The 72,089-nt window shown below is 36.1% G+C and overlaps 2 protein-coding genes across 3 annotated transcripts; both read right to left on the bottom strand.

Annotated features, from left to right (window-relative positions):
• Positions 1 to 24,802: 24,802 nt before the first annotated feature.
• Positions 24,803 to 34,110, bottom strand: LOC114305428 (uncharacterized). Of its 2 annotated transcripts, none has more exons than XR_014339646.1 (16): positions 33,552 to 34,110; positions 31,216 to 31,309; positions 30,979 to 31,086; positions 30,499 to 30,534; positions 30,142 to 30,252; positions 29,842 to 29,925; positions 29,621 to 29,739; positions 29,232 to 29,333; positions 28,871 to 28,987; positions 28,717 to 28,782; positions 28,147 to 28,213; positions 27,558 to 27,611; positions 26,437 to 26,674; positions 25,841 to 25,867; positions 25,697 to 25,723; positions 24,803 to 25,288 (listed from the first exon to the last, which is right to left on the bottom strand). XR_014339646.1 is itself a non-coding variant. In XM_028250501.2 (16 exons), exons 2-16 carry the CDS (start codon positions 31,273 to 31,275, stop codon positions 25,091 to 25,093), a joined length of 1,263 nt encoding a protein of 420 aa, XP_028106302.2. In that variant the 5' UTR covers positions 31,276 to 31,309; positions 33,552 to 34,110; the 3' UTR covers positions 24,803 to 25,090. The 2 variants fall into 2 exon arrangements, 1 of the variants encoding a protein (XP_028106302.2); XM_028250501.2 differs by having other exon boundaries at positions 26,437 to 26,523.
• A 13,393-nt stretch (positions 34,111 to 47,503) lies between these two features.
• On the bottom strand, positions 47,504 to 54,806 carry LOC114321806 (myosin-2). Its single transcript, XM_082888976.1, has 6 exons — positions 54,777 to 54,806; positions 52,032 to 52,109; positions 51,469 to 51,627; positions 49,645 to 49,771; positions 49,448 to 49,527; positions 47,504 to 47,970 (listed from the first exon to the last, which is right to left on the bottom strand). Exons 1-6 carry the CDS (start codon positions 54,804 to 54,806, stop codon positions 47,776 to 47,778), a joined length of 669 nt encoding a protein of 222 aa, XP_082745102.1. The 3' UTR covers positions 47,504 to 47,775.
• Between the last annotated feature and the right edge of the window lie 17,283 nt (positions 54,807 to 72,089).

Raw genomic sequence — 72,089 nt, 5'->3', positions numbered from 1 at the left:
ATGATTTGCTCAACTGCGAGGTTCCAGCCGAGATGTTTTACTCCGGCTGAAGAGTTGATGATTTGCTCAACTGCGAGGTTCCAGCCGAGATGTTTTACTCCGGCTGAAGAGTTGATGATTTGCTCAACTGTGAGGTTCCAGCCGAGATGTCTTACTCCGGCTGAAGAGTTGATGATTTGTTTAACTCCGAAGTTTCAGCCGAGCTAATGTTGCTCGCCAAGAAGGAAGTCGCGGAGCGGATGTTGCTCGCCTTCTTTGGAGTTCCTTGGCCGAGCTGCTCTTGTCTGCCAAGAAAGAAGTGGCGGAGCGGACCTTGCTCGCCTTCTTTGGAGTTCCTTGGCCGAGCTGTTCTTGTCTGCCAAGAAGGAAGTCGCGGAGCGGACCTTGCTCGCCTTCTTTAGAGTTCCTTGCCGAGCTGATGTTGCTCGCCGAAAAGGAAGTCGCGGAGCGGACCTTGCTCGCCTTCCTTGGAGTTCCTTGCCGAGCAGATGTAGTTCGCCGAGAAGGAAGTCGCGGAGCGGACCTTGCTCACCTTCCTTGGAGTTCCTTGCCAAGCTGATGTTGCTCGCCAAGAAGGAAGTCACGGAGTGGACCTTGCTCGCCTTCCTTGGAGTTCCTTGCCGAGCTGATGTTGCTCGCCAAGAAGGAAGTCGTGGAGCGAACCTTGCTTGCCTTCTTAGTGCGGTCACCGTCTTGCAGACTAAGAACCGAGGAAGAGTTACCCCGGTCAAATAGGTAATCCCAGTCACGCTTGAGCGGACAGAATTAAGGGGCAATTGAGAGGGAGATTTATGATCTGGATTGGGCCGTGGAATTGGGCCGGACAGATTTGGGCCGGACAGAGTTGTGCCGGACAGATTTGGGCCGGACAGAGTTGTGCCAGACAGATTTGGGCCGAACAGGTGTTGGGCCAAGTTGTGTGGCCCAGCCTTGAAGGAAGCTGCTCGGTTAAGGCAGCGCGTGGATTGACCGAGCTGCAAGGATCCGCGGTTACGAAGCCGGTCAGGTGAAAGGTCCAGCGCTAGGAAAGGAAAGGTTGGACCAAGGTACCTTTTTGCTCGGCAGGAAGGTCGATCGCAGACAAGCGTGAGTTGTCCCGAGCTCGGCTTTGCCGAGATGTCGCCGAGTCCGGTCCTCATCTGAGCTTAGCTGTTGGAGTACTTGGGCTTGAAGCGCAGCATGGCAGACGATGGCCGAGATGGTACTGCCCGGCTGCCGAGCTCCTAGGAGAATGGGCAGGCAGTTGGGTTAGGTGGTGCTCAGCAAGGTTTATGCTGACAGATGGGATAGTAGTGCCACGTGTTGAGAGGACACTGGGAGTAGATTTGGGGCGCAGAAGGTATATAAACACGTCTGCGCCCCCCATACGCGGACAGATGAACATTTGGTGAGACAAACACTAAACACTCTCCCTTCTCTCTATCTATCCCCTGTGTGTGTTCTAACTTGATGGTCGGAGGGGTTTTCCGGCCACACACCGCCGGGTAGCTCACCGCTATTGTGCTCGCAGGTGATCGGACAGAAACGGAGCTTGGAAGAAAGGAGTACGGGCTTGCCGGAATATTTGCTCCCCGTACAGAAGTGCAATCAAGTTCCTTGACAGATAATTTTTCTTAGGTTTATTGCTGGAAGATGAAAAATGAAACTTGGGAGTGTCAATTTTAACAATAGAATCCAAACCTAAGATAATTTACTTGGATGTCCTATCTCTATCATAATAAATTATTGTCATCCTAAAGTATTATTACGATACCAACTATGGAATTTGGAACCCCAATCTTGAAGTAAAAATTAGATAGATTTCCTGGTCTAACTCAAGTACAATGACAATTTGAAGCTATAGATCATTTATCAATGTAAGATAAGGAAAGACAACTAATTATATCAAGTGTCACTAGTACATAACATAGTGATTGTATATGACCACAGTACAAAGTCAATTTTCAAAAAAAATACAAACTTAATTCCAACTATCTCCAGTGAGTTAAAAGTTTGCACATTTGAGAGTCTTGAATCTGCCTCAACCTTTATCATTGAAGACCTAACCTGAATTGTTTTTTCTGGAAGCTACAAATATTTAAGAGGAAATTTGTCAACTTAAAAAATTTAAATAAAAAAAAATAGAGGCAAAAACTTAAACCTGCAATTCAAAAGTGAGAATATTGTCAATAGCAACAATACAATGATTAACAAAATGTTTACAACAGACTCTTCCTTTTTGGAACATAAGGAAACTAATTGATTTTTCCATAACCTGTTATTTTCAGCTCACCTCTCCTTCACCATCAACAACTCTATTGCCACTAAAGCACACTGTCAGATAAATGGTTGGATTTCTATTTCTCAAATTTCTTTCTAAAGATTATATGACCCTGACATCATGTTTGACAGCCACAATCATTTGATCTCAGTTCGTATATAATAATCAGGTCTATGTTTGACAGTTACACACTACCATACATTGAAAATGCAATATATGTTTATCAAACATAAACAACAAACTTTTGATGACCTTTTCATTGGATGTTATTTTAAAACATATTAACAACCTTCTCCATTGTAACCTTGTAGAGCAATAAACTGATACATTCTTTCCATATTTGTATCTGTCATTGAGAAAGTCTTAAGAAACTGTAAATGCATTCATGCAAATTTGATATTTATACAATTATATATATATATATATATTATCAATGACAAAGAGAAGATTATCACAAAAGAAAAGAAAGAGATACACAAAAGGTGCAAGGGTGACAAGAAGTCAACCAAACCATAATCATTAAACGAAAAATACAAATCATTTCTACATTGGCATCAGGCACTTAACCAAGGACTTGGCAACTACTTTCATGAAGTGAACATATGCATAGTTATGTAAAACACAGAGAAAAGAATGGTGGTGTTGGAGGGGTGGGATATAGAACAAGTAAAGATTGGTTTGAATAAACTAGAGTGCTTCTAAAGGCATAGACATTAAAGACTGGAAACTTTAACAGTGGATAGTCAAAAGTCCAAAAAAATTTCAGCAAACTAGTCCTAATTGACAATTTTTTCGGTAAGCTATTTGTGACACATAACTCTTTAAGAAATTAGCAATGATAGAGGAAATAGATCAAAAATGGTTGTCAATTCCCTTTGGAAGTTCCCTTTTGTTACAAGTCCAGTCGTAAATTTCTCAAATGGCACCAAACAACCCACAAGGAACATATATTATCTACTATAGGAACCTAATCAAAGTACAATAAAGCATGAAGTCATAGACACTGTCAGTGTTCCCAACATTCTAAAGTCTACAATTGTTCTCATTAAAAAGGGGATGTTGCACGGCAAATGCATAGGACACCATTCTATATTTCAATAGAAATTGACAATGTAGTAGCTTCACTCCTAGATGAGAGAAGCACATCAAAGCTATAGGAGGCGATTCGAGTAAAAATGTACAGGTCATAACTCAGAAGCACATGTGCACATACATCATCATAGATAAATGATTCAACATAGAATGATAGTAAGCTTTGAAGTTTTTTCATTCTCAAACAAGCTTTACATGGTCATCACAAACACACACACAAACGTAAAGGACACTATAAGCACTTATGGTGCATCTATGATCTATCATCATCAACTTAACACCACTATCATCCTTCTCTAAGAAAGCATATGAAATAGACTACACAGAAAAGTAATACATATCAATGAACAAATAGAGCAAAAACCAAGATATATATATATATATATATTCAAAGAGATTCAAATAGATATCAATGAACAAACAGATCAAAAACCAAGGTCTGATTCAACTATTAAACAGAAAACACAACACATATGTAGAGAGAGACAGAGATAGAGATGGACATGACGGAAGGGGCAAATCTAAGGGAAGGGGGTGGTGCAAAACCCTAACCCTAGGTAGATTGCAGCAGCGCGTGCACACACACACAGCTCTGCAATTGCAACAATGGTGATGACCACCATTCCTCTCTATTTCGCCTCTCCAATTCCAAAAAAAACAACTTTGCAAAGCTACACACCTTTTCTTCACTTTCTTCTTGCACCTCCATCTCTAAACGCTCGTCTCTCATCTCTTCTCTTCCTCACTTGCCAATAGTAGTCGTGGCTACAACTGTTAGTGCAATCATGGAAAATAAGTAGCAAACGGCCATGGCTTTGATCTCCACAAATTGAAGCCTGGATACCCTCTTAGTCAGATCTTCTCGAATTCGGCGGAGCCGTAAGAATTAGGGATTTTTGGTTGAAGAGGATTTTTGGTTTTTGAGATTGGGGATTTTGGTTCAAGAGATGGGGAATGGGGGAAGTTGAGCGAGAATGGAAAAAAGGGGGGTGGAAAATCGAGTGAGAATATTTTTTTTGTTTTTTGGTTTCCGCCACAAATGAATATTTAAACAACAAAATGGCACTTTTTTTAAAAAAAAATATTTTTTGTTAAAATAATTTTTTTTTATAGTTAATGAATTTTTTTTTTTGATTCTTTATTTTTTTTAGTTATTAAGGTTGAAAATTTATTTGTTTCATTTTTATTTTAATGAATAAAAAATTATTCTTATTTTTTTACTTTGGTAGAAGTAGGGGTAATATTTTAATGAAAAATATTTTCCATTAAAATATTTTTTTTAGTTATTAGGATTAATGGCTTGCATGTAGAGATTGACATTCGTAGGGCGAATCGATCAATGAACCCTTACTGCGAAGGATCTAGAAATATAATAAAATGAATCAAACAAAGGTGAATCGATGATGACTACTAACCGCAAAGGATTGATCGATGATATCGTCGAGAGAGATACAAGGATAAAGAGAGAGAGAGAGAGAGATACAGGAAAGATTGATCGATGATATCGCTCGACGCCGTCGTCTGCTTTGCTTACAGTCGCGTGCGCACGCGCAAGAGAGAGAGAGAGAGAGAGAGAGAGATATGGGGATTTTTTTGGTTCAAAAATTAGGGATTTGAGATTTGGGGGTTTTTGGTTGAGGGGGAAAAATGAGTGCCAATCAAATTATAAGTTTTTTTTTTGCGATATCAAGTATAACTGTCACAAATGAAAATTTAAGGTAGCATTTGGTAACGTTTACGTTTTTTGTTTATGTTTACAAAAATTTTATAAATTGGTTTTTGTTTATTTTTAGAAAAATATAAATTACAAACGTGTTTTGTTTGAACAAAATATTTTAAAAAATTAAAAAACATAAACTAAAAAACATGTTTGTCTAGGCCTAAAATATTTATATTTATTTTTATTATTATTTATGACGATGCGATCATACACATTATAATTGAAAAAAAAATTAATTAAAAAAAATATTTGAAAAGAGATGAGAGAGATAAAGAAGAGAGATGGGTGAAAGAGAGAGAAGAAAAATGAGTGAGAGACACAGAGAGAAAGAGAGACCCATTTTATTTTTTGACTTTTTCCTCTTTCAACAACAATGGGTTCAGAGAAAGAGATGAGCGTGATTGAGAGAAATGAACGACTCAGAGAGGAGAGAGATGAGTGAAAGAGAGAGAGATAGAGTGAAAGAGAGAGAGATAGATAGAGATAAACAAGATGGACGACAGATAGAGAGAGAGAGAGAGAGAGAGAGAGAGAGAGAGAGAGAGAGAGCAAAAAGAGATGAACAAGAGATATAAAGAGAATGAGAGGGAGAAGAAAGATAAGCAAGAGAGATAGAGAGAGCCAGAGAGAAAAGTGATGAGTGACAGAGAGAGGGAAAAAAAAGAGAGAGAAACAAGATGAGCGAGAGATAGACACACACAGAGAGAGAGAGACAACAAAAAGAAATGAACAAGAGATAGAGAGGGAGACATAGAAAGAGAGAGAGGGAGAGAGAGAGAGAAAAAGAGAGAAGAAAGATGAACAAGAGAGATAAAGAGTAGAGAGAGATGAGAGAGCCAAAAACAAGAGTGATGAATGAGAAAGAGGGAAAAAATGAGGGAAAGATAGAGGGAAAAAGACAAAGAGAGAGATAGAGTGAAGAGAGATAAGCGAAAGAAAAGAGATGGGCGAGAGAGGTAGAGAGAAGAGAGATGGGCGAGAGAGATTGAGAGAAGAGAGATGAGCGAAAAAGACAGAGAGAGAAAAGAGATGAGAGAAAAGATAAATGAGTGAGAGACACAGAAAGAGATAGACAAACAGACAGATAGACAAACAGACAAAGAGAGAAGAGTAATGAGTGAGAGAGAGAAAGAGAAGAGAGAGAGGAAGATGAAAAAATGGGTGAAAAGAGATAGACAAAGAGAGAGAGAGAGAGAGAGAGAGTGTGTGAAAAGAGATAAACGAGAGAGAGAGAGACAAAGAGAGATGAGCGAGAGAGCAAGAGAGATAAAGAGAAGAGAGACAGAAAGAGAAGAGAGATAAGAGAGATGGGCGAGAGACACAGAGAGAAAGAAAGAGACAGACAGACAGACAGACAGACAGACAGATAGAGAAGAGTGATGAGTGAGAGAGAGAAAGAGAAGAGAAATAGAGACACATAGAGAAAGAGAGAGAGACAGAAAGAGAAGAGTGGATGAGTGAGAGAGAGAAAGAGAAGAGAGACAGAGACAGAGAGATAGGAAGGTGAAAAAATGGGTGAAAAGAGAAATGTTCAAAAGAGTAAGACGACGTTGTTTTTTTTTAATTTTTTTTTTGTGATAGAAAAATACCGTTGCATTTATTTAAACCATTTTGTGACTATATATATATGAAGCTGTCTCAAAGCCACAATATATATATATATATATATATATATTATTTTTTTACTTTGTTTTTTTTTTTTTTTTTTGCAACGGTACCTATTACAGTGGCCAAAAACTCTTTTTTTTTTTTTTTTTTTTGTGTGATTGCAGCTGGTGTCGTCGCAAAACTCTATTTTTTTGCGACAGCAATTTTTGCCGTCGCAAATGCTCTCCTTTTTCGCGACAGCATTTTATGCCGTCACAAATACTTTATTTTTTGCGACGACAAGTTGCGCCGTCTCAAAAAGTTACATTTTTTGGCGACGGCAAGTTGTGCCGTCACAAAAAGTCACATTTTTGGCGACGGCTTGCCGTCGCAAAAAGTTTCGTCTTTTAAGCTCCCTTTTCTTGTAGTGTAATGTTACACAATTATTATACTAAATACCTTGTAACGCAAATTACATATTCCCAAATAGTTTTAAAGAAAAAAAAAATCAAATTATGGGTTTAGCTTCCCTCAAGTTGTCATCTCAACTTGAGTTAACATTTGGGTTTTATTGGCTCTTTTTTTTTTACCAATTTGGATTATCTAAATTGTTCACTTTTTAAAACTAGTTACGTAGAATATTCATACAAAAAATAAGATGATTGAATATCGATACTTATATATTTGAATCATATTTGTTTTTGAAAAATTGACCATAAATATAGTTTGAAGAATAATTATCTATTTTTTATAATACAAATTTGATTCAAATATATAATCATTGATGTCCGATTATCTTGATTCTTTACACGAACATTCTACTCAACATATTCTAAAAAGTGACTGTTCGAATCACCGATGTTAGACTCAAAATGGGCTTTCAAAGCTTAAACACTTTGCCTTCGTTTGACTAACTTAGTTGGGCTAAAAAAGTACAAAAGGCAAAATAGGCTAAATAAATCAATAAGACAAAATATTACATCTAAATCATAATCATTTTATTTTTTCTCTTACAAAAATAAAAAAGAACTAAAAAAATCAAACCAAACGAACTTTTAAAAAGTCTCAACTTAAAAAAACCAACTAAAAAAAGCAATATCAAACGACGACTTTATCAAGTTGAAATAACCAACCTAAGAGAAATCAAACCCTTAAATTATAGCGTACGATTTGTTTGGTCACTTCATCACACATGTCACACATCACCGTTAATCCCCTCAAATTAACTTCATCATTGGTTGGGAAGTTGGCTATTTAGCTTTTTCACTATTTTAACATAGTTAAAATAGTTGTGTTTGAGAAATTAACTTTTTTTGGAATTGATTTGAAAGTCATGAGAAAAAAAATGAAATGATTATAAGGTAAATGTGACATTTTATTTATTAACTATTTTAATCTATTTTATCTTTTAATGAGCTATTTTGGACTAACCCTATTTGCAAAGAAAGACATTGTTAAGGTAAAAAATAAATATCAAAACTCATTTAAAAAATTATATTTTTTAGTTTCGGAACGTGCTATTTATGTCGTTTTGTTCTCTTGTTTTTATGCATTTAAAATTAAATCAAACACAATTTAAATATTAAAAATATCAAGATTACACAAATTACATATTTTTCACATTCAAAGTGTAAATTTTTTAAGTGAGATTCTATATTTTCTCATGTTTTTAACTGCATTAGAGTCAAATTATAGGAGCTTTTTTAGTCTCAAAACTTTTTGAGTGAGTAAATTATCACAATTCAAATATTTAAAACTAAAATGACTTAAATTGCATATTTTAAAAATGGATAAATTACATTTTATCCCGTTTATATTTTACCACTTTTTCACTTCGGTTCTTAAAAGTTAATTTTTTCTATTTTAATCCTTCATATTTCAAGTTTTTTTCACTTTACTCTTAAAATTAATTTATATTAAAAATTAGATAGAAAAGGTCACAATAACTATCACATAACATAAAAATATATATATATTATTATATTAGAGTATAAATTTATGCCAAGGTATTAGTTATGTATAATAATATATTTTTATACTATGCGACTGCTAATATATCATTTTCTATCTAATTTTTAAAAGAAATTAATTTTAGAAGTAATGTGAGAAAAGCTTAAAATATGAAGAATTACGGTGAGAAAAAATAAACTTTAAGGATTAACGCGAGAAAGTTACCAAATATAGGGGGAAAGTGTAATTTATCCTTTAAAAATTAAAAATAGAATTAACTCAATAATAAATAAATAATAATTTGACTAATAATTTATTATAATTGAAAAAGATGGTGATGCGTATTCTTCTAGATGAATGCCAGCGGTCAAGGCCCTCACTCTCATGCCCAACCAAAAAATTAAAAAGGTCGGGAAGAAAAATATTGAGCTGTTTGAATTTTGACTACATCTCTTTAATTGAGACTTCTCAATTTCACTATTAATGGCGTCGTTATGCTTTTTTTTTTTTTTTTTCTTTCATCTTCTAACTCTTTTAAGTGGACATCGTTTGGATGAAATTGAGATAGCAAAATTAGAAGAATCAATCATTCCATCTATTTATCTTGTAGAATTCATTATTAAGATAAAGAATTAAATTTATCAAATATTGATATTTTGTTAAGAATTGATTTTTTAAAAATATTTTTTTATGTAAAGACGTGTAAAAAGTATAAAGAGTAAGTTTCTGTAATAATTTTTTAAGTATTTTCATTAAAGAAAATGAAATATAACTTCACTATTTATATTCATTTATAAATCTAAAGTGATATGATTGGTTAATTATTAGAGAAGATATGAGAGAGATTTTTAATATCCTAATTGAATGTCATATCACTCAACTTGAAAATTAAACCTAATTTTTGGTCTTAAATAACAATATTCTTTAACTAATTTAGCCACTTTCCAAACAAAACCGGATAGATCCATGATCTAATTAGATCTATTTTGAGAAATATGAACAAAAAATAAATCATTCATATTTTTAAAAATATGGCTAATTTTTTATACACATAATTAGATTTTATGTGGTATGCACTGAGAAAGTAAACTTTCCATTGGATAGCCAATGAAATTAAAACCTGTAAGAGGGGCTAATTTGAGCCCACTAAATTATTTAGGCCCAATAGCCCAAGATCAGTGGGCCCGAATTTATCGCAAGTCCAAGAATCGGTGGGCCCAGATTTATCGCCATCAAACGGATCGAATCGCTCTAAGCCTCGAAAGGGTTCGGATCCACGAACCTAGAGACTTACCCGGGCCCGGACTCGAAAGGGTATTAAGCAAGCCTAGAGATCCGAGGCACTCGGACTCGAAATGATTCGGATCCACGAATCTAGAGATCCGAAGTACTTGGCTTTGAACGGATTCAGACGCAATCTAGAAGTCGCTTCGTTAATGAGTCCCAGAACACTTGCGGGCTCGGAGCTTTCCGGGATTTACGCACCAGAACCATGGGCGTAATGGAGTTCGAACAAAGAACCCGATCCCGAGGACGGTGAGTGGAGATAAATTCACTCTTCGGTTAAACTAGCCTATACCCGGGTCGAGGTGGCACGACCCCGGGGGGTCCATGAGACTCGGCAATATTTTTGCGGCAGGACGTCCTCTGGGACTACCCCTGACCCTTTGGGATGATTGGGGATCATTGGTTAGGTGTGGCTAAGAAGAAGGGTTCGCCGAGGGACTGATCTCCTTTTCGGGGTTTTCTCATCCTCGGAGAAGTCACCTCCTCGGAGAGGTCACCTCCTCGGACAAGGTGGTTAGAGAGAATATCCCCCATGTGCCTTGCACATGGGCTCCATCCTACATCATGAGGTGCCTATAAATAGCACCCACCCATAGCTTTACAAGGGATGAATTTTGGAGATTTTTTAACTCTTGGGAAAGAACTAATTTCCCTTCTCCATTATCAACCTTGAGAGTGAAAGTGGGAGATCCATGGGAGAGCCTTGCCATTATTCTATTCTCTAGCCATTTTGCCTTCTTCTTCACCCAATCTCTTATCTCCATCATCTCCTTTCTTTTGTGTTCTTGAGTTGAGACCATTGAAGAATCTAAGCCTCTCATCATATTCTAGAGAATTCGAAGTTGTTCTTCAAGGATCTTCGAAGATCTTCGAATTTTCCAACTCCTTTCTTGAACCCTCTCCTACATTTTGGCGACTCCACTGGGGAGGCGGATTGGTTAATGGTCTCAACGAGATCTGGAATCCACACAACTCCAACAAAGATGGCGAGAGAAGATGAAGTTCACCAACAAGGATCCTCTAATGGTGGTGATGACAGAACCATGGCTCCAGATCAACCACTTTTGCTTGAAGCCATTCAAGGACTACAGAATACTCAGCAAGAGATTCTTACCACTCTTCAAAATCTCACTCACACCATGTTGGTGATGAGTTCTAACTTTGCACCGGCGCCAAACGGAAATCAAACTGGTGGTGGAGTTATTCCCGCCGGAGCGCAAAATCAAATCCAAGGAGAAGTAGGCCCCAATCAGCCTATGGCTCATGGCAACACGGCCACAGTAACACATGCTCAAACCACAGTAGGCGGCGGCAGTTTGCCCATGCCCGGGCTCCATGGCGTGCCGAGCCAAGATCCAATGGTGACTAGGGGAGTTTCTGGTGTAATGAATGGCGCTCCGACGACTGTTGGTGTCCAGGAAAACATAAGGAGCATGATGGCGCAAAAGGGAGCTCTGCCCGTACCTAATCTTGTTACGCCATCAATAAATGTTACCCAAGCACCAAGCGGGCCTCCTTTGGTGCCGACAACAAATCTGCAAGCACAACCCGGTATAGCGGCGCCGTGCGGTGGACTCTATGGGCCTCAATTCAATATCCCATCACCAACTGGCTTGCCTATAGGCGCTGATGGCCAGTATCGTCAAATGTCCTCACCAATAATGAATTCGCAGCACCAGAATGGCCAAGACGCCCCTAGCTCAGTCTTCGGGTACATAAGCCAAGTCCCGGGAATACCACCATCAAACTCTCTCCCTCAACAGTTTCTCACTCTCGCCGATGTGCAGGCCATGTTCGATCTCGAACGGGGCAAGAGGACCTTACCCTCTTTGCCTGATCCAGACGTCAAGCCGCCTTACCCCATTGAGATGCTGAGCTATCCATACCCTGAGGGGTATACAGTGCCGAAGTTCATCAAGTTCGACGGCAAACAAGGAAATGCCCGAGAACATGTTGTGCGATTCATCGAGACTCTAGGTATTCACGGTTCAAACCACGTCCTCCGACTGAGAGAATTCTCTAAGTCCCTCACCGACCGAGCATATAGTTGGTATGTTAATTTGGCCCCAAACTCTGTCCGAAGTTGGGAGGAAATGGTTAACAAATTCCACTCCAAGTTCTTTCAAGTGGCGGAGAAGGTGACCATACTTACATTGTGTAAAGAGAAGCAACAAGAAAGTGAAGACATCCTTGACTACGTCAAAAGGTTTCAGGACAAGGCCGTGGATTGTCATGAAGCAGTTGAGGAGAGTTATCTGGTTCAAATTTGTCTAGAAGGGGCATTGAGCAGGTACAAAATGTTTCTAGTTAACCACAAGCTACCCACCTTCTCGGCATTAATAGAAGCAGCTCGGAACATTAGCATTCCTCAGGCTCAGGAGTCCGAATTTAAAGCCAGTTACAAGACTAGTTTCAAGTCATCTCGTGGACCTATCGTTGCTGCTGCCTCTGCCCCGGATACCCGAAATTCACAAGGAGGAGGTCATAGAGGCCAGAAAAGAAAGCAATATAATGGTGAAAAGGGGAATGTTTCTTATCCATGTGGAATCGAGGAAGTGAAAGCTCTAGTTAAGGAATGCGTGGCTGACGGAGAGCTAAAATTGCCTTATGTTGAAGAAATGCCATCAAAAAAGGACCGTGAGAGCCCTGAATTTTGTGTCTACCATCGTACATTGAAACATCCGACAGAGAAGTGTTGGACTCTCAGGAAAATCTTCAGAGATAAAGTCGAGGCAGACGAATTGAGGTTCAAAAAGCGAGGGACTCATGACATCCGAGAACAACCATATCCTCAACACCGAGACAAGGGCAAGAATGTTGCTATGATAGCTTATGAAGGCCCAATGATCGAGGCTATCGCTAATCTCGATGACGATGACTGTTATCTGGACGACATCCTCGAGCCAGAGGGTGAGCAAGTTTACTATGGAAGTGCTCTCGATCCAGAGGGCAGAACATTTATGACTCATGGCGAAGATCCCTTTGATCCAGAAGGAGGAGAAGAATACTATGGAAGAGGAGGACACCATGTTTATGTGGCATCTTATTTTGAGGAGACCGAGGAGATGGTTAACTACGAGCCTCCAAGAGTGGAAAAAGATCCGGATCACTATGCCAAAACCCTGCAAGACTGTGCAAAGTTCAAGCAGTTCTTTGACCAGCTTGGACTTTCCAGGGAGGCAAGAACGGAAATCACCAAGTCTATCATTAATATAGCCGTGGCACACCATGAGGAATGCATGTCGACTGAGGGGTCTATCCCGAGGAAGGCAAAAGAGCAATCTAGTGCCATTACTTTCTCCGAGGCTGATCGGAAGTATCCTTTTTCTCACAATCGCCCGCTTTATGTGACTGTTTTTATTAACGGGGTTGAGTTCAAAAGGGCCTTTCTAGATAGTGGAGCCTCTATCAACATTATGACTCGCGCTACTCTAGAAAAAGCCGGAATCTCTGAAGAACGCATTGTGAAGCAGCCGATAGTCATCACTGGCTTCGGTGGAGAAAGGAGAGTTACTATCGGATGCGTAACAGTTGATTTAGCCGTTGGAGAGATTCGCTCGGCCACCAAGTTCCATGTTATCGATTCTGAGGCAAATTATCACATCATTCTAGGGAGGACCTGGATGCATAGATATGGGGCTGTACCATCGAGTTATCATCAGTGTGTTAAGGCTAAATGGGGAAAGAAGACGGTGACAATTCAGGCTACAGAAAGGCCTTTCGAGATCCATGAAGCTCATTATTCTGATGCCATCTACTTCACCGAACTGGCTGTCGAAGAAGTTCCCACCACCTCTAAGCCTCGAGGGGTCAAAATTCCTCGTTGGGAGGATATCAAAGATGACAAGGAGCCGATGGCAGAGTCAAGTAAGCGGGCAATGTCTAGAACAGAAAGTCCGCCTATTCCTCGGAAGGTGATGAAAGTTCGAGAAGGAGGCAAGATGGTGTACTATTTATGAAGGTGCGGGGAGTCGGTTTCTTCAATCACCGACTCCGAGTCAAAAGAAGAGCCTCCTGACAATGATATAGTAATAAAGCCTGAAGTGGCTCCAGAATGTATGCAAGATGGGCCGAAGCCTCAGCCCGAACAACTTATTGAAATAGATCTGAGTGATGGACAAGATGCACCAAGGCCGGTATTCGTAAGTTCGAGCCTTAGCCCAGAGAAGCGGGAACAGTTGTTAAAGTTGATAAGCCGATACTCAGATGTGTTTGCTTGGTCATATAAGGAAATGCCCGGACTAGATCCTGACCTAGTCTCCCACTATCTTGATATGTTCCCAAACTCCAAGCCAATTAAGCAAGCTGCTCGAAAATATCATCCAGATCTCGAAGAGAAGATTAAGGAGGAGATTGAAAAACTTTAACAGGCTGGTTTCATCCGGCCAATACAGTACCCCACGTGGTTAGCAAACATCGTGCCAGTAAAGAAGAAGAATGGCCAAATCAGAGTATGTGTAGACTTTCGAGATTTGAACAAATCTTGCCCGAAGGATGAATTCCCTCTTCCTCACATCGACACCCTCGTGGATACTACCTCGGGACACCAGATGTTCTCATTCATGGATGGATTCAGTGGATACAATCAGATTAAGATGGCTGAAGAGGACGCAGAAAAGACTGCTTTTAGAACACCTCTCGGAAACTTCTTCTATACAGTCATGCCTTTCGGACTCAAGAATGCCGGTGCAACTTACCAAAGGGCTATGACTGCAATCTTTCATGACATGATCCATCATGAGGTGGAAGATTATGTTGATGATCTACTGGTGAAATCCAAGAAAGAAGAAGACCATCTCCGAGACCTTGAGAAGGTATTCAAGAGGTGCCAGAAATTCAAAATGAGGATGAATCCTCTCAAATGTGCTTTCGGGGTGACGGCTGGGAAGTTCCTCGGGTTTCTTGTACATAGGCATGGTATCGAGGCAGATGAAGACAAGGTCAAATCTATCAGAGCAATGCATCCCCCGCATTCTCAGAAGGAGTTAAAGAAGTTCCTCGGGAAGGTGTCTTATATTCGGAGGTTTATCCCAGCACTGGCAGAGATCTCTGCGCCTTTCGGCTCTTTGTTAAAAGGAGATGCCAAGTTCGAATAGAACCAAGAGCACCAAAAAGCCTTTGAGAGAATCAAGGCGGCCTTGACCTCGCCTCAGACCATGATAGCCCCGCAGCCCGGGGTGCCTCTAATGTTGTACCTAACTTCAACCCCCAAGTCCATAGGGGCATTATTGGTCCAAGATGTAGATGGAGTAGAACGCCCGGTGTATTACATCAGTCGGAAGATTCGAGGAGCAGAAGTCCGATATACTCCAGTAGAGAGACATTGTTTAGCTTTGGTATTCACTGCCCAAAAGCTCAGACATTACTTCCTAGCACATCAGATTCAGATTGTTACTAGAAGTGATCCAATCCGATACCTCCTCAGCAAGCCTGCTCTAACCGGGAAGGTGGCAAGATGGTTGTTAGCATTGGGTGAATTCGAGATCACATGTGTAGCCCCCAAGGCGATCAAAAGTCAAGCCTTAGCTGATCTCCTTGCCCAATTTCCAAGTGGTGACTATGAACCAGTGAATGAAGAATTAAGAGGAGAGGTGCACGCAGCTATGGCTTCCGAGGAAAGCTTCTGGACATTGAGCTTTGACGGAGCAGCAGCCGGAGGGAAGGGAGGAACCGGGATAGTCCTTACAAGCAAAAGTGGGGAAAAGTTATATTTGTCTTATAAACTGGATTTCCATTGTTCGAATAACGAAGCCGAGTATAAGGCTCTTATTTTAGGCTTGATAGCAGCTGAGAAGCACAGTATCAAGAAGATTCGGATCCGGGGGGACTCAAAGCTCATAGTGAAGCAAGTTTCAGGACAGTTCGTCTTAAAGGAGCCTGCTTTGGCCACATATCGAACAACAGTCCGAAGGCTTCTTGACAAATTTCAGAAGGTCAAAATAGAGCATGTGCCTCGTTCCGACAACAATTTTTCAGACGCCCTCGCCACATTAGGGGCAGGAGTTGATATCCCAGAGGAGGAGGCGACAATTATTATCAAGAAGAGAATAGAGCCTTCGATAATACCTGAAGACAAAGACCTTCCGGAGGACTGGAGAGGAGAAGTCCTTGAACAGCTCAGAAGCAAAGTTGGAAAACTGACTATGGCCAAGCTTGCCCAATTCATAATTATTCAAGGAGAACTTTACTTCCGAGGGGGTACCGGATTCCTAGCCCGGTGTGTTGGCCAACAAGAAACAAGCTTCCGGCTACAACAGATCCATGAAAAGTCTTGCGAGGATGAAGATATCAGTCTGTACAAAAAGATCCAAAGGCATGGCTATGATGGTGCATGATGGCCACAACCCGAGCAGCTGGTGAAAGCTTTCCAAATGATCTTGCAACTCTAGGGGTAAATGTCAACATTCCACGGAAGAAGTCTATTTATGACATTTACAGTTTGCATTTACTGCATTGTCCATGAAGTTCTATCTTTCTTATGTTATGAAGAAATTTATTTCCTCCATATTATGTATCTCCATTAAAAGTTATTTTCTCTACATTGTATATCTTCATTGTGTTATTTTGCTTGAAACAGTTTTCAATTTTGTTGCCCCTCAAAGAAAAAAAAGGAATGGTAGACTCAATTACCAACCTGAAGGGAGTTTTCTTGACACAGTAGAAGTATACTTCCACTCGGACCCCTGAAGAGCAACCATGGCTTCCATCAATGCAAGCTTTGAGGGTCTCTCTTGCTGAAGTAGAGTGTGTGCTCCCACTCGGACTTCCGAAGAATAGCTCTCGCTTCCATCAGTGCGAGCCTCAAGGATCTTCCTTGCTGAAGTAGAGTGTGTTCTCCGCCTCAGACTTTCGAAGAACAGATCTTGCTTCCATCAGTGCGAGCTTCGAGGGATAGCCTTTGCTTCCATTAGCTGCCGAAGTAGAAGTGCGCATCCACTCGGACGTCCGAGAGACAGCCTTGTTTCTGCTCGGACTTCTGAGGGAGAGCCTTCCGAGGGACAACTCTTGCTCTCATTAGTGCGGGTCCGAAGAACAGCCCTTGATTTCATCAATACAAGCTCCGAGGATCTTTCTTTTCAAAGTAGAGTGAACTCTTACTCGAACTCCCGAGGGATAGCCTTTGCTTTCATTAGCTGCCGAAGTAGAAGTGCGCATCCACTCGGACTTCCGAGGGACAGCCTCGTTTCTGCTCGGACTTCTGAGGGACCGCCTTGTTTTCGCTCGAACTTTTGAGGGACCGCCTTGTTTTCGCTCGAACTTCTGAGAGACAATCTTTACTTCCGTTGGTGCAAGCTTGGTAGACTCGGTTATCTTCCAGAGGAATCTTTCTTGCCAAAGTAGGGTGTGTGCTACCGTCGGACTCCCGAGGGACAGTCTTGCTTTTGTTCGGACTTCCGAGGAACAGCCCTTGCTCTCATTAGTGCGGGTTCCAAGGGCCCCGAGGTCATGGATTTCAATCAAGAATTCATTTGCCTGAAATAGCAAAGCCAACAAACGAGACAAACAATATCAATTTCAGATCATGATTCAGGCATTATCAGAATGGGGCAACATCAACAAATAATAATGATCTATTTAAGCTACAACAATTCTACTCCTTTGAGCGAGTTCGTGAAAAATGCAACAATCAAGTTTTTGTCTCTTCGGGCCGGCTCCTCTCAAGCCGACGTAAAGCTACAACGGTCACACAAAATTTTGGCATCAGCTATGTATTTCCCAAGCATCCACAAGTTAAACAAACAACAATATATCATCTTTATTATTCAACGAGAGGAAGAGGGAGCCGAATTTCATACTCACAAATTTGGGACTGTTAGAGGGGTGAAGTCCGAAGCCGATGTTGGAAATTCAAGTTGAAATCAGAGAGGTTTTATAGACCGTAATCAACAGGACTGAGCTAGGCTGGGCAAGACCACACACGTTGCGTTGAGTGGGCGAACGTGCGTGGTCGGCGTTGGACAAGTTGAGGCCGGAGGCAGCAATGGTGTCGGAAAGAAGGTGGCGACCATACACGACGCGTTGAAAGGGCGACGTGGTCCACGTTGATTAATCACGGCTGAATCCAGTGAGTATGCAAAAATCGAGATTCAAACTCCGAAAAAAAAAAAATAGCGCCGGACTGTGAGACTAACGAGCTGGATGGTGTTAGGCAAAACCACACATCGCGTTGAGTGGGCGACGTGTGGTTCGCGTTGAACAGCCGAAGACGAAGGCAAAGCATCGGGCATCCACTATTTATCTTCCGAGCATCTACAAGATCGACAAGACAATAATTAATTATTCAACAACATGACCTATATACAATATGAAGGACTTATTTTCTCAGATTTCTTTTGCAACAACATTTATTTATTCTACAAATTTCAAGACGAGCAAGTTCTTGAAAATGCAACAATCAAGGTTTTATCTATTCGGGTCGATTCCTCTAAAGCCAACGTAAAGCAACAATGTTCGAACAAAAGCCCGGCATCAACTATCTATTTCCTGAGCATCCACTGGATCAACAACAAACAATGATGTACGGCTCTATTTCTTTTACAATGACATTTTTTTTTATTCTCCCAAGAAAGTGTTCAAGAAATTCAAGAATTGAGAGTTCATTTATCCCCTCGGGTATCAAATTTAAAGGTTATAATATGCAAACAATGCTTCATCATTCCCAAATCAACAAAACAGTGCTGTGAGTACTTCCAATATCAACAATGAATTAGTGGAGATAGGCAAGATTGTAAAAATTCCAAATATGTATTTCGCAAATCAAAGCTCAAAGCATAAATATATATGTGTGTATATATATAATATGGTATAAGAAGAAGGAGAAGAGGGCTTTTGGTAGAAGTGGCAAGATCAGATTCAAAGCAACAATGAGCAAAGAAGAAATTGAGAATGAAGCAAACAGGTGGCGGAGCGGCTGGGCAGACCGACACCGTGCTGAGTCAGCCATGTGGTTGGCGTTGATTACTCACTGCTGGAACCACTGAGTGTAAAGCAAGGCCGAGATCTATGTGTTCGGAGCTTTAAAAAAAAAAAAAAAAAAAAAAAAAAAAAAAAAAAAAAGGTTGCTAAGCCAGGAGGGCACGGCCCCGACGAGGACAACGCACAGCCGAACCAACGGCGGCACTATTTTGGCGAGGTTGGAAAATGATGACATTGCAGAGAGGTCGGGAGCGTCGGTGCTGGTCGGCGGAACTGAGCTCCGGTGTGTCTGGGTCTCCGAGAAGCTGCGTCGTCACACTAAAATGAAGCACCGATGGTGAAGCTGCAAGGAAGATAAGCCAACGGGCAGCAGCGCCGGGCAGTCGAGGCCGGCAGTAGCAGTGGCGTCGGCGCTGGTCAGTCGAGGCCTGCAATGGCAATGATGTTGCAGAGGAGTCAGCATCGGTGTGTCGGTGACGTCGGTGGTCTTCAGTAGTTGCAAAGCAAGCTGGTCACGGTGGCCTTTGGGTTGGTAGCTGCGAAGCATCAATTGAAGAAGAGCTGGGTTGGTCTTGTTCAAGAAGAAGAAAAGCTGGGTTAAAGAAGAAAGTGTATGCCATTAATTTAAAAGAAAAAATAAGAGGAAGGAGAAGGTTGATCGGTTTCGGCGGCTGAACAAAAGAAAAGTTGTGAGGTTTAGGGTTTTGGACCCTTTCTTTAAATAGAAAAAAAAAAAAGGGTGTGATATACGGAATATGTCTCATATATTCTGAATATATATATGCATATATATAAGAGGCCAACCTATTTCCAAGCCAAAAAAAAAAAAAGAAAAAAATTTTTTTTTTTCTTATCTTAATTCTTATTTCTTTTACTTGGAGTAAAAAAAAAAAGTTTTGTATTTTTCAATACTTGGAGTAGTGAAAAAAAAAAAAAAAAAAAGAGAGTACAAAAAAATAAAATTTTTGCTTGTCAATTTTTTCTGTAAATTGAAGTGCGTCATCAACTTTATCCATAGGCTCTGTCGTGACAAAATGTTTTTTTTTTTGGGAACGTGATGCGAAACAGGGTCGAAGAAATGACAGTATGCATGTCTGAGAAATTTAAAATTTCTCATACACGCAAGGGGCAAATGTAAGAGGGGCTAATTTGAGCCCACTAAATTATTTAGGCCCAATAGCCCAAGATCAGTGGGCCCGAATTTATCGCAAGTCCAAGAATCGGTGGGCCCAGATTTATCGCCATCAAACGGATTGAATCGCTCTAAGCCTCGAAAGAGTTCGGATCCACGAACCTAGAGACTTACCCGGGCCCGAACTCGAAAGGGTATTAAGCAAGCCTAGAGATCCGAGGCACTCGGACTCGAAATGATTCGGATCCACGAATCTAGAGATCCGAAGTACTTGGCTTTGAACGGATTCAGACGCAATCTAGAAGTCGCTCCGTTAATGAGTCCCAGAACACTTGCGGGCTCGGAGCTTTCCAGGATTTACGCACCAGAACCATGGGCGTAATGGAGTTCGAACAAAGAACCCGATCCCGAGGACGGTGAGTGGAGATAAATTCACTCTTCGGTTAAACTAGCCTATACCCGGGTCGAGGTGGCACGACCCCGGGGGGTCCATGAGACTCGGCAATATTTTTGCGGCAGGACGTCCTCTGGGACTACCCCTGACCCTTTGGGATGATTGGGGATCATTGGTTAGGTGTGGCTAAGAAGAAGGGTTCGCCGAGGGACTGATCTCCTTTTCGGGGTTTTCTCATCCTCGGAGAAGTCACCTCCTCGGAGAGGTCACCTCCTCGAACAAGGTGGTTAGAGAGAATATCCCCCATGTGCCTTGCACATGGGCTCCATCCTACATCATGAGGTGCCTATAAATAGCACCCACCCATAGCTTTACAAGGGATGGATTTTGGAGATTTTTTAACTCTTGGGAAAGAACTAATTTCCCTTCTCCATTATCAACCTTGAGAGTGAAAGTGGGAGATCCATGGGAGAGCCTTGCCATTATTCTATTCTCTAGCCATTTTGCCTTCTTCTTCACCCAATCTCTTATCTCCATCATCTCCTTTCTTTTGTGTTCTTGAGTTGAGACCATTGAAGAATCTAAGCCTCTCATCATATTCTAGAGAATTCGAAGTTGTTCTTCAAGGATCTTCGAAGATCTTCGAATTTTCCAACTCCTTTCTTGAACCCTCTCCTACAAAACCTACTACAATTCGCTCCATAATAGGTCTAATACTCCAGCTCAAAAACCATGGATGAAAAGTAATCCTCCCCTCCCCATCTTGAGAAGTTATTGGTTGGTGTTGGAGTACCATCAGATAGTGTCTCAAAAATATTGTGATTGATAAAAGATGTGAGATTTATAATTTTGTATTAAGTAAAGGCATAGGAGTTTATAATTGGTGACGAGTACTATCACGTGGCGCTCTGGGAGCACTAAATAATTTTTTTCTCCATTTTGAGCTATTTTAATAATTTAAATCTACCATCTTTTGGGACTAGTCAAATTAATTATTTATATAAAAAATTAAATTGAGTAAACATCGATAATTATATAATTGAATTATATTTATTTTAAAAAATAGATTATTTATGCTCAAAATTACACTTCTTGTTAATTTTTTAAGACAAGTGACATCCAGCGGTGTTCAGATTACGTAGTAAACAACCAATCCAAACCAATCTCTTTTAGGTTGGGTTGGATTGGTTTTTTAGTATATTGGTTTGATTCCGGATCTTCAAATCATCAAACTGATAGGATTTGATTAGTTCTTGATTTAGGCCTTATCTAAATTGAATCAACCTAAGAACTGAACTTATATATATATATATATTAATTTTTTATTTATATTAATATGTTTTCACCTTATTGGTCTATTACAATAGATTTGATTACATCTAATAATTTTTCACATACAAGAATTGCTAGGTGAACTTAGGAGTTACTAAAAGTTTGAGCCTCCGTTTGGAAAGTGGGTTGGTTTTTTGACTTTTTTGGCTATTTTAGCCTGGGCTAAAAAACTTAGTTTGGGAAGGATTTTTTGGCTTTTTTGACTTTTTTTGTGAGAGAAGAGTGTAATGATTATGGGTTGGATGTGATGTTTTGTTTGTTGTGCCTAAAATAGTCTATTTTGTCTTTTATGGCTATTTTAGCCACAAACCAACTTGCCAAACAACACCATTTGTTGTATTTTTTTAATTAATTTAAAGAGCAAAATTTATTTTACTCCATTGTGGTTTCGACTTGGAGCAGTTTATCCCTTATAGTTCAAATATAGGGAGAAAACTCCCTTATTGTTTTGGACTAAAGTGGTACAATTAATTTTTTCATTAAAGATAATGGAAGGTGTGCCACACTATCTCAAATTGAGAACGGACAATGCAAAAGTGTTAAGTTAAAATCAAAGTCAAAACTTGAATCAAATGTTAATAATACCCTCATATTCATCTTATTCTCAAAATTAAATCTTAATATTAACCAAACCCTAACCCTAATTGTCATCTTTTATAAAAAAAATTAATTTAATTTAAAATGTTATTAAATGAGAAATTGGGTTATAAATTAAGGAAATTTTAAGATAATAAATTAGATTATTTAGGTTAAATTATGGTTTAATTTATATACATATACACATGTAAATGTTTGATTTAAATTTTATTAAATAAGAAATTGGGTTAAAAATAAAAATTAGAATAAGGTAATTTATGATTTAATTTTATGGTAATAAATTAATATATTTATGTTAATTTATGATTATGATTTAATTTGTTAAATATATACATTTATATGTTTAATTTAAAATATTATTAAATAAAATAATTTTAATAAATTAATGAATTTACGATTTAATTTGTTAAATATATATATATGTTTAATTAAAAATATTATTAACTAAGGTAATTTTAAGATAATAAATTAGAGTGTTTAGTTTAATTTATGATTTAATTATATATATATATATATATATATGTGTGTGTATTTTTAAATTTTACAAAAAATTAAAAATTAGATTAAGATAATTTTATGATTTAATTTTATGGTAATAAATTAAGGTGTTTAGGTTATCTTGGGTTACGGTAATTTTATGTTTAATTTAAAATGTTATTAAATAAGAAATTGGGTTAAAAATAAAAAATATAAAAATTAGATTAAGATAATTTTATAGTAATAAATTAGAGTGATTAGTTTACTATGATTTTATTTGTTAAATATGTGATTAAGATAGAAAATTATTTATATTAAAGAAGAGAGAAAGATAATATACTATAGGACTATTTAAGTAATTTTGCCCTTACTTTTAACCGAGTTAGTTTTGCACTAGTCCAAAATCATAATATGGTTCTTTGCAAATATTTGAACTATAAAGGGGTGAGGTGCTCCAAGGCAAAACCAAAAGGGGGATAAAGCAAATTTTATCCTAATTTATATTAGTCATATTTAAACTTGAATTGGATTTAATTTATATTGATTTGCATTAAACAATATTTTACTCTTTGTTTATGTTATGTTTAAATGTTAAAAGATTTTTGTATTTTAATTATTTATTATTGATTGATTCACTTATTTTTAATATAATAGAACTGTGGTTTTAATCCGAACGAACCCGAGCTATATTGGGTTAGGTTAGGTTAGTTCTAATGCATGATTTTTTTTATCAAAAAATAAAAGTTCTAATGCATGATTGGTTTGATTCTGTATTCAAAAATTTAAAACTGCCCATAATTAAATTGAATTTAAAAATTAATTCCAAATTCAACCAAACGGATGCATGAATATTCCTAGTGACATCCAATCATTTTGTTACCAATATTCAATTATTAATATTTATACGAACAATCTATTACTAAATTTTATAAAATAAATAATTTGAATTGCCAACATCCATCCACACCTCTCAACTATACACTTCAATCCAATTAATGGTCGGACGAAAGAGGAACCCATTCCACCAAACATATATCTATACGAGAGACAAAGAAATGTTTAGGTTAACATGCCACCATCTTCCTCATTCTCTTTAACCTAACTTTAAAAATTGAATATTCATCATTTTTTTTCCCTTAATTGCATAGATTACAACCAATGTTGATTAAAAAAATAATAATAATCTTTTAATTTTGGTTACCAATTCGCACCAAAGGCGGAATAAGTACAAATCTACAAGCTACACACAAAAAAAGTCCTACTATGAGAAGTTATTCGATGGGTTAAAAATTTCACGATAATAGTGTGCTTAGTCAATGAGAACAATATATGAAGGAAAAAAGTCACAATATATGGAGTAATTATAGCAACTTTATCAATAACTGCCACATTTCTTAAAACTTTATTAGTTGAGCATACCACATCAACATGATGACTTGATGTACCTGATCTATTGAATAATTTTTTACTACTTTATGTATGTTTCTCTCACTGCTTTATGTATGTTTCTTCGTTCTCTACCTTCACTCGGTTAATTATGTGAAACTGGAGATGAACAGCCATTAGACCTTGAAAGGGGATAGAGAAAGACAATAGACATAAAGGACTCATTTGTTTTTAGAGATAGAATGAAGGAGATTAATAGTGAGGGAATTGTTAGTGAAGAGATTAATAGTGAGGGGATTAAGTAAAATTATGATTGTTTTGATGATAGTTGTTAGTGTATAATTGTTAAATTATTTTTATATAAAATAATAAAACAAATACAAAAAAATAAACATTAATGTTCAAAAAAAAAAATCCCAATATGTAAAAAATAAAAAATAAATAAAAAAATTTCTAATCCCCTCACTACTTTTTTAATACCATCTCTACCTCCTACATCTCAGTCTCCCTTCCAACCTCCATCTTAATCTCATCCTCCATCCTAATTCCTTTCCCAACTCTACAAACAAACATAACACTAAATAACTTTACCTCCATTCTAATCCCATTCCATCATTTACCCCCAAAATAAACGGGGCCAAATGGAGAAACAACAACTACAAAGTACATATATTTTGAGAACCACATTTCACTATTAAATGGAGAACATTGACTACTCAAATCAATGAACCAATTATTGTGAGATCCAATGGGCCTAAATGACTAAAGTCAAGTTTGACATACCTCAAATAATTTATTTTTTTATCTTTTTTTTATCACATCATCTCTCTATTTTTTTACACATTTTTTTGTAAAAAGATAAAAAATATACTTATTTAGCTCATCCCAAACAACTCCTAAATTACATGTATGGAAGTAAGAAAAGAAAAAAAATAAATAAAAAATATCAAAACTAAAAATTCAGATGTGCAGTCTTTGGTTCTGTTGTCGTGTGCGTTTTCGCTTTCTTGTAAGCGGATCGACCCAGTTCTTGTCGTCGTCCTGCACAGCTTGTCTTTGCTTTCTTATAAACGGATCAACCCAGTCCTTGTCCTCCTCCACAGCTTGTTCCCAGCGCTTTTTAAATATTTGAAGCTCCGATGTTGATTGCCTCCTTACCTGCTTATAATCCAATTTCAATATAAAAAACCAAGAAGTTTGTTTTGGCAGAAATCTTATTTTGAGAAAAAAAATAAAAAAATTAGAAAGTTTTTCCATAGAAAACATTTTCAGAAAACGTTTTCCACCTTTAAAAATTGAAATCATTATTTTCGTTGACCATGAAAAACATTTTCCGTGGTACCAAATGTCAAATAACATGAAAGATCAAAACAAAGGTGCATAATGTGTAATTAGTTTTTAAAAATTCTTTAAAATAAAAATTTACAATGTGTTGGGATCTTGGAACACAGCCTTAGATCCGCTATTTATCATTCTAGACACAAGCATCTGTGGTTTTTAATGATAGTTATTGAAGAACGCAAAGACTTAAAATGACAGAGTACATTACAGGTTTCGTTGACTCACCTCAACTCGCATATCAACAGTATGTTTCTGAAAATCAAAAGGGAAAAACTGAGTGCGAGAAAAGTAAAATTTGTTTAAGATGTAGAAATATTTGAACATATATAGAAACAAATAGAAGACAGTAGGACTAGAAGGGAAGTATACCTTTGTCGACTCTTCAGGACTTGAAGCCTGCATGAAGATGGAGAAAGCATTAAAAGAGGTAGGCGGAGATATAGCCATTACATCAACAACAACAAAATCAATGATTATGCTGCTAATTCTCCTGCGTTATTTAGAACGGTAAAAAATTATAGATGAATATGAAGGAAGAGATGTAAACTATAATTCTGACAATTTTGTCACCACATTGTCCTAATCGAACCCATTTAGACCATGTTTTTTTTTTTTTTTTCTTGTGAAATCAATTTAAAAGTAAGATTAAATTTCTCAATGGTCTCTGTTTTTTGAAATGTTTTCATCTTCATTTGTGTAATTTCCTTCATGAATGGTTTCTTTGGTTTGGAAGGAAAATAAAAAAATACTTTTCTTAAACTCATGCAGATCAATAACAAGAAATACAGTTCTCGTCACAGTTTCTAGGACCTTAAAAAAATCTTTCTTCTTTCTCTAACCCATTAAGCAGTAATACGTGAAATTTTGGACAAATCATGTAGCATTCAATGCAAGAAAGAAAGTGGTAGAGAAAACATTAAGTGCAGGAAATTAAATGAAGAAAAGGAATAGTTTAGGCAAATGACCTTTCTAGATGCCCCTCCCAAAGTTTGTATTCCTTTATGAACAATATATTCACTATCAACAACTCCCACATTTTTTGATGGGTCCCCCTGTGAAAAAAATAACAAATTTGATGAAGAATGTATAAACCAATGCAAAATTCAAAAGGTAAGTGCTACCCGCCCTTGGCCTTGTGGCACAGGAATGAACCTCTCGAAAAGAATGAGGGTAATGTTGCCTACCTGCTACCTCACCCAGGCCCTGCTATAAGGGGGAGCCTTTAGTACAACCATTACCCAATGCAAAATAGTTTTGTTCTATGAAAAACCACTAAAAGAACCTAGAACCAAACCATTTGATATGGAAACATATTTATGACGCAGCTTTACAAACCCAAAATGCAAAGAAAACAAAATACAACATGGGCTGTATTACATAATACATCTTCACATACAAAACTACAAATCGGTACACCTTGATTCAAAGATTTAAGAATAAGATGTGTGCATGCACGTGTTCACACACACCCTAGCACATTTGACAAGCAAAAAAATAGGCAATTAGCTTCACAGAACCCTTTTCTTTTTTTAAATTTCTTTGAAGGGTGAGACTTGAGAGGGAGGAAAGGGGTGTTCTCTCTCTCTCTTTGAAACAGAGGAAAAGAAATGCCAAACTTGGTTGAAAAATTCAGCTTATGCATCCTCGAAGATGTGTCTTTGCACTGCTACTATATACAAAACATTGATTGCATTGGCAACTACTCTCTAGACCAGTCTCACTCTTACCAATGCAGTCCACTACAAATAAAGTTAAATGTCATTCAAGTCTCGATAATTACTAGAAATCTTTAGTATGGGCGAGTGATGATGGCAAGATGGTGGTGTTCAAGAAGGTGGTTCCGGTGATTGGATTATGTTGGTGGTGTTGATGATGGAAGAGTGATATCAGCCATCTCAACAGTGATTGAGGTGGTAAGGGTGGTTTCAGAAGTGACTTTCACAAACAGTTGGAAGGAGAAGATTCTATGTTCATGCAGTAACACAGTTTGGTGGTCCTCATCTTATAAAATAGAACATGAGAGACAATTCCCAAAACAATTCAGCAGTGCTAGACAAACCAATCAAAAGGTGCAAGTAAATCTTACCTGTGCGCAATACCCAAGTTTCATATCCATTCCCCATCCATGAATAAGATCATTCTGACAAAAAACAGAAGCACCTCTGTAAGTTAAGTTGCCGTTTAATTCTATATGCCGGTGATGCACATATACAAAACACTCATTCAAATAATGGCTATCGAGAGAAGAATTTCTTTTAAGAACCCGATGAACGCTAAAAGCTTACTTCCATGCTATGACTAAAGACAGTGAGACAAATCATAAAATAATACTTATGGGAAGGTCAATATGCAAGACACTGTTCCAAACCATTCATCATCCATCAGATAATACAAATTTGGCTCCTAAACATCAAATGTGGCCATCACTTGGATTTAGGTCTTTAGTGACAAGACATCCATCTGAGATGTGTATAGATTTTCTCAAACAAGACCGATTTAATGATAGATTTTGAAGATAAGATGCCACTTCAATCGTAAGGTTCCTAAGGAAAACTAGAAAATGTTAACTACTAATGATTATATACAACAACAGTCATGTTTGCCTCAATAATATCTCAAAATATATGATTCAAAGAAAGAAAGAAAGAAAGAAAAAAAGAGATATATAAATTCACCTGTATAAGATGCCAAGCACAATGCCAAGCAGATCTTGAAAATACTGGAGCCATTCCTTCCACAAACCTACAAAAGGTGAAGCGTTATACTCATTTTAGCAAGGAACAAAAGGCATCCACATTGAAATCCTATTCATAAATCATATTGCTTTTTAAATCGTTAAGGTTCCCTACATTAAAACTTAAAAAGACAAAAATACATCTTGAAGAGTTGCACAATAAAGCTGTTTTGATTTTTTTTTTTTTTTTTTTTTTTTTTTTTTTTTTGATCGGCAAAGAATAAAGCTGTTTTGATGGCATTGCTTATTAGCTTGATGACATATTGAACCAAGACAATTAGGAGAATTAGCACAACTATTAACCCAGAAAATAGAACCATTTAGAGGAAATGGATCCATGTAGCTGGCCACAAGTAATTGAGACAAAGTCATGTTGAGTTGAGTTGAGTATTAACCAAGACAACATATTAATTATAAAAAATCAAAAATTTAAAGAGAGAGAGAGAGAGAGAGAGAGGAGAACAATAGAATATGATTATGGCCATAATATATAGGTATTATGATAACTTACCCAGTGCATGGTGGCCCCTTGCTGTCTTCTGTACACTTTGCACTGCCTCTAACATCCCATATTCTTCTGCATTAAGTAAAAATATGCTAGTATTAATATGACAAGACTTCAAATGGAGAATTATATCAACAATTTGCAAACACCCTCCACTCACCGATGAAACTTATTCGTTCGTACACGTGCGGTAATTTTGTGATGTATTTCAGTTGAATTTGGGCCTAAAGCTGGCTGAGATATCTCCAGTCCCTCTGATTTCACAATTTTCAAGTATCTGCAATGGGGGAAAGAACTACCACTCAATCAATATGTTCTATGGAAAGACTCTGGTTACCATATCTGCTAATTTCACACAAATACATTCCAACAACTCTACAATTTTAATTAAGGTGTATTCACAAAGAACTATCTGTACTAGTGCATTCACAAAATAATATTTGTACCAAATATTCATTTTTTAAGGAGGAAAACATCGAACTACAACGAAGAAAGAAATTCAGTAATTGCTTGAACTATACCTTCCTGGGTGAAAATTCTCTACGCCCAAATCCTCATCCCAAAGAAAAATATAATCGTAAAGAGACACAACAGCTGGATGCAGAAAGCGCTTTGCAAACCACCTGCAATAAAAATAAAACATTATCTCACCACTCTAGGATTAAAATTGTTGGCATACATGTAGATAGATTGGAGGGAGTCCACATCAAAGGAGAAAAAGAGGGGGGGGGGGGGGGGGTGGGGTGGGTGGGTAATGAGTTGTCAATAAAGGCAATAGAAGGAACCACTATTTGATCAGTCTACCATTGAGATCCCATAGTAAAAAAAATATATCCATAAACTTATCCTAGTGCTTACTAAAAAAAAAATCATCAAACTTAAACACAAACAACAACAAAAAAAAATTTACCATTTTGTTTGGTTATGAGCAACTATATGTATGGCCTTCTTATTCCACTCAAGATCCCGCCATCCATCCACGTTCCCATCATAATGGAATAACATAATTGTAAAATTCTCTGAAAGAAACTGAATTCACTAAAATTAGGCAAATAATGTCAACAAAATGGCATGTCTTATGATAACAACTGATATAGATTTTAAATGCCAAGCATTAATAGACAGTTATACCTTTTGAACAATATCATCAACATTACTTTTTTGTTTAATACCAACTGGAATTGCCAGCAAGTTATGAGAGCTTGAAACATTAACCTGAAAAGTGAAGAAAAGACGCACGTTGGCAACAAGTATGAAGTACTGATCTTCTACATAACTAACACTACTATAAATGTAACTGTTTATATAATTAAAAAAATAATAATAATAAAACCTTCGTTGTGAATTAAAGTTTGTGACTTGAAGACAAAGTACATGATTCAAAAGAAGTTTGTGTATTGATTCCAAAGTATACCAAGATCAAAACCTAACCTTTGACTTTGAACTACTTTTTGACCATAGAGGTTTTAACTCCAAATCCGACCTGGCTTGAATGATGCCACGAGGTAAACTATCCAAAGTAGTAGACACCACACCAGTATCCTAGATGAAAGGATCAGCAGCAGCTCAGAATAATGGTAAATATAAGGAACAACAACATTGACCTAACCCATCACGTGCATAAAACAACTGAAGAAATCCCAAAAACTTGTAAAATCAAGTATCAGATCTAATCAAAAGCAATAGGTGGAGTCATTATTAAGTGCATGTCTTAGGTAGACAAATACAAGAATAAAAACAGAGTAGTTAAAATAATAATAATAATCAAAACAAAACTCAAAATATTACCTTCCACGGGTAGAAAGGATTCAATCTTTTGTCTATCTGATGATGAAAAGGAGAAGAAAAAAATTAATGGAAGCAAAGTACAAAAAAAATAAAAGAAAAGGCCCAACTTCAAAAGTACTCCAAGGTACAAAGGAGACATCAGTGGATGATTATATTATTAAGAAACTAGTGTTTGAACAACAAACTACAAAAAAATGAGAACTATCAATTGGCACAAGGTTTCAAAGATGAAAAGCTTTTGTGTCAAACATCATAAGACAAGAATAACCATACAGATTAAAAAAAACAAAAAACCTTCTAGTTTTGTTTCTTTTCTTTTTAAAGGCTGTTATCAACAAAGGAATGTCACATCAGTCATATTGTTCTGTTATTACAAGTTATATAGTATGAGAATAGCTTTAAATTAACTCCTGAAATTCACAATACATACACATGATCACCCAAAGCACAATATTCAAATTAGTGAAAATGTCACCATACCTCTGTCTGTCGAAACTGATAATTTGTAGTTCTATAGACTATGAACAACATAACTGTACAAATAATTCCCATAAACGGAAGTTGCTTCATTTTGACTCCGCATGTTCCCTGCAACCCCACCATTATATGGTTAAATACTCTTAAAAACTTCTATAATATGAAACAAGTTATTCAAAATGTCTATCCACCTAGTTTGTAAAATTAAAAGAATTACAAGTATAATCAAATAAAATATACCCAATCAAATAATCTGCGTCTTTTCCTCATCATCCATCTCCATGATTTAAATGTCCTCATAAACAGCTACAGTTTTTATCTATTCTCATAACAACTGAAATCAAAGAATATAAAGAATATATTAATATCAGAAGGGAAAAAAAAAAAAAACTCAAGCGTTAAAAAAATGTTAATGCTTATCTTATGCTTGATGTGAGTTTTGGTGAGTGAATACTTGATCATGACATTTGAGTTGTGTGTGTGTTATTTGTGCTGTGCATGTGTGTGTGTGGGAGAGTTTTTGGCTGAATATTGTATTTTAACTAGCTATAGTATTTATAAAAACATATTTTTGGAAACTATTTGGCAAAATACAACAGTTACTGAAACCGCAAATTGAAGTCAAAATTTTTATTAGAATCGCATATTCAAGTTGTGATTTTCTGTTGTCTAAATGTCAGCTTGGTATTTGCTGGCATTGTCAAAGTTAAAATCGCAGCAAGTTATAAATGTAAGTTGAAATCCACCCAACTTTTTATACCAAGAATGGAATTGCACTTGGAATTTGTGATTTCAGCCTGGGATGACTTGAGATTTCAAGGCTAAGTTGCCAAGCTGACATTTGGCGAACTCGGTAAAAAACCCACAACTTAAAAAAACGTTGTAATTTCAAAAAATGTTGTATTTTTGCAAATAGTTTCAAAATTATAGTATTTTTAGTAATACTTTTCACCTTATAATTTGACCTAAATTTCACTTTCATCTTTATTGTTTTAATTTGAACAATTTGCTCCCTACAGTTTAGATCCAGTTTCAATTTAGTCATTCCATTAATTTTTTTCTACATATACACCTCAAGAGACTAAAAATGTGCCAAAATCATTATTTTTAACATCCATTTAGAACGGAATGGCCAAATTAGAAGACTTAAATATGGGGACAAAATTGTTCAATTTAAAATAATAAAGACTTAGTGAAATTTAAATTAAAATACAAAGGTTAAAAGTGCAATTTACCTGTAATTAAATTACAATATTTAGCAAAAAGTCTCTAGATATTATACCAAAAAAACTCCTGGTGGGTGTGGGGTATATCATATATGTATGTTGTGTGCAATTGTGGGGTTAGAAACTTGTCCTAGATGTGATTTTGGTAGCAGATATATAAAAGCTCTGAATTTTCAAATCCACAGTACAAGCAGCACCCGAACAAAAATTTGACCGTATGGATTTTATTTTCAGGCAATCCAAAAATAAATGAAGAAGAAGAATAAGAAAGTGTTAGGATCAAAGACACCCAGAGAATTATCTCACACACACAGAAAACACAATATTTACGTGGTTCGGCCCAATGCCTACATCCACGGACAGAAATGGGAATTATCACTAAAATTGAGCAAAAATACAATTACAGAGGAGGAGATGAAACTCACTCAACTAACAGCTCTCACTCTCCAATTTCTGATGGTTCTCACTCATTGTCTACTCTCCTCTCAACCTCTATTTATACATATCATGAGGGAAGGTAGCTGGACAGCAATAGTGAGTGGATTGGTTAGTGGGGAGGTGCCACTCCCACTCTCTCTAAAGTGGTCTCCAACCACTCACATGGGATGATAATAACATAGCCAACAGAAAGTACTGTCTGAATTTTTCAATATTATCAAAAAGAAGACAAAAGTTATTGAATTCCAGCAGAAAATTAAGACATCAACAGAATCTCAACGAACATGATAGATTCTCTCTCACTTTCTCCTGAGCACACAACCAATATGTTTTCCCGGAAAATTACAAATATTTTCTCGCAAACCAAAAACTAAACAAAACAGGTACACAAAATTAATACAATTAATAGCAACAATAGTCCTTCAAGCTAAAACACACAAATTTCCTTGAAAAGAAAATTCAATGCGTTTTTCAGAGCTTGAAAATCTCAGGACTGATTCGTTATTCCACAAACAAAAAAACACACACAAAATCGCAGCGTTCGCACTAACTCCGGCGATTACAAAGTCTATTGAAATTTGAGCAAAAAGTTAGGATATCAACAGAATCTCAACAAACATAAAGGATTCTTTCTCACTTTCCCGTCAGCACACAACCAATATTTTCCAGGAAAACACCAAAATTTTCCCGCAAAACAAAAAAACTAAACAGGTACACAAAATTAGTACAAACAACATTAGTCCTTCACTTATAACTATAGAACACACAAATTTGTACTAAAACAACCAAAAAAAAAAAAATTTCAATGCGTTTTCACAGCTCTGATTCACTATTTCAAAAACAAAAACAAACACCGAAAATCGCAACCTCCGGCGATTTCGATTACGAGAGAGAGTGAAAGAGAAAACAAACCTAGGCGATTCAAAGCGTGATTGAGAATGAATAGAACGTGCTGATTGCAGCTGAAACAGAGATCCGACGACCTCCTCCGGCGACCGGAATCGAAGTCCGGCGAGCTCGTCTACGTGTGTGTCTCTGTATATATATATATATATATATATATGTGTATGTAGTTCACTATGAGTTGTTCAATATGTTGGCGTCAATATAGAAAGATGCAGAGAGATTTAGAGAGAGAAACAGAGGAGGAGGGAGAAAGCGAGGTGGAAGGAGTCGACAGACGGAGGGGTCGAAGGCGCCACGTTTTATGGAGAGAGAAGAGAGAGAGAGAGGGATTGCTTGCAAGTTGCATGTGTTTGTATTCACTTAAAATCGTGCACAGACAAACACCCAATCGGCACACCGTCTCCTTAATTCCATAAAAGTCGAGTAGTCTACTAGTACAAGTTGAATACGTTACACAATTACTCGCTCTAATGTTTTTCTGTATTAAAGACTGGTTTGGGAATTAGGGTTGTATTAGGACGTGGCTTAGAAATTAGGATTGTTTAAAAATTGAAAAAATAGATTCAATCTGGTTTGGGAATTAGGATTGTTTAAATATTGGCAAAATTAATTCAATTTGGTTTAAATTATTGGTTTGGTTTATTCTGATAATAGTGCAATCATTTAAATCGGTTTGATTCCTAATTCTGAAACTTCAATTTTTTTTATATTTTTATATGTAAAAATTAAAATATAAAAAGTCTTTTATAAGATTTAAATGCTAACCTTCACTGTGAAATTGATAAACTTTAATTAATTTAACTAAATTAATTATAGTTAATTTGTTTATTAACATAAAATATATATCTAAACCCATAAAATTGAATCAAAGCAAACCAAATTAGTTTTTATAGTTCGGTTCTAGTCCAGTTATAAAGTTCTAATTTTTCTGGAACCAATTATCATAGTTCGGCTCCTGATTTACTTTAAAATTGGATTAATCTAATCTGCGTACACCCCTAGTTATTTTAGTTGATTTTTTAAAAAATATGTGTAGACAAGTTTTTTCCAAAGACAACCCTTAATATGTTAACTTATGTAAAAATATATTAATAAATGTGAAAGAATCTTTTATTTTCGTCTGAGTTAAATTTTTTCTTTTTTGACTATTTAATTTCTTTTAGCTTTTAAGTTAAAATATCAATATGCCCAGCAAGACTTAGGTCTCGTTTGGAAACAGACTATTTTAGTAACTTTTTTATTTTTTAGCTAAAATATGAGGTAAAAAAAACTAATATGTTTGGGGTGACTTTTTAATTTTTTTACTAAAAGATATGTAAAAAGTAGAGAGAAAAGAGAATATTTGACTTTTTAGTATAGGTTATAGGTTTTTTGACTTTTTTAATAACTTTTTGATTAAAATGTTAACTTGCTAAACGAGGCCTTAAATTCAACTTTCAGTGTCTTTTCAAGTAGAAGTTTAAATGGATTACGTTTGGTAGAGTTTTGTAAATATCATTTGAGAGTATGAGTTGTATTTTGAATTTGTGAGTTTTAGAATTATGATTTGAGTGTGAAAATTTTGTTTGGTGAAGAGTTTTGAATTGAGTGGGAAATTTTTAATGTGACATATGATATTTGATACAAAAACTTACAACTTATAACCAAACATACAACTCAAAATTATATTAAAACACATAAAAAATATTTAAAAATTTGTAAAACATTTTTTCCGAATATATAAAAATTAACATATCAATTCCAAAAAAAAAAAAAAAACTGTTATGGTCAACCGGTGGGACAACTAGTTAGGTCAAATTTGAAGAAAAAAAATCGAAAACCGCACCTGAGACTGAGTGTTTTGTGCTGAGTTTTGGAAACGTGATTTTAGAATACGTTCCAAACATCATACTTGAATCAAGGTGTACAACCATGGTTTGAAAACACAACCAAACACAACCTAAAATTTTTTATAATGATTTCTTGCATTGTGAGGGCCAGTTGGCATCTGGGCTGTGATTTAATTAGTCAATAAAAAAGACAATTTAACTAATGAAACAAAATGTCATATCAAAATTCTAATCATATCATTTTTTCTCTCACAGTCATCAAATCAATTACAAAGAAAGTTAAAAGTTTATCCCAAATAATAGAATTTTTTTTGTTAGAGTAAAATAATCAAAAAAAAAAAAAAAAAAAAAAAGTTATCCCAAACAAAGCCTAGTTATCAAAGGTAACAATTCTTTTAACATTTTTTTTTTCTAATAAGAGGGAAAAAATGTCATTACCAAACTAGATATTTTGAGTTTCAAATAAATATAAATAAATAAATTATATGTCTTTTATATTTATCATAAAAAAATAAAAATTCATTGAATGCCATGGAAAGTACAATAAGATCATTCACTTTCATAGAAACAAATACTCAATTCACAGTTACACCACATTATCATAAGTTACGGCACGAAATAACTACAAATTTATGTAATTTGAATATAATACAAGAGATTAAGATAACTTCCTATGAAGCAATCCCAAACTCAAATAAATAAATAAATAAAAAGATATATATATATATATGTATATAATAGAATAAGTCCAAGGATTTATATTCATTTACGCTGTGTTTGGTCGGGAGATTTGAGGAGGGATTTGGAAAGAGAAAGAGAAAAGTTAGGTGAAATGTGAATAAAATATACATACATTTCACATAGTTTCACACACCTTTTTCCTTTCCCTTTCCAAATTTCTTTCCAAATTTCTCTCCAAATCTCCCAACCAAACACAGCATTATTATACGCGTCCCTTTGAGTTTCAATTAGGACCACTTAATTAAGATGGAACATGTATTCATGCATGCAAAGATTTTTTTTTTTTTATCTAACAATAACATTTCTCCTTAAAATATTCTTATCAAAAAGTTTAATTTTTGTTTTAAAATTTTTTTTTGCACAACTAATACTCTTATCAAAATTCCATTGATCTTTTAAGTCATTAAGGAAAATACTAAACAAACTAGCAAATATTACTAATGTATCATGCTATAAATGAACTCTAGAATTTAAAACATAACTCGCTTTAATAGCTGCCACATCAATAAATAAAATAATTATAAAATTTATTAATTTGAATAACATATTAGGTGGAGCAGATGTGAGTTGAGTAATGGGACCCACATAATAAGGATTATTAGATATGTGATTATTTTGATATTCTTACGATTTTCCCCAATATGATATTTAAGAAGTGTTGTAATTGTGTGAGCCAAGTATAAGAATTACATATTCAGCGAATAGAGCACTTATTATAATAAATTATATTTTTAGTGATTAAATTTTTAGTTGTTAAAAGTTATTTTTTAGTTGCCAAAACGTTTTGCCGACTAAACTTTTTGGTTGCCGGCTTTATTGTTAGATGATTGGCGGGAAAGGTATTGGTGGCTAATTTTTTTTTTGGTCGCCGAAAATCACCAATTGGCGACTAAAAATTTAGTTGTCCAAAGTTTTCAATGAATGTCTTTTTTTGTTTTAGCGACTAAAATTTTTAGTCACTAAAAATGTGGCTCTCCTTTTTGGCTACCAATTTTTTAGTCGCTAAAATCATGGTGCTCCTTTTCAGCTACTAATTTTTTAGTAGCCAAAAACTTTCATTTTTTTTGGCTACTAACTGTTTAGTTGCCAACAAGTTCCCTTTTTTATTTTTTTTACTACTAGTAAATGTTTAGTCGTCAAAAACTCTATTTATTAATTTTTAAAAAATGCATAAATTGAATATTTTTCATTAATTTCTAAATTATATGCATTCCATTATCAATGCAACCTGTAACCAGTACATATACTGAATAACACATCTATCAATTATCATCTAAATCCATTATCAATAATACTCATGTCATTATCAACTATCCAAAAACTTTAACTTGTAATATGATATTCCAAATATCATATAAATCCATACCAACCAAGTATAATCCATCTAAATAAAAAATTACATACAAAAACACTGAATTTTCAAAACAGAGGATTGTAGAAAAATAAATGTCTTTCATATACAGAACAAATGCTCTTCATACACAAAAATAAATATCCACAATAGCTTACGCAAAAGCAATCTGTAAATATATAACCATTAGCACTTATTCAATAAAATTGACATTTCAAATTATAACAATTATAAAAAGAAAATTGAATTAAGATACCTTTAGTGGATTAACATGGTGCACTGAAATGCTACGACCAGCCGCTGTAAAAAATATATATATATATATATATATATATATATATATGAAATGTCAATAGCTCCAACTATTCAAATCCTCCCACAAGCAAAATATCAAATAGGTTTCTCATTAATTTGAAATGCCTTTACTTCTCTTCAGCAAATTATGCTTCATAACCATTGAAATAGTTGACCAAAATCTCACATTAGGATCCCATTAATATACATCAATAAAAAGCACTAGACGACATTTAAAAAGCGTGTGCATTTTTGTAACCTTACCTTCTCCATGTTTAGGACAAGCTCTTGTTTCCTCATTCTTTCACTGATCCAATTTCTCCTCACTTGTGTATCGCATGAATAAATGAAGAAAACAAGTCACCAATAGAAGATTTGAGGAATATTTGAGGACATATGATTTAAAATTGACATCCCTTAGACCAACTTATTTAAAGATTTTCTAACCTCAAGTAAAGTACTCCACTCACAATTGGAATTTATGGCTACCAGTAAGGTCAATGTCCCAACCTCTATTCTAGAAAAGTTACGACTACTGTTGTAGTTACTCAAAAAAACATTGAATGTGCATCATCGTTCTTCAAACATTAACTAAACAAATTTGTAGTAATTCTGGGAGTAGGTTATTTGGTTGTGTAGAATTAAAATTTTGCATGGAATAGAATTAACTTTCAAGAATTTTACAAATGGTTATTCATTTCAAAATTTTATGAAATTTTAACTAAAGGTTCCTGTGGGGACATAAAAATTTTGAATAACGACACGTGGCCGAGATGTCACCAAAGTGCCAGCCGAGGTGCCACGTGTCCTGGTCATGACGCCGAGGTAATCTCTGCTAGGCCGAGGTTATCTGTGAGAAAACCGGAATCCGAGATAAAGCGGATAAGGGACAAGAGTCCTAGAATGGGAGAAGACTACAGTTTGGGTAAAGATGAGACTCTTAGAGAGTTTATCCTAATTCTACTAGGAGTCCAAGATTAGCAGTAATCCTAAGTCCATTAGAGCTAGGCTCCTATTGGGACTAGGATTGTGTTGGCTATAAAAGGGAGGTACTCCCATGGGTCTAAGGTATGGCTTTTGATATTCTGTCTAGTGAGTTAAGCACTATTAATTATTTTTGAGAGATATGGAGTACTAACTTGATCGTCGGAGTACCCCCGGGTGGACGAGCCACCGCTGGAGACTCTTCTTTCTATTGCAAGTCAGATAAGTGCCATCTATTCTGCCGGTATTCTCCAGTTGAGTACTAAGTTGGGCTGTGTGATCGGAAAATCACCCACACAATTTGGCGCCGTCTGTGGGAACGAAAAGAGAATAGATAGCCAACGACAAACCGAAAGAGAAGGTTGGGGACGACACCCCTACTGAGAGTGGGAAACGTATTGACTTTGGCGTCGAAAAAGACAACTACAACGAAGAAACTCGTGATAAGAATCAAGAAGAAGAGGACGTCCGCCAGGAGGGCGACGTGCCAAAGAAATCAGACCGAAGCAAGTATTATAATGAGGACGACCTCCAGCCAGCATTCCCGTCACAAGATACACCGATTCCAACGGCCAAGAAAGATGCCCAGGCAAGGGGGCAGAAAACGGTTCCTGCAATCCCTCAGCATGGCGGGACCAAGGGACATTCTCACCGGCCTTCGCGGGAGGTCGGGCATGGAGAATCCCAGAAGACACAATCTCAGCCTAGATGATTAGGTCCGAGAAGAAAAGAGCTCAGCCTAAAGTGAGCAGATCCCAGATTCCCACAAACAAGAGACCGAAATCATTATTTAACACTTGTTGAAATTTGTGGACAATTTACAAGTTGAAATTAAACCGAAATCATTGTTTAACACTTGTTGAAATTTGTGGACAATTTACAATTTGAAGTTAAACCAACATCATTGTTTAACACTTGTTGAAATTTGTGGACAATTTATAAGTTAAAGTTAAACCGAGATCATTGTTTAACACTTGTTAAAATTTGTGGACAATTTACAAGTTGAAGTTAAACCGAGATCATTGTTTAAACACTTGTTGAAATTTGTGGACAATTTACAAGTTGAAGCCGAGATCATTGTTTAACACTTGTTGAAACTTGAGAAAAGTTTACAAGTTGAAGTTAAACCGATATGATGTTTAACACTTGTTGAAACTTGAGAAAATTTTACAAGTTGAAATTAAACCGGGGCCATGATTAAAGGAAGGAATGATATAGGTTCCATCACTCAGGATGCCAAGGTAATAGAACCTAGGGGGCAGTTGTGGGGACATAAAAATTTTGAATAACGACACGTGGCCGAGGTGTCACCGAAGTGCCAGCCGAGGTGCCACGTGTCCTGGTCATGATGCCGAGGTAATCTCGGCTAGGCCGAGGTTATCTGCGAGAATACCAAAATTCGAGATAAAGCGGATAAGGGACAAGAGTCCTAGAATGGGAGAAGACTACAGTTTGGGTAAAGATGAGACTCTTAGAGAGTTTATCCTAATTCTACTGGAAGTCCAAGATTAGCAGTAATCCTAAGTCCATTAGAACTAGGCTTCTATTGGGACTAGGATTGTGTTGGCTATAAAAGGGAGGCACCCCCATGGGTCTAAGGTATGGCTTTTGATATTCTGTCTAGTGAGTTAAGCACTATTGGTTATCTTTGAGAGATATGGAGTACTGACTTGATCGTCGGAGTACCCCCGGGTGGACGAGCCACCGCCGGAGACTCTTCTTTCTGTTGCAGGTCAGATAGGTGTCATCTATTCTGCCGGTGTTCTCCAGTTGAGTACTAAGTTGGGCTGTGTAATCGGAAAATCACCCACACAATTCCTTTATGAGTCTATTATATTGTAAAATATTCCAAAGAAAATTCAAAGGTATAAATTTTATAAATATTGTGTAAAATTTTCCAAAGAAAATTCAAAGGATAAATATTGGAACTTAAAAATTGTAAGGAATCAGTAAGCACCAATAAACAAAGCAGAAACATATGATTAGTTTATCAAAGAGTAATGAGAACTCCAACTAAAATATATAAACATCACACCACTATGCACAATTGAGCACCTAATAAAAGATTATCAATATATGAACATATAACCAAAATCTATAACAGAAATACATCTAAACTCTATAACAAAATAGTAAGAGAATTGTCCACAAAAAATAACATCCTTAGCTCTGCCTCTACCACTCTCATCAAAAACCTCCATAACCTACAGTTACATCCATGTTAACCATTTCAACTCCTATTCATCATCCTTATCAAATCTCTTACTACCACCAAACAATCTCACAAATTCACCAATGGTGTCTCGAAGACCATTCCAATCACCAAACCTCCCTCAACCCACCAACCCAACCCAAAAACATTAGACACCGTCTCAACCAATAGTGCCAAAACAGCTAACGTCACCTCGCCCACAAACTATTCGACTCAATTCCTCACCCAAAAACTATTCTTTGGAACATTGTTATGACAAGATTTGTCTACAATGGGATGCCCAATGAAGCCGTGTTTTCCAATATCCGAATAAAAGAAAACTAGAAATACCAAATGTGATTTCTATACTTACTTTTTCCCCAAAACTATATTATAATCCAAATGGTGGAAAAGAGATACAGATATTAGGGGAAGAGAGACAGAGAGGGAGGTAGAGAGAAGGCAAAATAGAGAGGACATACACCTGGGGTAATGCTCCAGTAGTGGATCAATGGTGGTGCTCGATGGCGGTGATGCTCCTTACCCGACGGCGATGAAGACAAAATGACAGAGATTCAATATCATGAGGAGGGCAACTGGCGTAAGAGAGAGAGAGGAAGAGAGTAATAGAATGAAAGAGATAGAAGCATGAGAGACTTAGAGAGACAGAGGCGTAAGAGATAACTTACTTCATTTGTAAACCCTAATTTATTTCTTTTTTCCTGACGAACCACTATTTAGTCGCCAATACGAAATAAAAGGCATATTTCCCCGATTAAATGTTCGTTGGTCGCCAATTAATTTATCAATCCCTCCAAAAATAATTTAGGAATTCTTTCAAAATTCGAAATTCTCCCTCCAAAACTTTTAATTACAATTACTAACTAAAACATTTTTTTAGTCGTTGAAAATAATTTTTTGGCGACTAAACTTTTGGTTGCCAAAGATAAAAAGTAAATTTTTGTTTTTTATTCAGTGACTAAAAAATTTTAGTAGCCAAAATTAGCTATACAGCGACTAAAACATTTTTTTAGTCACTGAAAATAAATTTTTGGCGACTAAACTTTTGGTCGCCAAAGATAAAAAATAAAATTTTATTTTTCATTTGACGACTAAAAAATTTTAGTAGCCAAAACTAGCTATACAACAACTAAAACATTTTTTAGTCGCCAATTGTGGCATTTTTAGCGACTAATTTTTTTTTATCGCCAATAATCAATATATCCCGACTAAAAAAAATCAGTAGCTAAATATTATATTTTTGCGGACTAATATAATTTTGGGTCGCCAATTCCACAACTTTTGGCGACTAAATTTTTTTTAGTCGCCAAATTTGGTCTCAAAAAGTGCAATTTGTTGTAGTGACTCCCAGGCCCATCAATGATGGACTCAAGTCCAATTCGGCCCATTGAATTACAAAGGTTCGACACCGAATAACCTCTTCCCCAATTAGGTGACACGCCGAATGAGTAGTGCAGACAAGATCAAAGAGCATTCATGCCGAGCATCAGAGAAAATTCAGCAAACTATCCTAATCAAAGTAGATCCAAGTTGTCCCTTTCCAGAGGTGTAATAAGGACATGGGCCTTGACATTATGATGATTATGATGGGAAGATCAAATTACATGAGAAATATCTAAACCTCTATATAAAGAAGGGAGTTGGAAGAAGAGAGGTATGTATTGCCACCCAAAACTGACACACACTCTCACTCTTGACCAATCTCTAACTTGACCGTCAGAGTGCTAATTTTGACATCCCCCGACCGGAGTATTTCTTATTTTAGGCATCGGAACAAGGATCTATTAAAGATCTATTTGAGAGGAATGAGTGTTGCAAAACCACCCCTCATAATAAATTATCTACATTCAATATTATTATAATCCCCACTTTAGTAACATGTTCATTCTATACAAACAATTTTTTCCTTACAAATTTAGGTTAAAAAATTATGAAAATTCTTCAATTTTAGGTTTTCAATAGAATATTTGAAGGACAATTTAAAGCCTTTAATTACTACAAATGTGTCACCAGACTCTAATGGATGCACAAAATCTTAATGATCTTATCTTCAACTTTTGGAAGTATATAACATTTATCCCTTTCACTTCAAAGTCATAACATTTATCCCTTTCCCTTCAAAGTCATAATAATGACAAATGAGAAAAAATATAAATTAAAATTCACAAAAAATTACTTGGGGGATTCTAAGTAGAACCATGTATGCTAGATGGGTATAAAACTAGTGATTTTGAGTATTATACTTAGAAAACCGCTACATCCACACAAAAATAGGTCACCTGACTCCCCCGATTGACGTGGTTGAGGTTGGAAAAAAGGGCAACCAGTTGCCCCAAAAGGTGCGTGTGTTTCACGCTCCAAACAGTCTCGCTCTCTCTCTCAAATGGCCTCATTTAGCAAGCACTCTCACTAATGACCACCACACACTACCACCAACGAACTCACTACCAACCGATGAACACACCACTCACTTCCTCACGAACTCACCATCGATGCACCTATCACTCACTTTCTCACGAACCAACCACCACTACGAACCAATGAAGCACGGGTACAAATATAGGTATGAGTACTGGTACTAGTACGATATAGGTACGTCAATACGGTAAGATTCAAAAAAAGTAAGGTACGGGTACAGCTTGGTATGCTTGTAAAATATTTATTTTAATTTAGAATAATGCAAAAATTAATTAAATAGTTTAATTTGTTAAGATTCAACTTACAATTAACATTTAATGACAAAAGTAAAGGTATAAATCAAAATTAAATGTCAATATACTAAATAACTTACAAACCATAATTTAATTTCAAAAACATGCTAAGTATAAAACTAAGAATAAATAAATAAAAAAAGATCTAGTGAAAGGAGTTTTATCGCTGTAGTAGAAGAAAATATTGTTTCGATTGAAGTACGGTACGACTTAGGTATATAGTAAAAAACTATGAAGAAAAATTTTAGGTACGTATTTCGCATACTCGGTACGTATGCAGAAGTACCATACGAGGTATAATATGTCGGTAAATACCCGATACAGGTACGACATGTTTTTCAAAGTAGCCATGCTTCATAGCTAGGAGCCTACTATTCACTTTCTCTAAAGAGTAACAAGAAGGATAAGGTTTTCAGCCAGAGCTCCGACAAGGAGATTGGGCTCGAGTCACAACCATGGACACCACAAACTTGATCTCTCTATTTTTTTTCTCTCGGATATGGCGGTGATGGTCAGAGATCCAAACCTTAGATCTAGGGGTTTGGAAGAATAAGAAGAAGAATAGGAGGGGCAAAGAATAGGGAAGTGGCAGACGGCAGAGAAAATGATGAGATGGCTCTAGAAAGAGGTTTGGGGCCGGAGCATTGCGCTATTTTGTTGACTGCTACATTATTTGTGTGTGTGTGTGTGTGTGTGTGTGTGAGAGAGGGAGAGAGAGTCTAGAGAGAGAATCAGTTTGGGGCTGATAAACGCGTGAGATTTTTTTAGGTATGGAGGGGGCCACGTCATTCAGGCCATTCAGGTGGGAGGTTTTTGAGTAGACCAAACATTTCCTTATATTTAAACATCGACTAACTCTCGTAAGTGTTAATTTAACAATTAATAACTAATTTTCATTGATTAAAAAAAAATTCATTAGCCTCTGTTTGGCAAGATGGTTTTCAGGCTTTTTTGGCTATTTTAGCCACAAAAAACAAAATAGGCTATTTTAGTCATAACAAACAAAACATCACATCCAACCTATAATCATTACATTATTCTCTCACAAAAAAAGTCAAAAAAGCCAAAAAGTCAAAAAGCCCTTCCCAAACCAAGCTTTTTAGCCCAGGCTAAAATAGCCAAAAAAGCCAAAAAGCCAAAAAGCCAACCTACTTCCCAAACCAAGCCTAAGTAACATTAGTTTTAGTGATAAGTATGATTAGTTTTAGGGTAAATTATAGCGAATTCCCTTAAACTACTTATATGTACTTTGTCCCCTTAAACTTCAGAATTTAACAGTTAATCCTCTCAAAATATTATCTTATTACAATTAAATATTTTTGTTAGGATTCTACAAAAAAAATTATAGAAAATTATATCATATGTAAAGCACATAACACATTTTTCGAATTTTTTGAACAATAATACCTGTTATTGATTATGTTAAGATCCTATCAGGTGATTTCATTTACACTTTATCTCTTTTATCGTAGTAACAAAGTGCAAAACAGGATCGCAAGATAAATGGCATTATTAATCTAAAAAATTAATAAATATGTCATGTCCTTCACACATAATCTAATTTTTTGAAAATTCTAACAGAATCTTGACAAAAAAAAGTTAACTGTAATATGATAATAATTTAAGGGAGTTAACTATTGAGTTTTAAAATTTAAGAGGAAAAAAATATAAATGAGTCATAATTTAAAGGGCATTCATTGTAATTTACCCTTAATTTTAGTGGTATAAGAGTAAAAGGCATTAAATAGGTTCAGTTTCAATGTCACATTGTGTTGTTAGCCTCCGTTTGGGAAGTGGGTTGGCTTTTTGGCAAACGGAAGTGGGTTGGCTTTTTGGCTTTTTTGGCTATTTTAGCCTGGGCTTAAAAGCTTGGTTTGGGAAGGGCTTTTTGGCTTTTTGACTTTTTTGAATTTTTTTGTGAGAGAAGAATGTAATGATTATGGGTTAGATGTGATGTTTTGTTTGTTATGACTAAAATAGCCTATTTTGTTTTTTGTGGCTAAAATAGCCAAAAAAACCCAAACCATGGCTTTCCAAACGAAGCCCCAAAAAACTTTTAATAGCGCAGTTCCAATGAAAATGATTTCATTTAAAAAAAAAAATTCATATAATTTTTTATATTCAATTTCAATCGTATCCAATTAAGGGTTGATATTTTATCCTTATCCAAACCCAATGGCTAGAGTAATTTAACGACTTTTATTTTTGAGTTAATTATCTAAAAATTTTATTTACAAATGTTATGAAAACATAAGTCTTATTTAAGATTTTTTGAACTAATAAGTCTTATTTAGTAAAATTGAGAATATTATTATTTTTTTTTTCAATTTTTAAAATTAAAAACATTATCAACTTTGCATAGTGATATTCTAGATAATTATTTTACTAATTGATAGTAATAATAAATAAAAAAAGAGTATGAGATTAAACATTTTTGTCTTTTTATTTATTGGTTTGATTCAACTATCCAATAAAACCGAGAATATTTTTGGTTTTTTCTAGTTTTAAAATTGAGAATATGATCAGTTTCTTTCATTTTTAAAGTTATTTATTTATTTATTTTCAAATTTGCCGTAGAAATGTTCCGTCATCATGCTCCTTTATAGACACAAAATTTCAGTTTTGCACAAAAAATAATTTAATTTTTTCAATTTTTCAAAAAAAAACATTTTTTTTCACATAATTTTTTAAAATTTTTTCAATTTGAAAGTTGATATTTTAAAATTTAAAAAATTAAAATAAATATCAAACTATCATGTTCTTTTATAGATAATTATAAATGATGAACCATCATTCTTTAAAGGGTAATTCTGACTATTAAAAATTTAATGGGATTTAAAGGTTCAAAAAATCTTAATCAAAATTTAATGAAATATAAATTCATAAATTAAAACTCGTGTGTAAACACCTTTTTATTTATTTATTTATTTTTGTATGTGAAAGAAAAATTCATGCACATTGAGCAGAACATTTGGCTCCGAATCACTACAGGAAATGCCACTTTTGGCGACCAAAATATTGGTCACCAAAAGCCCCATTTTTGGTCGCCGAAACAATTAGCGACTAAAATATTTTGTCGCCAAACTAGTCGCCTATACCCTGTCGGCGATAGTATTGGCGACTAAACTATTTTTGGTCGCTGAAAGTGAACGTTTTGGCTACTAAACTCTGGTTAGTCGGCAAAGGTTATCTTTTGGCGACTAAAATATTAGTCGCCAAAAGTGAACATTCGGCTACCAAACTCTGAGTAGTCGGGAAAGGGTACATTTTGGTGACTAAATATTTAGTCGCCAAAAGTGTTCAAATAAAATAAATTAAATTTTCAGCGACTAAAACTTTTTGTCGGGAATAAGTTTTAGTCACAACATTACTACATTTAGGGACTAAAGAATTTAGTCGCCAAAAATATTATTTTTCATTTTATTAAACTTTTGGCTACTAACCATTTAGTCACTAAAAGTTCTACCTTAGGCGTGGTGACTTTTGCCGACTAAAACTGTTCGTAGCCAAAAACCTATTAAGATTCATTTTTTTACTTTTTGCCACCAAAAGTTTTAGTCGCCAAATGATACCCTTTTTTCCGTGACTAAAAAATTTAGTAGCCAATAGTTTATTTCTCTCATTCTCAAATTTTTTAGCTACTAATTATTTGGTGGCAAAAACATTTTGGGTTATGTTTTTGCTACTAAATTATTAGTAGGCAAAACTTTTGATTACCTATTTGGCTACCAAAACATTTGGTAGCCAAATAATTTTCTGTTTTTTTTTTTTTAAAAAAAAAAAAATTGTAAACAACCTGTATTCATTTATATTACATGTACCCTGTATAAACAATATAATCCATCAACACTAAAATATATTATCAACCATTAAAGCATTCAACATAATACATGAGTAACCATGATTTAAATCCATACATAATACATGAATAACCAACGTCAATAATTTAAATTACAACCTGTAAACATAATACTTTCTATTACATTTGTAATTAATACAGCAATGATACACAAACACCAGAGAAAATCAGACCAGCCACCTACAACGAGGAAGATTAGTGATTTGAAGCAGCTTAATTACGTCCTATAGCACCCAAAGCAAGAGAGATTTAGTCTTCTGTCCAGCTCTGCTCAACAATTTCACGCACCCTCCGATTGTATTCACGCTTGTTCTCACTAAACAACAATGCTGCTTCTGAATTTGTAGGTGAGTTTGCATTTGGATCACAGAGCATTGACTGAAATGAGAAAAAGGGGAAACCTGCATTTGGGCTTGGGTTTGGGTTTGGATCACAGAGCAATGACTGCAATGAGAAAAATCAAAAAACATCATACCTGAACTAGTGACCAGTAGCTTTGTGGAATCAAAACATTCCTAGAAGTTATATCTATTTGGTATGGTAGAGTCATGCTTGAACAATTGACAAACTGCTGAGTTTATTACATGCATTTGCCAGTTTTGCTCATTTATTTATTAGTAAAATGATTGCACAGTATGAATTTAATACACACCACGCATAAACACGTGCCCCAAGTTGTTATGTTATATCTATGAGCCTGTTAACAATTAATGAAAGGTTGGCCGCTATTTTGCCACACTAAATCCAAGGGATAGTATGCATGGAGTGGCCAACATGGGTTCAATTCTGCTACCTTATGAAAATTTGTTTAAAAAAGAAAAGTAAAAGTTCTGTTAAATAAAGTGGATAGATAGGTATGCACAAACCAATCAACTTTATTTTGCTGCTCTCAAATATTTTTGTATTTCATTCTAGATTTCTCATATTTTATATTACCTACATAGAGGAAAGTGGAAACCATAAAGAAAAAAAATAAATAGCACAAGAGCCAAAGGAGATATGTTTTGTGCTAGCATACTCTAAATTGGTTGCAGGCTTGACGCCCTTTTTTCTCAAAATCAACAAACACGAGTCTCTGCTAGTTCACCTATGGGTTTATAACTCCATAGGTTAAAAGGCATGCATGGAGACTTATTTCTCATTGCTTTAGGCTATTTTATGCTAGTTCAGTAGACACCTTTCTTGCCTCTGCTAGTTCACCTATGGGTTTATAACTCCTATGGTATATCCTATGTGAGTCGGTTTGCGGACCCTTCATGGGCCACTTTTGACCCACCCATTTCTATTAGGATTTTTCTCTCATTCCTTTTTCCAACAGTGTTTCTCCCACCAACGCAAGTATGGCTGTAATTTCAAATTTCGAATTTGACCTTCATACAAAGAGTGATGCCTTTAATCATGGAGTGGAAGCATTATGTCAGACATTGGAGAAATTTCTTTGACATCTGGCTAAAAGTCTTAGCCTGTCTGAATATTAACCTTGTCTGGTTTGGGCATGACTATGGGCCTGTTAATCTATAGATTTTAGGGACTGAAGAAGTTATGCAGTCAAATAGAATTGGAATTCTTTCATTTTTTGTTTCTTTTAAAGGCCAAGAACTAAAATATAGTTTTTGAAGGAGCTTTTGTTGACTTAAGCCTAATAGTGATAGTGTGCAGAATAGTTTCAGAGAACAACTTTGATAGTTTCTCTTTTTGTTTTTGTTTTTGTTTTTTTTTCTTTTTTCCCCTTGTTCTATGGAAATAAATCAGTTGCTTGCTTGTCATTTACATCTACACTGTCTCTCAAGGTAAGCCCTTATTTCTCATATCAAGATGTGTCCATACACAGCTAAAGTGGTATATGCATGATTGAAAAATATATGGTGATATAATGAGGTGAGAAAGGCACACAAGAATTTGCAATGAGTTTAAAGCAAACCAGGCTCAACAACCGCTTTAGTTCGCTCACATGGGAAGGATGATTTACTGGAATTGGTAATTCTATATACCCAAAGTGACCTGAAAGGTAAAAAAATGAACAAAACTTTAGCAATACTTCAATGTGTCCAGCGGTCATGACCATTCAAACTTCTCAGTGTAATCAGAAAATAAAAAGGATTAAAACATGAAAAATACCTTCGCATGTCCCGGGTTCCGCAGCACCACATGATTCACATTTTCCAGATTCAAGCGGCAAACTAAGGAACGGATTTGAAAGTTGACTAGCATGGCTTATAGGGAAATCACTATTGGATGATGTGCACTAACAAAAAAATAAATAAAAGGAATCATACCAACTTATTCAACCAGAATGGTCACAAGATCCAAAGTTGCACTTAATCAAATGCCAATTGTAGGACAATTTGTTCGGAAGGAGGTTTACATCCATCACAAGATCTAAAATATGTCTGGAACAATATTAGGACTCAAATCTTCTAGGGCCCAGTTTTTTTTTTTAAGAATTTTTAAAACTATAAATGAAAAAACACATTTGAGAACTGTTTTAGTTTCCAAAAAAAAGACAACAATTTTCAATTTCAAAATCTAAAGAAAAAATATTATTTTCAAAACAATTTTTCATTCCCTATCCCCTGCGTACCTCCTCCCTCCACTCACTGAACATTTTTTCTTAATCTCATTTTATATTTTTAAAAACATATGTATGATGTACCAAATATTGTTTTTTATTTTGTTTTATGCAAAAACAAAAACAAAAGAACAAAAACATGGATAGACAGAAAACAGGGCATTACCAAGCCCCACCCTAACAACATGAGTTTCAAAAACAGGATAAGATAGGAATTCTTTATTCAAACTGAAAAGAAAAGAAAAGAAAAGAAGCAAAAAAAAAAAGATTCAAAATTCCTAGTGATAATCAAACAATTCCACTAACCCCTTTTATAAAACTGAATTATGCAAGCTGAACAAATAACACCAAAAAAGAGATTATGGTCAGACTTTGTCTATGAGCATTAAGACTCTATTTACATTATCAATTACCTTGCCATGAATGTCGTTACCTTGCCATGAATGTCGTTACCTTGCCATTAAGACTCTATTTACATTATCAATTACCTTGCCATGTATCTTCTAGACTCTATTTACATTATGGTAAGACTTTGTCTATGAGCATTAAGACTCTATTTACTGAATTATTACCTTGCCATGAATGTCGTTAGTCATTTGAGCATTAAGACTCTATTTACATTATCAATTATAACTCATTTCTCAATGATTAATTCAACAATTATGTTGATAGAATATATATAAAACCATCTAAATAATAGAAAACACCTATGAAAAAAGAATATATATAAAACCATCTAATCTTTCTAATTTTCTCACTTTACAGCAACAACTAACATCTATCCGATCCGAGTTTGGATAGAAAACAAATTAATACAGTTATTACATAACATAGGTTTAACTAACATAGGTTTTTGCATAGAGAAAAAAGAAAAAGAAAAAAACAATGCCTAGTAGCCTCATTGGGAGCTTAGCTGGTTTCTTGTTCTTCATCATCTAGGAATTGAAAGAAAAATGAGCATATTCTCAATGGTAGTGTAAAGAAAGAACAGAGGAAAGCTTAGCACCTAATTGCATACCAAACATAATAATGAAATGAAGATGTGAACTTGTTCATCTCCTCCAACCTTCTCTTCATTTTTTAGTACATTAGTATTGCTTTTGTTTTGCCTTAAGTGCTGATTACATAGTAGATGTGGCTCAATTATTACGCTACTGAAATTTTAGACTAGTGTTAAAATTTCTTCCCATAACATCTTACACCAAGTTCTTCCCATAAAATGTCTTAACATAACATCTTCAATTGTCCTATATTTGTTAGTTATTTCGTCTTTATTATTTTGAAAACAGTACACATCGCAGTGTAGTCAAAAGATTCACCAATTTGAGCTGTAAATTTCTAGTTAATGCCAGCTACACCATCTAACAACATACCTCTCCAGCATAATGGCAAATACCAAAAGCTCCACCTCTTTCTCCTTTAAAGCAAGGATTACCACTCAAGTGTTGCTTAAGCTTATTAGCAAAGGTCAAATCAGTGGCCTTGGGGAAATTTGAATCTTCATCCAACAAAGATATTAGCCCTATAGGTTTCTGCAAAATGCATAGCAGTGAAGCCATTAACACACAATCTACCACACATGAAGGAGTGAATTTAAATATGAAAACCTATAATTAGGTTTCATATAACATGGTATGATCAAAAAGATGAGAACTTGGTGTATAATTATGCTTAGGAAGCAATATATTCAATCTTTTATTTTCTTTACAACTTCAGTTTATAAGAAACAATATTACAATAAGAACATGGTTTGAATTATGCATGAAAGGCTAACAAAAATAGTCAGAGACCTAGGACGACCTATGTGGTATGGCATCATATGTATATGAAATATAGTCCAATGCTCACATAGATCAGCACAAGGAACTCTGAAAAACTCGACAATGAACATGTGAGTGTGTGTGCGTGTGTGTGTTTGTGTTAAAAACAGAACTACCTTCTCAAAGAGATCCAAACACTCTTGGTTGTCTTCAAAATCTACTTTTGTCCAATCAATTCCATCTAATTCATACTCCTAAAAACAAAATAAACAAGTTGCAACATTAATATACTAAGACATTCAGTTGTCCTCATCCAAACACTGTTGATAACACATGCAATTAAATTGGAACCTTTATTTATTAAGGTCATTAATCACAAATGCAAATGAAAGACAGGGGAAAAGAAATTAAGGAAAACCTGAATAGATGCAAATGAACTACAAATAATAATAATAACAATAATTGACTAACCATGAAAGAGATTATACAAAGCAATTCAAAATAACTATACCAATGCCATGACCCATGAGCATAACAATTCAGCGAAGTAAATACATTTCAAAATAATGCAAATAACCATGGAGGCATAGCAACATAATGACAATCATAAATGCAAAAAATCCAAGAATATATGCTCTAAAAACATTAATTAAAACAAAAGACCAAGTTTGAAGCCATGCTCTCTCTCTCTCTCAATTAATCTATAACTAAGCTTGTTTAGTGTCCCAAATACTTGAGAAATAAAGAAATAAAATTTCAAATCCAAATCGATTCATGTAGTAATTTTCCCAAATTCAAAAGAAGAACAAACTCACAAAATTAGGCATAATCATCACAAAGCATCACCAACAAGAGTTACAGACAAATATCATAGGGTTGTGTGTGTGTGTGTGTGTGTGTGTGTGTGTGTGTGTGTAAGAGAGAGAGAGAGAGAGAGAGAGAGAGAGAGACCGATTGGGCGTTATGGTTACAGTGCCATTATGCTGTAGTATTCCTATCAAAAAAGGCATAGTTCCTACATATACTCCCCAAAAAATACTAAATGTAATACTGAAATTGATGTTGAACTGAGCATTCCCATAGTGAGCAGTTTAACAATCATCATAAAATTGGCATGTTAAAATTTTCAATGTATTAAACAAAATGATACGCTAAGACTTAACCACAACCAACCCCAGCCACACTATCCCCATCCCACCAATACCTCTTCTTCCCTCACCAAGGTAGAGTTCTCATCCATAAGGCAGGGTAGAACCTCCATAGTTTAAACCTTGGTACTGAAACAAGCAGATTACATGAAACTCTTCTACAACTAAAATCTATATTGATTACATCTTCGTGTCAATGACTAGCCATTGCGAAAATTAATGAAAAGAATAGAGCACACATGCATGTACCATACATAGAAAGAAAGAGAAAGAAAGTAACTCACTTACTTTTCACAAGCACCCTTCCTAAACTTTTCAGCCTGACAAATTTTTGCACCTTTGTCACACCACCTCTGTCACACCCTTCCTAAATGTAAATTTAACCATTCAAATTAAAAAAAAAAAAAGGAAAAAAAAAAAACTAACAAAATTAATGTCCCCTATTTATTGTGTTTTCAACATTATAAATTGAATGAATCAAGATATGAACAGCATATATAAGATATTGAATGAATCAACACTATAGATATATATATAGAGAGAGAGAGAGCAGTACCAGTATATATGTATATAGAAAGAACAAAGAGAGTGAAATTTCTACCTTGGCCCCTCCTAAGTATAATTTCTTTGCGTGAACGGAAGAGTTAGATAGGATTCTCACAATTGATAATCTTATTTGGCAGCGGCAGATTATGGTCAATTAGTGTTGTATGTATCGTGGGGTTGCGGAGTCCTTGTCTCATCTTCTTCTTCATTGTTCTGTGGCATATCAACTTTGAGTGTTGATTTTTTCTATGTTTAAAATGGTTTGGGTGCAACAAGGAAGTGTCGAGGGTGTTTTTCACAGCTGGAGGCCAGAGGCTTAGGAAGATGTAGGCTTTGGCACCTCTGTGTTTGACGTGGATGATTTGGTCATAGCGTAATTGGCATATTTTTTAGGGGGTGAATGAATTGGTGGCTCGAATGAAGGATCGGATTTTGGTGATTTTGTACAGTTGGTTTTGGGGAGAGTGTCCTAGATTTGCTTGCTTTTGTGGATTTTTACATACTCTTCGTGCTTAGGTTTGGGTTTTCTATTGATTCTTTTTCATTGTATTCTTCTTTGTTAATAATAGACTTTTATTTGTCAAAGAGAAAATAAATATCTCTATCTTGCAACTGCTCTAATATGTATAAGGGCACTCGTCAACAATCACTAAATGGTTGTAAATATCTTACCTACCCCAATTTTATGATGAAAGTACAACCCTTTTAAAACTTGATAACCACCGTCCGGAACTGGTTAATTTGCCAATTTTCAACACAATTAGACATAACCCAGGTAACTAACTATTTAGACTTTATTTATATGACCTTACTAAGATAGAAATAGAAAATCCAAAATACAAAATTAAATAAGTATACCCAATCCTTTCAAAGTAAATATGCATCCCTGCACAATGCCAATAACCCATTACAAAATCGAATCAGACCCTAGCAAATATGGTTAGAAAAAGCAGAACCCTATTGCTGAAAGAGTAGCTTCTGTCAAGTTTCTAACCCATTTTTCAACCATTAATAAGGTGCATATATCTCAACTACTGATGAGACTAACAAAAACATTTCGCAAAGTTGGCGCGACCTCCTTTGCTTTTGAGAATGCAACAAAATTGTAAAAAAAAATTTTAAAATTCAATTAATAAATAACAACAAATCCCATTTTCCTATTGTTATCCCAAGTTTTCTCACCAACCAAACAAGGAAACAACAGAAGAAGAGAACTACTGCGCTTACCTGATCTTCAACAGAAAATCGCAACGACATCACTTTCTCTGCCTATCTATCTCTGAATCCGAAGCTCAAAACGCAGTGCACAGTTGGGTAATCAAGATCCTCAAACAACTACCTGATCCTCAAAACCAATCGGACAGAGTGAAGCCCTAGAATACCCACATCATATATATGCAATCATTTGAACCGTCTCAATAGCATACAGAAGAACCACACTGAACAAAAACTGTCCCCAAACAAAACAGTGAGAGAGAGAGAGAGAGAGAGAGAGAGAGAGATGAGTCGGCCTCACAACAGGGCTCATCGAAATCAAGCCTGAAAATATTACCAAAAAACAATTTTTTAAAACTATTTAAGAACAAGGGTTTTGTGATTTGAGCTGAGAAAAGGCAAATACAGAGAAATGGGTTTTTGAGTAGTACCTGTGGAGAAGACATTGTGAGAAGTGGTGGAAGAGAAGCTTAGAGACCTGAGTGATGAAGTGGGTTTGGGGTGGGTAGAAGAATAAGGGTAATTGAGGGATAGGGTAATTGACGACGCTGCTCCGACGCCGCTCGCCGTCGATCGCGATAGAGAGAGAGAGAGAGAGAGAGAGAGAGAGAGAGAGAGAGGGGGGGTGGGTAAGTAGAGATTGGGGATTTTTGGGTTTGACATTAGGGATTTTTTTGGCGGGAATGGGAAAAAGAGGAGGGGGGTTGTTAGGGAGCGGGAATGGAAAAAAAAAAAAAGAGGGAGAATAAATTTTTTTTTTTATAGTCACAAATAAAATTTAAATAATAAAATAATATCGTTTATTTTATTTTATTTTATTTTTGCTGCGGGGGTTGACATCGTCAAAAAATTTTATTTCTTGTTAAAATATATATTTTTTTGTAGTTAATAAATTTTGTTAAAAAAATTCCTCTTTTTTTTTAGTTAATAAGATTGCAAATTTATTTGTTTCATTTTTATTTTAATGAAAAAAAATATTATTATTTTTTATTTGGTAGAAGTAGGGGTAATATTTTAATGAAAAATATTTTTCACTAAAATAAAAGTTAATTTTCTGTAGTCAATGAAAAATATTTTCCGAGGCCTATTTTTTTTTGTTACTAAAAATCATGAACTAATTTTTTGTGGTAGAGGAAAAGGAGCGGTAGTAGTAGTGAAGATGGTGGATAAGAGATGATGGTGGTGGTGATGGGGATGGCGAAAGAGATTAGTGGTGAAGTTGTGGTAGTGGTAGTGTAAATGGAGTGGCAGGGGTGAAAGAGAGGTAATGGTAGTAGAAGTGGTAGTGGTGGTAGTGGAGTGGTGGTGATGATAGTAGTAATAGTAGTCGTAGAGGTGAAGTGGCGATAGTGGAAGTAGTGGTAGGGGTGGAATGGTGTTTGTAGTAGTGGTGAAGGTGGTAGTGGAGATGGATGATGAGAGAGAGAAATAAGTGAGAGACAGATAGAGGAGAGAGAGAGAGAGAGAGAGAGTGGTGAGCGAGAGAGAGACAAAGTAGTCGCTAAAAGTGCATTTTCTTGTAGTGAATCGATAAATCAAGAGGGAGCTCAGTAAATAGAGAGGATGAGAGTGAGAGAGTGAGCAATGCAAACACAGTGGGAAAGAGAGAGAGAGAGAGAAATAAAGAAAGAGATAGAGAGTGAGAGTGAGAGACAGAAAAGAGACATAGAGAGAAGAGAGATGGACGAGAGAAACAGAGAGATAGAGAGAAGAGAGATGAGCGAGAGAGACATAAAGAGAAGAGAGATGAACGAGAGAGACAGAAAGAAAGATAGAGAGAAGAAAGATGAACGAGAGAGACAAAGAAAGATGAGAGATGAGCAAGAGAGATAAAGAGAATAGAGATGAGTAAAAGAGACAGAGAGAGAAAAGAGATGAGAGAAGAGATAGATGAGTGAGAGAGAGAGAGACAGATAGACAGACAGACAGAAAGAGAAGAGTGATGAGTGAGAGAGAGAAAGAGAAGAGAGAAAGAAAGATGAAAAAATGAATGAAAAGATATAGACAAAGAGAGAGAGAGAGCGAAAAGAGATAGACGAGAGAGAGACAAAGAGAAATGAACGAGAGAGATAAAGAGAAGACAGACAGAGAGAGAAGAGAGATGAGAGATGAGAGAGATAAAGAGAAGAAAGATGGACGAGAGACACAGAGAGAGACAGAGACAGAGACAGAGACAGACAGAGAAGAGTGATGAGTAATGAGTGAGAGAGAGAAAGAGAAGAGAGACAGAGACATAGAGAGAAAGAAAGAGACAGACAGACAAAGAAGAGTGATGAGTGAGAAAGAGAGAGACAAGAGAGACAGAGACACATAGAGAAAGAGACAGACAGACAGACAGAGAAGAGTTATGAGTGAGAGAGAGAAAGAGAAAGAGAAGAGAGACAGAGACAGAGACAGAGACAGAGAGATAGAAAGATGAAAAAATTGGTGAAAAGAGAAATGTTCGAAAGAGTAAAACGTCGTTTTTATTTTTTTATTTATTTTTTGTAACAGAAAAATACCGTTGCATTTATTTAAACCATTTTATGACCATATATATATGAAGCTGTCTTAAAGCCACAATATATATATATATATATTTTTGGCAACGATACGTATTACAATCGCAAAAAACTCTTCTTTTTTTTTTTGCGACTGCAGTTGGTACCGTCGCAAATACTCTTTTTTTTTTTGTGACAGCAATTTCTGCCATCGCAAATACTCTATTTTTTGCGACGAAAGTCACATTTTTTGGCGATGGCAAGTTGTGCCGTCTCAAAAAGTCACATTTTTTGAGACGGCAAGTTATGCCGTCGCACAAATGTGCCGTCGCAAAAAGTTCCGTCTCATAAGCCTACTTTTCTTGTAGTGAGAGAGTGAGAAAGAGAGAGAGAGAGAGTCAGAGAGTGAGAGACAGAAAAACGAAATCCGAAATCTGTCCTAATATTTGTCCTAAAATTATAAATTAAAAATATTAAATTATCTTAAATATTTGTCCTAATATTTTTTTTACTGAAAAATATTATAATATATTTTAAAATTTTATATTCTTATATTCTTATATTATTTATATATATATATATATATATATATATATAAAATAAGAAAGAAAAGAAAGAAAGAAAATTAAAAAAAAAAGAAGGAAAAAATTTTTTAAAATTTTTTTTGAGCCAGCCCAACCCGTGTTTTTTTAGTCGCCAATTACTTTTATAAATCCCTCAAATTTAAATTAGAAATGTCTCCCTCCAAATTTAAATTAACAATAGTGTTTGATTATTGTTAACCGTGTATAACGTAAAAATAATTTTAAAAAGTTGAAAAAATTAATTATTAAAAAATTAAGAAAGATTTTAAAATTTGAAATAATATCAATAAGTCTTACAAATCAGATTTTTTTACTCATAAGTCATGAGTGAATTTTTTTTATACACTTAGCCCTCGTTTTGATAATGAAATTTTTTTAAAACTTTTTAAATATATGTTTTGTGTCTGTGAAATGATTATTTCATTAGTACTAGTAATAATATTGAAAAATTTACTAAAATGATAAATAATTGGGATATTTTGTCTTTTATTTGTGAATTTTGATTTATTCTTAATTTATTAGTGTTATTGAAATATGATGATGTAAAAAGTATAAATAGTTTAATTGTACTTTTTAAAAATAATAAATTTATTATTAAAAATTAAATTCATCAGACTAACCTGTAACTATGCCTTTAAATTTTTGCAATGTAAAACTATCGACAAACAGACAATAACAAGTTGCCCATTTTAGAATTTAATTTCTTTTTATAATACAATTATTACATTTTAAAAATATTAATTTATCAAAATTACCTTTTGATAGTATATTTTTTTAGAAATATCAATTGTCATAATTGTACTTTTTGTATTATTAATGGATTTAAAAAAAGGACAAAATAAGAAATTCATATTATTTTAATAATCAATTTTTAAAAAAAATTAATATTTTGAGATAATAAAAAATAAAATAAGATATTAATATTTTTGGATGGTGGGTGTACAACCTCTTCATAAAAACAAAAATAAAAATAAAAATAAAATAAAATAAAATAAAACAACTATTTTGTTTAGTCAAATTTTCAAGTGGAGACTAATGGTATTGTTGTTAATAAAATAAAATACTATTTTGTTAATTTTTTTATTTTCATTCGGCTACCAAACAATTTAGTAGCCAAAAGTAGGCCTACAGCGACTAAAATTTGCTTAAAATATTTTAAAAAGTTGAAAAAATTAATTATTAAAAAATTAAGAAAAATTTTAAAATCTGAAATAATATCAATAAGTCTTACATTTTACACACTTAGCCCTCGTTTTGATAATGATATTGAAAAATTGAAAAATTTATTTAAATGATAAATTATTACATTTTAAAAATATTCATTACATTTTAATAATATTAATTTTTCATTACAACCCTACAGAAATTACCATTACCTAAAGGAACACCTTACCATTATTAAACAATCGGCTACCAAACTATTTAGTAGCCAAAAGTAGGCCTTTGGCGACTAAAAAGCAATTTAGTCGGTGAATCCCAGGTTTTTGGCGACCAAAATTTTGGTCGCCAAAGGTATTTTATAATTTTTTTATTTTTATTCGGCTACCAAACTATTTAGTAGCCAAAAGTAGGTCTTTGGCGACTAAAAAGTAATTTAGTCGGTGAATCCCAGGTTTTTGGCGACCAAAATTTTGGTCGCCAAAGGTATTTTATAATTTTTTTTATTTTCATTCGGCTACCAAAATATTTAGTAGCCAAAAGTAGGCCTTTGGCGACTAAAAAGTAATTTAGTCGGTGAATCCCCAGTTTTTGGCGACCAAAATTTTGGTCGCCAAAGGTATTTTATAATTTTTTTATTTTGATTCGACTACCAAACTATTTAGTAGCCAAAAGTAGGTATACAGCGACTAAAAGAAATTTTGTCGCCGAAACTTGACATTTGGCGACCAAACGTTTGGTCGGGAAAGATTAAAAATTAATTTTTTAATTTTCATTCGGCTACCAAACAATTTAGTAGCTAAAGGTACCTTTATGGCTACTAAATTTTTATTTAGTCGCCAATTGTCATATGTTTAGCTACTAAAAATTGTTTTAGTCACCAATTGTAATATCTTTAGCTACTAAATTTTTTTTAGTAGCCAATAATCAACATTTCCCTACTAAAAAAAATTAGTAGCTAAAAAGTTGACTTTTGCCGACTAATATTATTTTTGGTAGCCAATTCCGTGACTTTTGGCGACTAAATTAGTTTTGGTAGCTAAAAGTGATCGGTAAAAATGTTTTTTCTTGTAGTGAATACTTGAACGGCCTATCTCAATGCTTTAGTTCTCTCTCTCTCTCTCTCTCTCTCTCTCTCTCAGCTTGGATTGCATTAAATTAGTCTAAATACGTGTACACACATTAGTTTCCAAATCAGAATTAAAAGCAAAGTTGCAAAGACACAGAGCGTTGCACGGGCAAGCTTAGTTGCCTTCTCAGCCACGGCGTTTGGTATATAATCTATAAAAAAAAATCTTTTGTCTTCTCGATTCCATTGTAAAGTAGATATTTAAGGGTGTGTTTCCAACTGGTTTTTACAGTTTTTTTTTTTTTTAATATTAAAAAAAATTAAAACTAAAACTTTTTATATTTTCAGATTTTAGTTGATTAGATGAATGGCAAATGCTAACAAGTGCACTTTAGAAATTGTTTAATATTAGGAAATGTGTAAAAAACTATCTTGAAAATATGTAAAAATATTAAAAAGTATATTGATTTCAATAAAAATGTATTAACGTTAATGAAAAGTGTATTGTGTTTTATAAATATTTTGCCTTTTACTTGTACTTTAAGAATATTTGTTAGCATAACCCTAGATGAAAAAGAAAAGAGAAGAAAAAAAAAATAAAAATCACTAAAGACACAAAACAAAACAAATCATTATATATATATATATATATATATATATTCAAGAAAATTGGTGAAATGTCCCTCCCAAAGGGTTATAAGTATCACGACCGAACCCGCCCTCCTATGGGTTAAGGACGTAACCGGTCAGGAATCCTGAGATTACCTACGGCCTCAAACCAAAATAGACATAACCCAACAGAGTAAAGGGGGCCGAACGGAAGCAATAATCAAAAACTTGTCCATAGAACCGTGCTTATATGCATTTCTAGACAAATCATACTCATATACGTTAATAACCCACGTCAAAAGTACAGTACCATAAAAATTTTTTCAAACAGGATCATCCAACTAAGTCAACCCATAACAGAATATTTACAAATATACATAAAGTCCTTGCCAGCAAGACAAAATATAATTACATAACAAAATGGCAAGGATAGGTTTCGTGCGTGAGACACAAGGCTGACTTTCTCAAAACTCATGTTGTTCCTGCCAGACTTCACTGGAGCTGGGTTTGGACTTCCTTCGGCTCACCTACAAACACATGAATGAGCGTGAGCGATAGCCCAGTAAATAATATCAAATACATAAATTACATAAGCTATATGAAGAACAACATACTCCGAACAGCCTTGGGCCCAATGCATATTTCTGCTTAATATATATACACTTATACAAAATTCAAATCAAATGACTGTAGTCCCAAACATACTGGCCTTTGGCCCAATCAGGTTTCCATTCATATCAAAACGGCCTTCGGCCCATTCATCTATGTCAGAACGGCCTTTGGCCCATTCATTTACGTCAGAACGGCCTTCGGCCCATACATTCGTGTCAAAACGACCTTAGGTCCATTCACTTATGTCAAAACGGCCTTCGGCCCACTCATTCATGTCGAAACGACCTTCGGTCCATTCATTTCTATCAAAACGACCTTCCTTCCATTCATTTCTATAATGTCAGACTTTTGTCCACAATCCCAAGTAGCAACTCATAAAGCTTATAAGGGAAATAACAATTGGACATTGACAAACTTTCAAATGTCGATATTACTCACAGTGATCGGCTTGTGGATTCGCTCTGGAGCTTGACCCTACACATTCCATGAACACAAAAGGGTCATTATCAATTCAACCCGTTCTTTAATTTACATATTCCTCTTTAGGCTTTATTCTTATCTCATTAACTCATTTACAATACTTAACACATGCCTAAGAGTGCTTACAAGTGAAAGAGAACGGAAAACAAAACACAAAACGAGCATATAAAATTTCAGAGAACAGGGTCCCCGCTCGAGCGTGGACTCCCCCTGCTCAAGCGAACCCAAGAGGCTTGCAAAAGTACTAGTTACTTCAAAATTAAGCTCGAGCGTGAGTTAGGGCGCTTGAGTGGAAGGCCTGTTTACAAAAACTCCCCGCTCGAGCGTGAGATATCCTGCTCGAGCGTACATTCATTTCTGCAAAAAGTGCTGGGAGCACGATTTCTCCGCTCGAGCGGCCATTCCCCCGCTCGAGCGGAAGTCAAAATTCTAGAAATTCTAGGTTGTGTTCTTGAGCTTCAAATCGATTTTCCAGCTACATTACTTGCATGCTGTCACGACCCAAACCCGGCCCTATGGGTTTAGCACCGTAACCGGCCAGTAATCTGAGATTACCGAAGGCCTGCAGAACAGTAATACAGTAAAACAGAGTACAGGGCCTGGCGGAAGCCAATACAGTAAATAAATAGTGTCCATTGAGCTGTGACATTCTGTATGCAAAAAGGCTTTTCATACATTTATACACAAGCAATACAGAATAGTATGTACAATATTGACATCCATTCAAACTAGGGACTCAACCCTACACAACAGTACAGAAAACATTCCGTCAGCACAGGACAGTACGGTCTATACAAATTTTACAGTCACACAGTACAGGGACTTAATCCCTTTATATCAGTACAGTAGACCAAACAGTAATGGAGACAGACGGGGGAAGACAAACAAAACACCCCAAAGCCATAGCATGGCAACTCGGAACCTCGTAGTGAGGCACAAAGGCTGGCTTGACAAAACTGGAGTAACCCTGACGCCTCTAGCTGCGGTCTGGTGCCTGCACACCTACATATATATATGAGCAGTGAGCTAAAGCCCAGTGAATAACATAAAGCGTAAAGGGGTTAAGAATGAATGTCCTTACAGTATGAAAACAGTTCATTTCAATCAGTCATTCAGTTGTTCAGTACAGTAAACAGTCATATGTGGTACATCCATTAGCATAACAGTAACAGTAGGTCTTGAAAGACCGAACAGTAGTGATGGCCATCAGTCAGTAAACAGTAGTGGTTCCACGAGGGAACCGACAGAGATCTCTGTAACAGTAACAGTAACAGTAAACCGTAGGTACTAAGGATGCCACAGTACAGTTCAGAAATAAAGGACATACATTCATTCGGTAACACCAGTTCAGTAAACAGTTCAGTTCAGTATTCAAAAGATATCAGTTGAACATATCTTTACACAATTGTTACTCACAGAGTTCTGGGCTACGGTATGCTAGAGCGTGTCTCCCCAGTTGCCAACCCTACACAGTTCACAGGTTGAACACACACTAAGCTACACAGTTGGGAAATATCATAATTTAATCCCTAATTTGCCTTGGTGTGTTCTACCTCGATATCCTCATCTAAATGTCTTAAACTAGGCCTAAGAATGCCGAAGATGGGATGAGGATGCAAAAATACACTTAGAAAATATTTTGCAAAGTTTGCTGAAAATAGGAGCTTCGCTCGAGCGAGACTTTCTACGCTCGAGCGTAAGTCCAAAATCAAAGGATTCGCTCGAGCGAGGAATCCTTCGCTCGAGCGGTCTGCAAAACAGTAAAAGTACTGGATGCTGAAATTTTACGCGCGATGGTCGCTCGATGGTCGCTCGAGCGGAGCCCTGGACAAAGGTGCTCGCTCGAGCGGGGAATCCTTCGCTCGAGCGAGGAAGCCAAATCTGGAATTTCCAGATCTGCCTCCCAAGCTCAAACCAAGCATTCTACCACTCCAAACTCGACCTCTTGGGCCCAAATTCTGGAAAACATCATTAAATTCAATGTATAACAAGTTTCAAAGCTCAATTTATGAATTCAAGCCCCAAAGGTGAGTCAATTAAAACCACATTCAAACCCATTTTCAAGAATAACATTCAAACATGCCATGCATGAGTTTTAAATCAAATTAAAGCTCCAAAGCTTGCTCAAATGAGCTCATTTCTTTTCAAACCAGTTGGAAACATGGTCTATAACAACAATATGAGCATGCATGCACTAATGTCCATGTGATCAACCTTAAAATGCAACAATACCAACATGCATGCAAGAAATGATCTTCAATCCATCATTAATGAACCAAATCATGACTTAGCTCTTCAAATTAACATGAATCATGCAAGAATGAACTCAAAACATGAACAAGAAGACAATGGAGCTACCTTAAGTCTTGTAGTTCAAGAAGGGAGTTCAACCATGCAATCTCTTTAACAATTTCTTCAATTACCAAGCAATTTACAAGCAAAATTGAGATGAACTCCACTCCTCTAGTTTTTCTCTCTCTATGGTCGGCAATGAGAGGGGAAATGGCTGAGGAAATGTTGTCTTAGGCTCAAGTGTATGAGTGTATACAAGGCTTAAAGATGTGTGAGATAGTGGCCCACTCAAGGGCAAAACGGTAATTAAGTCCAACTCTTTAATTAGCTTAAATTAATCATACCTAATCATTTTTCAGATAATTATACTATAAAATCACATTAATTCTAAGGTTCATTAAACATCAATCAGTTTCTAATTCGGCCGCCGATAAGGCCTTCAATTAGCAGTTTAAACATATAAGTATGAACAGATAATCATACAATCAAACAGATAGAATGCAATTTAACTAACATATACTCAATCAATTCGGTTTCCAATTTCAGTCAGTCAGTTCAGTACTTTTAATCAGTTCAATTATCAGTCAGTTATCAGTCATTATCAGTTTCGTTTAACAGTAATCGGTGATTATCGGTAATCAATCAGTCATTGATCAGTAAACAGTATGAGGGTTGTTACAGTCTCCCCTCCTTATAAAGAGTTTAGTCCTCTAAACTCGAGTTACCTTCATTCTGGAAGAAAACAGGATTCAGTGGAAACAGTTCAGGATATCTTTTGGCCATGTCATCTTCCCTTTCCCAAGTGGCATACACGCCACCGTGGTTTTGCCAGTCAACTTTCACTAACGGGATCTCTTTGTTCCTCAGTTTCGTGATTCGTCTGTTTACAATCTGTATAGGCCGTTCCTCGTAAGTGTAGTCATCACTCAACACTACGTGGGTAGGCTCTATTACATGGAAGGGATCCCGAAGGTAGTCTCTCAACATAGAGATGTGGAAGACGTTATGCATATGCTCCATTTCAGGAGGAAGCGCAACTTGATACGCCACCGGATTGATTTTCTCAATGATCTCATATGGTCCGACGTATCTCGGTGCTAACTTGCCTTTGACTCCAAAACGAGTCTGGCCTTTCATTGGTGTCACTTTCACAAAAACGTGATCACCCACTTCATACTCTCTGTCCCGTCTTCTGACATCTGCATAACTTTTCTGTCTACTCTGTGCAGTTTTCAGTCTTTGCTGTATCAGTTTCACTTTTTCAGTTGTTTCATACACAATCTCGGGCCCAAGCAAAGGCCCATCTCCAACTTCTGCCCAGCAAATTGGAGATCTACATTTTCTGCCATACAATGCCTCGAAAGGCGCCATACCAATACTCGAATGGTAGCTGTTATTGTAGGCAAATTCAACTAATGGCAGATGACTTTCCCAGTCTCCCTGAAAATCAAGGACACACATTCTCAGTAAATCCTCCAGAGTTTGGATGGTCCTTTCTGATTGGCCATCTGTCTGAGGATGATAGGCACTACTCAGTCTCAGTTCAGTACCCAGTGCAGTCTGTAGGCTTTGCCAAAACCTCGATGTAAACTTCGAATCCCTGTCAGAAACAATAGACACAGGCACTCCATGCAGTCTAACAATTTCATCAACATAGATGACAGCCAATTTGTCCGCATTATAAATCGTCTTGACAGGTAAGAAGTGAGCAGATTTGGTTAGTCTATCAACAATAACCCAAATTGAATCCATACCTTTTCTGGAGCGAGGCAATCCAACGATAAAATCCATCGTGATATGCTCCCATTTCCACTCTGGTATGGGTAAGGGTTGCAATAATCCGGCAGGTCGTTGGTGTTCAGCTTTGACCTGTTGGCAATGAAGACATTTGGACACAAAGTCGGCAATTTCTTTCTTCATTCCCGGCCACCAGAAATTCTGTTTCAGATCTTGGTACATTTTCGTATTCCCCGGATGGATAGACAATTTCGAATTGTGGCCTTCTTGCAGAACTCTTCTTTTCAGTTCAGTATCATTTGGTACACACAGTCTTTCTTGAAATTTCAGTACATTATTCTCAAATTTGAATCCCGGTCTCGGTTTGGATTCTCTTCCCTCGATGATCTTCTTCAAGAAATCATCCAGTTGCTGTTTTTCTTTAACCTCTTCAATCAGTGCCGGTTGAGCAGAAATAGCGGCTAAGGTTCCACCTTGTTCTCGTAAAACAATTTCAATTTCAGATCTTTCAAGGTCACAAAGCAACTCTTTCTGTCCTGTAAGCAAACAGGCTAAGTTTCCAATCGATTTCCGGCTCAATGCATCGGCAACGGTATTGGCTTTTCCCGGATGGTACAATATCTGTAGGTCATAGTCTTTAATCAGTTCCAGCCATCTCCGCTGTCTCATGTTCAGTTCTTTCTGTGTGAAGAAATACTTTAAACTCTTGTGGTCGGTGTATACTTCACATGTCACCCCGTACAGATAGTGACGCCAAATTTTTAGTGCAAACACCACTGCAGCAAGTTCCAGGTCATGGGTCGGGTAGTTCTTTTCATGTGGTCTCAACTGTCGGGAGGCATAAGCAATAACTCTCCCATTCTGCATTAAAACACACCCCAGACCCTTATGAGAAGCATCACTAAATACAGTATAACCATCCGTACCTGAAGGTAAGGTAAGAACTGGTGCAGTCACTAATCGAGTTTTCAACTCCTGGAAGGCAGATTCCCTTTGGTCAGTCCAGTCAAATGATGTCCCCTTTTGTGTTAACTGCGTCAGTGGTAGGGCAATTTTGGAGAAATCTCTGACAAATCTTCTGTAATATCCAGCCAATCCCAAAAAGCTTCGGACTTCAGTCACATTTGCTGGTCTAGGCCAGTTCACTACAGCTTCAATTTTCTGCGGATCAACAGAAATTCCATTTTTGCTAACAACATGCCCCAAAAACATAACATGGTCAAGCCAAAATTCACATTTAGACAGTTTAGCATACAGTTTCTGTTCTCTTAAGGTTTGCAGGACAAGTCTCAGATGATGTTCATGTTCTTCTATACTCTTGGAGTAAATCAATATGTCATCAATAAATACAACAATAAAGTCATCAAGGTATGGTTTAAAAATTCTGTTCATAAGGTCCATAAAGGCAGCAGGGGCATTCGTGACTCCAAAAGGCATAACCAAAAATTCGTAGTGTCCATACCTCGTTCTAAAAGCAGTTTTATCAATGTCTTCTGGTTTAACCTTCAGTTGATGATACCCTGATCTGAGATCAATCTTGGAAAACACTTGTGCACCCTGTAATTGATCAAACAGGTCATCGATACGCGGTAATGGGTATTTATTCTTTACAGTTACCTTATTCAGTTCACGGTAGTCAATGCACAGTCTCAGTGAGCCATCTTTCTTCTTTACAAACAAAACAGGCGCACCCCATGGCGAAGTGCTAGGCCTGATAAACTTCTTATCCAGCAGTTCCTGCAGTTGCACTTTCAATTCCTTCAATTCAGTTGGAGCCATTCGGTATGGAGCTTTAGAAACTGGTTGTGTTCCGGGAATCACATCAACGGTAAATTCAATCTCCCTGTCAGTCAAATCTCCTGGAAGATTATCTGGAAAAACATCTGGAAATTCTCTGACTATAGGAATGCAATTCACATCAGTTTTAACACTATCATCAGTAGACACAGTCAGTACAGAACACAGATATCCTTTACAGCCCTTTCTAATCAATTTTACAGCTTTCACAGACGAAATCAAGTACGGAGGAGGTACTACTCCACTCCCATTAAACACAAATTCAGGCAAACCAGGTGGACGGAAAACAACTTGCTTGGTCACACAGTCAATAGTGGCATGATATTTTTGTAACCAATCCATCCCCAATATTATGTCAAAATGATCAATGTTCAATGGCAGTAAATCAATAAACAGATGCATATCCCCAACAATGATTTCACATGCGGGGTACATATAAGCACATGTCATGGATCCCCCTACGGGTGATGATACGGCTAGCAGATAGCTCATAGGTTCTAAGGGTCTATTCAATTTCCGTGAGAAAGCATGCGATACATAAGAATGCGTAGACCCCGAATCAATCAGTACATATGCATTTTGAGTACAGATAGAGAGAATACCTGACACAACGGTCTCGGTATTCTGCACGTCTCCCGGTACTAAGGCGAACACTCGGCCCTGCCTCATGGGCTCTTTCCCGGTAGCTCTGGGGTTAGGCTTTGGTGCTACAGTTGATGCTGCTGCGCTGGCTGCAGCTTTGCTATTGCCTTGAGGAGCAGAAGGGCAATCTTTAACCATGTGGCCCACCTTGCCACACCTGTAACAGGCTCCAGATATTCTGTAACAGACTCCCTTGTGCTTCTTGCCACACTCAGGACAGGGTGGTATGAATCCACTCCCTTGGCTGGGGCTAGTTGTCGACCCCGTATTCTGTTTCTTATTGGCTGGGTTGTGCTTGCCTTTCTTGAATTTGAAACCCTGCCTTTTACCATGCCATTCAGTTGTTGGTGTTTCAGATTGTTTCACTGCTGCAATGTTCGACTCGGCCATCAATGCCCGGTCGAGAACACCCACAAAAGTTGGTAATTTCAAAACATTTATCCGGTCAAGTATTGCCACATTCAGGCCACCTTCAAATTTTCTGGCCTTCTTATATTCAGTATCCACCATATGCGGTGCATATCTAGCAAGCTCAGTAAATTTCGTCTCATATTCCGCAACAGTCATTGTGCCCTGCTTCAGCTGTTCAAATTCAGTCACTTTTCTATCCCTAACACACTGAGGGAAGTACTTTTCAAAGAAGGACTCCTTGAACTGAGCCCAAGTCATAACAGTATTTGTATCACGGATCAACATCCACCACCTTCTAGCTTCTTCTTGTAGGGTGAAGGTAGCTAACAGTACTTTGTTCGCTTCTGAGCACGGAAACACTTCGAATAATTTTTCTGTTTCCAGAACCCAAGCTTCAGCTTTTAACGGTTCAAGGCCTCCCTGAAAGGATGGCGGTTTCATTTTGCTGAACTTATGGGTGAGAGCAATAATATCCCCATCATCCACATTCACATTAGGTTCTGGCTGTACCGGAGGAGGAGGAGGTGGGGGCGGTTGGTTCTGTTGTTCAAGTCTAGCAGTTATCAGTTCCATCATTCTTTCCATTCTTTCCATTCTTGCCTCGGTAGACGAGGATTCAGGTTCATTTGCATTGTCCATTTCACTATAAGTAGTTATAACAGTTTTAAACATAAGCAGTCATTTGTTTAACAGTTTAACACATTAGCAGATATTCAGTCATAACATAACCACATACTTATCATGCTCATGAGATGCCCTAATCACTTTTCTAGGACACCCTATAGCTCATTTGGACACGTGTGTGCGGTATAACTCGTGGTAAGTATCGCTCTGATACCACTCTGTCACGACCCAAACCCGGCCCTATGGGTTTAGCACCGTAACCGGCCAGTAATCTGAGATTACCGAAGGCCTGCAGAACAGTAATACAGTAAAACAGAGTACAGGGCCTGGCGGAAGCCAATACAGTAAATAAATAGTGTCCATTGAGCTGTGACATTCTGTATGCAAAAAGGCTTTTCATACATTTATACACAAGCAATACAGAATAGTATGTACAATATTGACATCCATTCAAACTAGGGACTCAACCCTACACAACAGTACAGAAAACATTCCGTCAGCACAGGACAGTACGGTCTATACAAATTTTACAGTCACACAGTACAGGGACTTAATCCCTTTATATCAGTACAGTAGACCAAACAGTAATGGAGACAGACGGGGGAAGACAAACAAAACACCCCAAAGCCATAGCATGGCAACTCGGAACCTCGTAGTGAGGCACAAAGGCTGGCTTGACAAAACTGGAGTAACCCTGACGCCTCTAGCTGCGGTCTGGTGCCTGCACACCTACATATATATATGAGCAGTGAGCTAAAGCCCAGTGAATAACATAAAGCGTAAAGGGGTTAAGAATGAATGTCCTTACAGTATGAAAACAGTTCATTTCAATCAGTCATTCAGTTGTTCAGTACAGTAAACAGTCATATGTGGTACATCCATTAGCATAACAGTAACAGTAGGTCTTGAAAGACCGAACAGTAGTGATGGCCATCAGTCAGTAAACAGTAGTGGTTCCACGAGGGAACCGACAGAGATCTCTGTAACAGTAACAGTAACAGTAAACCGTAGGTACTAAGGATGCCACAGTACAGTTCAGAAATAAAGGACATACATTCATTCGGTAACACCAGTTCAGTAAACAGTTCAGTTCAGTATTCAAAAGATATCAGTTGAACATATCTTTACACAATTGTTACTCACAGAGTTCTGGGCTACGGTATGCTAGAGCGTGTCTCCCCAGTTGCCAACCCTACATAGTTCACAGGTTGAACACACACTAAGCTACACAGTTGGGAAATATCATAATTTAATCCCTAATTTGCCTTGGTGTGTTCTACCTCGATATCCTCATCTAAATGTCTTAAACTAGGCCTAAGAATGCCGAGGATGGGATGAGGATGCAAAAATACACTTAGAAAATATTTTGCAAAGTTTGCTGAAAATAGGAGCTTCGCTCGAGCGAGACTTTCTACGCTCGAGCGTAAGTCCAAAATCAAAGGATTCGCTCGAGCGAGGAATCCTTCGCTCGAGCGGTCTGCAAAACAGTAAAAGTACTGGATGCTGAAATTTTACGCGCGATGGTCGCTCGATGGTCGCTCGAGCGGAGCCCTGGACAAAGGTGCTCGCTCGAGCGGGGAATCCTTCGCTCGAGCGAGGAAGCCAAATCTGGAATTTCCAGATCTGCCTCCCAAGCTCAAACCAAGCATTCTACCACTCCAAACTCGACCTCTTGGGCCCAAATTCTGGAAAACATCATTAAATTCAATGTATAACAAGTTTCAAAGCTCAATTTATGAATTCAAGCCCCAAAGGTGAGTCAATTAAAACCACATTCAAACCCATTTTCAAGAATAACATTCAAACATGCCATGCATGAGTTTTAAATCAAATTAAAGCTCCAAAGCTTGCTCAAATGAGCTCATTTCTTTTCAAACCAGTTGGAAACATGGTCTATAACAACAATATGAGCATGCATGCACTAATGTCCATGTGATCAACCTTAAAATGCAACAATACCAACATGCATGCAAGAAATGATCTTCAATCCATCATTAATGAACCAAATCATGACTTAGCTCTTCAAATTAACATGAATCATGCAAGAATGAACTCAAAACATGAACAAGAAGACAATGGAGCTACCTTAAGTCTTGTAGTTCAAGAAGGGAGTTCAACCATGCAATCTCTTTAACAATTTCTTCAATTACCAAGCAATTTACAAGCAAAATTGAGATGAACTCCACTCCTCTAGTTTTTCTCTCTCTATGGTCGGCAATGAGAGGGGAAATGGCTGAGGAAATGTTGTCGTAGGCTCAAGTGTATGAGTGTATACAAGGCTTAAAGATGTGTGAGATAGTGGCCCACTCAAGGGTAAAACGGTAATTAAGTCCAACTCTTTAATTAGCTTAAATTAATCATACCTAATCATTTTTCAGATAATTATACTATAAAATCACATTAATTCTAAGGTTCATTAAACATCAATCAGTTTCTAATTCGGCCGCCGATAAGGCCTTCAATTAACAGTTTAAACATATAAGTATGAACAGATAATCATACAATCAAACAGATAGAATGCAATTTAACTAACATATACTCAATCAATTCGGTTTCCAATTTCAGTCAGTCAGTTCAGTACTTTTAATCAGTTCAATTATCAGTCAGTTATCAGTCATTATCAGTTTCGTTTAACAGTAATCGGTGATTATCGGTAATCAATCAGTCATTGATCAGTAAACAGTATGAGGGTTGTTACACATGCAATGGCTCAAATCCCAAATATAATTATACTAACATGATGTAAACCCCAATTCGCAACCCAATGAAGCTCAATTCACAACTAATTCACATGCATGCCCCAATCTCCCATCAAACTCATTCTAACATA

This window comes from Camellia sinensis, chromosome 9, assembly GCF_055761805.1.
Source record: "Camellia sinensis isolate YWXY chromosome 9, ASM5576180v1, whole genome shotgun sequence".
Lineage (NCBI taxonomy): Eukaryota > Viridiplantae > Streptophyta > Magnoliopsida > Ericales > Theaceae > Camellia > Camellia sinensis.
Note: the sequence above shows the minus strand (reverse complement) of the source record. Positions and strands in the feature narration are given on the sequence as shown.

Coding starts and splice junctions, on each gene's coding strand:
- LOC114321806 (XM_082888976.1), bottom strand. CDS start 54,806: ATGTCGTTGCGATTTTCTGTTGAAGATCAG. Junction 51,628..52,031: donor GTTTGGATCTCTTTGAGAAG/GTAGTTCTGTTT, acceptor TGCATTTTGCAG/AAACCTATAGGGCTAATATC. Junction 49,772..51,468: donor TTTGCCATTATGCTGGAGAG/GTATGTTGTTAG, acceptor TTTTTTTGTTAG/TGCACATCATCCAATAGTGA.
- LOC114305428 (XM_028250501.2), bottom strand. CDS start 31,275: ATGAGGACATTTAAATCATGGAGATGGATGATGAGGAAAAGACGCAGA. Junction 25,724..25,840: donor GTCCTGAAGAGTCGACAAAG/GTATACTTCCCT, acceptor TTTGATTTTCAG/AAACATACTGTTGATATGCG. Junction 25,289..25,696: donor CTGTTGATATGCGAGTTGAG/GTGAGTCAACGA, acceptor GATTATAAGCAG/GTAAGGAGGCAATCAACATC.